Source organism: Anopheles marshallii, chromosome 3 (assembly GCF_943734725.1).
Source record: "Anopheles marshallii chromosome 3, idAnoMarsDA_429_01, whole genome shotgun sequence".
Classification (NCBI taxonomy): Eukaryota; Metazoa; Arthropoda; class Insecta; order Diptera; family Culicidae; genus Anopheles; species Anopheles marshallii.
The window spans coordinates 69,571,635-69,628,958 of NC_071327.1; the positions used below are offsets into that span (position 1 = coordinate 69,571,635).

General features: G+C 41.7%; 2 protein-coding genes across 2 annotated transcripts; one reads left to right on the plus strand and one right to left on the minus strand.

The window, feature by feature from the left end:
* Positions 1-2,822: 2,822 nt before the first annotated feature.
* On the minus strand, positions 2,823-35,726 carry LOC128715854 (eukaryotic translation initiation factor 5B). The gene is made up of 8 exons (XM_053810772.1): positions 35,671-35,726; positions 32,765-35,560; positions 32,564-32,696; positions 22,399-22,475; positions 21,942-22,137; positions 21,755-21,862; positions 10,197-10,358; positions 2,823-2,930 (listed from the first exon to the last, which is right to left on the minus strand). The coding sequence occupies exons 1-8, from the start codon at positions 35,724-35,726 to the stop codon at positions 2,823-2,825; spliced, it is 3,636 nt and encodes a 1,211-aa protein (XP_053666747.1).
* Positions 35,727-36,703: 977 nt separating this feature from the next.
* On the plus strand, positions 36,704-40,489 carry LOC128713930 (uncharacterized). Its single transcript, XM_053808802.1, has 4 exons — positions 36,704-36,739; positions 36,816-37,818; positions 37,908-38,015; positions 38,082-40,489. Exons 1-4 carry the CDS (start codon positions 36,704-36,706, stop codon positions 40,487-40,489), a joined length of 3,555 nt encoding a protein of 1,184 aa, XP_053664777.1.
* The last annotated feature ends 16,835 nt before the right edge of the window (positions 40,490-57,324 follow it).

The window sequence follows — 57,324 nt, forward strand, 5'->3', positions numbered from 1 at the left end:
AATTTCCTTCCCCCCCCCCCCCCCCCCCCTCCCCCGGATTGGTTGGAGGGGGCTGGAATTTAACACTCCACCGGAAGCGCGACAAGTACGCTTCGGTATGCGCGCGAGCGCGTTCAAGCATTTGCGCAAGCCGGTCGCGAATGGACAAAACACATTTGGTTGCTGACTGTGGCCCCAGTCGGCCCCAGTCGGTGGGTGGGATTTGCTGCGTTCGCTCTCCCACAGTGAGACGGCAAGTGGAGAGGGGGACCGGTGTCTTAATTTCGCGTACGGCAAAGCATTGTTGCTCACTGATAATTGAGCAGTGCTTATCAATTGCACAATTACAACATATGGACAGGAAGATATTTTGTTGCGTGTGTTGAAAACCATTCCTTGCGTGGTTTGGTAACTTTAAGTTGTTTAAGCATCTTTAAGCCAAGTTGGGTAACGACCCTTATTAAGGCATATCTGTTATAGTAAGGCTAATCAGAACTTATTTCTAAATACATTAAATATATCTTTTCATCCCTAATTTTTAGCTCAATCATCAATTATTTGCAGGTGTAATAGCCTTTAAATCGGTGACGGTAGAGAGTGGTCGCCAAAAATTCCATTCCCGTGCGGATGCATCAACATCATTACGGTATCACACCTTGGGCCGAACACATCTCCTCTGTCCGTCTATGCAGATGCCCCGAAGGACTACTCTATTGTTTTTTTTTTCTTATAACTTGACTAGCCTCCCGAAGTACAAAAGTGCTGGAACTTATCAATTTTTATACAAGATAGATGACTTCCAAGGCACAATTACCTATCTGTCAGGATCGGGATATTGCCACCATGTTATTCAGGATCAGAATAATCACTAACTATTACTAAGAACTCATCATCATCACCACTGTATTATTGCATTACTAACTTACTTATCAGGCGCTGAAATCGCTGCATGGTCTGATGCAGGAGTCCTCTAAACTGCTCACGGTTGAGCGGCGTCTGCTGCCAATCGAATATTCTAACCTAGCGGACGTATCAACGTCTTTACTCCATCTCAATTTGGGCCACCTCTGTCCATGTGGATGACTTAAAGGCTCTTTACGTGACCAGCCCACCGGAGCCTGTCGAGTCTAATCCACTGTGCAGCAGTGAGTTCGTCGTACTGCTCGTAGAGCTCGCCCTTGCCTGTCCTGACATACGGGGCCAAAAATCCTTCTGAACATCTTCCTCTCTAACGCGACTTAGCGGGTTTCATCAGTATTGGACAAAGTCCATGTCTTAGAGACGTATGTGAGTAGGACAAGCTCTATATAGTCCCAGCTTCGTTCGTAAGTTAGGATGTGTTAGCAGGACCGTTGGTAGTGCCACCATCAACTTGATTTTATTCCTCGTTATTCTTCAACTTGAGGTTTTCTGCCGCCTGCTCAATCCTTTGGCAAGCATCCGCAACGTTAGAGAGCAGTAAACCAATGATGTCTATGTCATCATTCCAGGATCTGGATTGACTTATAGAAGATGCACAACAGCGGTGTAAAAGCCGTTCGTTTACGTATATTCATGCACTTCCTGAGGAATTGGATTTAAAAATAATGTTTTCCTGCCATTTAATTCAACCCAATTTAATCATCCCACTTAGACCTACGAATATCACTTTACGCAGTGTCTGTATAACAATTTGAAGGTGGTTCTTCTTTTCGTAAACCCAACAATGCTTCTACTTCATCGATAAACGCTGCATGTTTGTTCAAGTCTTCAACGCTGGAACCTCGCCTATTCCAAGAAGTCTCAAAATAACTGACAGCCAGGTAAGGGGATTTGCACGTACAGTCTCCCCATTCCCCAGCGCCCGTCGTCAACAGCTTTGGCTCGATCGATCATTTCGAACCGGCCTACGTTCGGTTCGTGATTGTCAATCCAACCAACACACTGGAAGCACAGATGCGTCGGGGCGTAAAGTAGCTTCAAGGAGTAGACATTCAAGGTCACATTTTCGGTCGAATTTTATCAATATTGAAATCATTGATGCTACGGTAAGATATTATAAACTTATCATTATAAAAGCTTAGCTGTGATATTTTTTATGACAATACGGTACTCATCATTAAAAGTAATCTAATGTACACTACTTACCAGGCGCGTTCACTGCTTAGAGCAAATTTCTTCCATTTTCAATATGATACACGTGCCGCTGATATAAATTTGCCACGACTTTATATGTTTTGCATATACAGGCAGGCCTTGCGCTGTGTAAAAACCTTCCAACGGCAAACAACGTTCATAAGTTCCGTTTTGATGCAGTTTGCTTTTCAGTGACAATATTTTGCTGTCCGTTCAGTTTGTTTCCGGTAAACGTCAGCCTTGGCATACCATCGTTATTCCAATTTCGCTGTCATACACATCATTAGGCAGTAGGGAACGACCTCACACAGACATTATTGTTATTGTAATCGGCATTAATTGCTGTCGGGATTTGCACACTTTTAGGAGTAACTTTGTGTTGGCAATTGCTTTATCGAGGAAGAAGTGTAACTCGAAACTAAATTGAGACAATTAAAATCGCAATCAACCCCTACTTAAAGTTGACTTGAGGTGTAAATATTAAAAGCGAGTTATTAAACTATATTCGCCACACGGGCACGAGTGAACACTAACAAGGGACTAGCGTTGAACAGTGCATTGACTTTGTTTTCGTTTGAAATCACAATTTTGCTGCTGTGTGCTCGTGATGCACAGCAGGGAAGTTGAAACAAAAAAAAGGCTGCCTTTAGGACGATAGAAACCAAATTGACACACAGAAATAAAATCATTAAAAAGAAAACGGACACCAAAATCAATCCGAAAGCAATCTACAATATCTGGAAGGTCTTCTTCAGTTCCACCATAAGCGTCCAGTCGGATTTCAATAGATCGTCCCGGAAGTAGTCCTTGCACGCATCGATACTTTGACGGGAAATCTGAAATGGTACCGTAAGAAGAAAAAATGATAAATAAGACATTTTTGGTGAGGCAACTTTAAGTTGTTTAACGGAAGGAAAATGCTTGCCAACCATAAATGGAATAGAGACAGCGTGATGCAGACCTATGCAGACACTATTCATTGATAAAATGTTATTGATTGAGCGTTTTTCTGGGGAAAGGACTTGCCCTTGAACGGAAAACGGGATATTTCTACGGCAGGTTGTAAATGGTATGCTAGGAAAATATATACTCAACTTTGAAGTATACATAAAATGGACATAAAAAATCTATTCTACCTCAGGAAGATTATCTGATGTACGATGTGCCAAAAAACAAATTGTATACAGGGTTTTTTAGATGACAGAACAACACAATCGTCTATCACAACAAGCACAGCACAGGACATTTCAGAAGATTTAGAAGATTTAGATTAGAAGACACCACAACCTCAGCAGACATAGATTAACGCAAGCACATGATTTCACAATGCAAGCGCACCTTTCCCCAAAACCCATACGACGGTATGAGCCAAGTACGATCCGACCAGTATAAACGCGGTCTGGGAAGAATTTTGACAACCGAACGATGTTTGTTTTGAACCGAAGCAATGTTTACTGCATTTATCGAATTAAATATGCTTTAATTCATGAAAAATAAAGTAAATGTTACCAACAACCATCGTCTGGGTGTGAAAATCAAACCTAGAATACGTTTATACTTCTCGGATTGTACTTCACTTCTACCATCGTACGGGTTTTGTGGTAAGGTGCGCTGCCATTATGATATCATGTGCCGCGCTTGTTTTGTTACGTGCTTGCGTTGTTCTATCACCCAAAAAACCCTGTACTATCATTCTTTTTAACGAATAATGAGTAAATATAACGATGTAAATATCCATTAATTCAAGCTTAAACACAAAACTGTACAAATGTCCACCGTTAATCACAGCACAGAAGTTTATAATTAAACAATCGTTAACTGCTCACCAAAGCGTAACATCAGCCAAGCTTCTAATAATAACCTACAGAACAAACACTGTTCTGCTAACTATAATTAGTGCAACGTTACTGATGGTAATAGAAGGCGCCGTCCTGCAAAAATCTAATTCTAATACCATTTTCATAAAGAAAACAACAGCAAAAAATAAAAAAAACCTTCTTGAGAACCGAACCATATAAATTGGGTCGCAAACGCTGGTACCGATTGACGTCATCACGCTGTTACTGGGTGTGATAACCTCGGAAGCTTTTGGCCAAATTTCTCAACCCAACCGCATCGACCTCTTACGGTATCACCACCATCAACCGTTCCCTCCGTCCTGCGGGAAATCGTTACGTTCGACGTCACAAATTGTAATCCACAACATTCCACAGCAAAACCCCGCGCGCGAACCGCCGAGGTCATGTATCCATGGAATTTTTTGGGGGGCAAAAAAAAAAAAAGAAGATCGGTACACATAACAGCCGCCTGATGTATATAAATACATGGATTCCTACGGGTACATAACGTGCGAGGTGGGTGGCTGGGCGGCAAAATAAATAGAACCGAGCCCACCAGCAATGGAAGGCAACGGCTACCTTCTGAGCGCTGCTGCGTTCCTGATCGCTGAGCTTATTATTTGTGGTAGGGAAAATGGTGAAACACTAAGGAAAACCATTCTCTACCAGTTTGGTGCGGAACTCGTATCGGTAGTCATCGGCAGAAGCGTGAAGTGTTTGAGAAAAAGCGGGATCCTTCCTTACGAAACACACATTGCAGGAGAGCACGCGATACAGTGAATGGTGCCTGAAAGAGACAAAACGCACAGCGAATTCGTGAAGTACATAAGGACACGGAGTCCCCATGTACTATTTCCCTGCGGGAAGAACAGTCCCGAAAACGGCACAGCATAAGCAGGCAGAGGAGGGGTGTGGGCCGTGATGCGAATGCGCCCGGTGTTCGAAAAATCGATAAAATCCTGGGCAACGTGAAAGTAGGTCACTGGGATACGACGGCTGCACATTTCTTTGACGCCCGTGCACGTCATGTTGAATGAATGTGGTCGCGGCACGGGAACACATTGCCGTTCCTGGGCGAGCTTTACAATGAAATTTGATGTTTGTGAAAGAAAACGAACCATTTGCACAGAGTCTATATATATATATATATTTACACCCATGTTATACCCCTGGAATATTAATTATTTCAAGGGAAAAAATAAATTTTAACATTCGACTGTATGTAAACTTCGTTCAGCGGCATATATGAATGAAAATTCCATCCCCATTGGAACGGTTCCAAGGAGATGCTATGTGTTTTTCCTCTCTGTTTTTCCACATATACAATTATTTGCTCGGGAGTGTAAGGAACACGGAAGGGATATTGTGGTCATGTACAACAGGTCAGGCTATTTTTAGCCCCTAAAGCGCCAGCCCTGACGAAACGGGCCGCGGGTTGTTGCTGAAACTGGTCCTGGATAAGCGATATGTGCCGTTAGTAACGGGCACTTGGGGTGGGCCCCAGTCCGGATCACCCTACCAACGTGGCACCAGAACCTTGGGGAACCAGAAACCAATCAAGACACGGGAGAGGTTGAAATGGATATTTAACAAAAAAAGAAAAACACAGAGCCACACAGCCACAGTGGCGAGATATTTTTAGCATTGAGCTCCCACCAGTCCGGCCCCCTATGTAGCAAACACCAGCCTATGTTATGTCAAACGAGCCCCCCTTCCTGGCGTTGTACACGGCTATCCTGGATCCAGGCGAAGATCTGCCCCCTTCTGTGTGCAATGGCCATCGGGTTTCCGGGTTGAGCTTTTACGGATACGGCCTTGAAAGCGACGCAGTGCTGGGGATGGCTATCCCACAGGATACGACCCCCCATCCAGCCACCCTCCAGCCTGCAATTTACTGGCACAAAATTAGGTCAACAATGACGTCAATCGGTAGATCGGTACAAAGTTTCAATGGAGGCTGGTTGCTAGGGTACAAGCATCAGCGTACATTTAAATGCTCGCCGAGTGGAAATGTGAAAATATTTAAGCGAAAAACCCCGAATTCATCAACTACAGCATGATGAATACCGTACTTGGTGATGGTACTGTTCGATACGATAAAGTCTATTGTTCTTAGATGATGACATTTCACACTTAAAGTGATGAAAATCGACCTAACTATAGGTTATAATTCCTTCATAGAGCTTTTGTTGCCCTGCATAGAAACCATTTTGAGTTTCATGTGGCATTCATGTCAATTATAATTAAATAATCTCTAACTAGTATCTGCTACACTGATATTCATTCGCCATCGCACGACTCGAAGGTAAGCAAGGTCAAGAAGTTTCTTTAAAGTCCATCAAAATAAGCTACAGTGAATTTGTAAAGCAAGAAGTGACAGTTTTAAAAGAATTTCACAAATAGCTTTGCTAGTGCCCGTAATGTTTTTTAAAATAATTTGAAATGGTAAGAGCATATGTTTCACCTACTTCTTCAAAACACTGTTCGGTGCAATTTAGTGCGCTAAAGATTTTAATTAAGTATTACGTAAAGTCTTCTATAGGAAACGCGAATATTTACTCTAACTTTGTCGTCATTTATTTGACTTGATTTTTAAATGGTTCTCGACATATTCTCGACGAGTTTAAAGTATGTTAAAGACAATGTCGCGTTCCTTAAACCCTCTCGAGCCTCCTTAAGATTGTCCTAAATTTGTCACATTGGAAATCATATTTATACTCATTCAAGAAGATTTGGTGTTAACATGAATCGAAAGTGCTAAAATTTACAGTGCAATAAATAGATCCATTTAATAAAATCATAAAATAACATGTACAAATATTGGACGGTATCCGAAACCCACACTTTTTCAAAGCTCGTAGAGACCTAATTGTCGTAGGAGTAATTCAATCCACAAATAACCGTCGTAGGTGGAGTAGGAGTTGTTGGGATTTGATAAATATAGGCCGAGGAGGGTTTTCCGTCGTTTTTTTTTTTTTGCTTTTTTAAACCTTTTTGCATCTAAAAATGAAACTTCATAAATAGTGATTAATAACTGACGAAACTACAACGAAAAACAGACAGACAGAACATACCGATTAACAAACTGTTTAATCACATGTAATAAGGAACCAATATCGTTAATACAAAAGAAAAAAGACATTGTAGCTGTTGTGAACATATAATAACTCAAGGAACACAAAGGATAGAATAACTGAAATGTTAATTTCAAATAACCTTACTATACAATTTTTTATTAATTTAACCTTAATGTTGGAAGGAAGCGTTATAACAACAAACTGAAGAGTGGAGAACCGATGGAAAACTTGTACAAAGTTGATTTAAAATTATTGATATACGATAAAAAGTTTAATAAAGCTAATATGCTACTTATTGTTTTCAGTTTAGTAATTAATCAACGCTGTCACAATTTATGTAGTTTAGTAAATGGTTTGACATTCCATTTCATAAAATTTCCAATTTCAAAATAGGCAAACCCAATATTGCTGTTTTTAACAATGCTTTTTACTAATATTGTATCATTTATCGACAGTGGTATTAGTTATATTTAACACATTTTATCCTTTCACATGTATAAAATGAATAATAACTGTAGTACTCCGTACAATAAAATTAAATATTGTAGCAAATAGTATCATTAAAATATAGCACATAGTTTGCATAAAGTGCTGCTAGCAAATATTGCTTGCTGTTTCATAAGCATGAAGCATCACGACATATCGTGTCGTGTCGCGTGGGGCAGGCACCACGGCACTACGGACGGCCAAGCCCCTGTGTGTTTAACGTCCTTCCTCACTAGGACACTGCGCATGGCAGCTGCTGGCAGAGATCAATGTACCCAGTACAGTTGTTTAGCTTGCGATTGACGTCATAGTTGAAAGGTAAATCGTAATGCGATACCTCCCTCCAACCCCCCTTTTTCCCCCTCCACCCTTACCACCATTATGTTCCCTCCCGCAAGTATTGATTTATTTCTGATATGCTTTAAAGGGTGTATGTTGCTGCATAGCACGTTATTTAACATGTTATCAGGTTGATAAGACTATAAATAGAATTTTTCAAAGGGTGCGCTTCACGTGCCGAAAAAGTTTCGCCTAGTTGCAAAAGCGTGCCCGAATAATTATTCCTCTGGGCGAAAGTAAAACTTTACATAACTTTTTGAAGCATTTTGTAATGAATTGTTCTGTTTCTTTTATCAATCATCCTTAGTAGGGTGTTCAGTTAGTGAATGGATTTTTTATTACTTCCCCTTTTTGGAAAGAACAAAGAACCGTCAGGGAAACGTCGGTGAACGCAAATGATGACGTCATTGGTGCGATCGATAATCGCAAAGGCGCAAGCTACGGTCACGTACTTTATGTGGATAGGAGAAATAAAACGTTGCTTTATATTTATTATCCGGACATGCAATTGAGACATTTCATAAGGCGTGATCGACAGCAAATATTACAGAAAAAAAGCAAAATTTGATGGTAACTAGTAAACATTTAGACTATTTACTTAGTTGCATCATTAGGCGTCCGGTTTATTTATATTGTTATTTAATTTAACAAAATAAGTTATTATAGTTTCATTGCAAACGTATAAACCATTTGATGTTACTTACTAAATTTTGACGCAACATCATATTGCATAATATTTAGTGCATCATTATTAATCGAATTATCCACTTTAGCCAACATGACTGAAAATCCGAACTCTGCTAATCTTGATGGTAGTGTAATGTACCGATTTTCTGTTAAATAATATTCTTAACTTCTAAGTACACATATTGCATTACCTCGTACATTTCCAAATTAATAAATGTTTAACAGGCTAATATTATTACAGTATAAATGGAAAGAAGCAGCACAATCAATGGAGCACTTTCCGTTCTGGGACAGTTTAGAAATAGATTTTATATTAAAACAACAGATAAAATTCATTTAACTTACAGAGAGATGTGACAGAATCACGTTAATGCATTGAAAGTAAACTATATTTATATCATACGCACAGCAAAGGATATAAACACAGCAATGGCAATTTAATTGAAAACGATAATTCATTCAAAGGGCCGGCCATTGCGAAGGCAACGGCCAAAGGCGTCGATGACCTAATTTGGTTGGTCACCTCCCCCCTCCGATGACGTCGGTTGGTGGGCTGACCCGATATCCTAGCAAAAACAACGCATCCCCGTATGACGTCAGTCGATGGTGCAACACGCATTCTACGTCATCAAACAACACCTTCACTGTTTGTGACTGAATGCATCTAACATGTTTGCAATGCGCAATTAAGATGCTTATGCTTTGAATGAGAGTTTATCAAGTAAATAATTTTATAGGACGGATCTAATGCTTGTTAGTTTAGCATTTTAGACTTCAATTTATGTTTAGATTCTTAGCATGCTATTTTAACTAAACTGTAAAAGGGTCAACATCTGAATTGGAGTACTTGTACTGTGCAAGATCTTCAAGTTTCCCACATGCAATAGAACCATTTACTTTAAACTTAAAACAGGACTATATAAAGAATTATAAACTATAAAACTTATTATCAAAACGAACACGCAGTACGTCTTACCACCGCTTAGCTCAATATCAACAGCAACTGTTTTTTTATTTTTGTGTTGCTTTTATTCTTCTTCTACCTCATCTAGACATATTTTTACCACAGATACATATTTTTGGTCAACAAAAACGCTATTTTCATATCGAGAAATGATGGGTTTGAAAAATATGTGTGCTATTTTTAACGTCCACCATCGGCCATTAATGAGGCTGCCCTTTTTCAAATATTAAATACTCCCCAACCCGAATTCCCAGCATCTCAAGGCAGAAGGATATGGGGGGGGAGGCGAGAATTTTTGGTTGGTGGTTTGGTACTGCCACCGCTTGTAAAACTATACGGGCAGGTAGGTTAACGTTGGTAAAAACAGGCCGGATGATGCTATTGCCACTTTGGCTTAAAATAAACAACACGCAGCCGCAAAGTGCATTAGAACCGCGGGGGTTTCACAAAAATAGATTCCCCACGGCGAAGCATTATTAGAACAAAAACCAAAAAAAAACAACCCCAAAGGCAAAATTAAACAACAGCCACACCGCATAACCAGCAGCTTTAAAGCATATTCCCCGTTGGCCTTTGTTTCGGTGCTGTTGGACAGCAATACAATAATCGTAACAAATATGCATCTTTTAACGGACGAACAGCGACAAAACATCTACAAAGAGCAGAAAAAAAAGAAAGCTTCCAAGTTAAGGATGAATTATTACGACTTACCTTACTAACTAGCATGTCGGTTTCTTCAAAGTGACGGCCATACATTTTCGGCGTTTCTCCCGGTATGGGCTCGATTTTGATGCACACCTCCTGTCCCTTTCGAGCACTTTCGATTTGTTTATGGTTAGCTTCGATGGACGTTACAACGCCAAGATCTGTAAACTGTAAGGAAAGAGCAAACGAACAACGCTTTAGTACAGTTGATCTGTAACGCATGTGAGAGCCTTTGCAATTAACCAAAGGGTCGATTTGTGAACAATTCCTGATAAGAGATTTTTGCTTGAATTCAACTCTAGGGACTCGAAATTTGTTGAGAGTGATTTGCGTAGCAATTATTACAGGGTTTACCAGTCCAGTTCAACCACGAAACACTATCTGTATACAGTGCAAACAAACAATTCGGACCCGTTCATCCCTTTTCAACACTGGAACACTGGATTCCAACTTTGTAAAATCCCTACTCAACTGTGGAAAATGTCGTTTAGGTTCTGTTACTGACGCACTGGATGTTTATACTGCGTGTTTTGATACTTTTTATGCTTGGATCATTGCAATCGATCTAATCAAATTATGTCATTCGTTTCGATTTATTGTTACTGTTTTACTATAAAATAAGTACAATAACTAAAATATATACTAAAGCATTACAATGGAGTACCAAAACATGCAATATAAACTGCCTGCCTGACATCTCAATCGAAACCTCATTTTCTACAGTCGAGTTGGGAATTTTACGGAGCTGGAATCCAGTGTTCCATTGTTGAAAAGGGATGAACGGGTCCGAATTATTCGTACGATTCGTGAGAATCGTTTTCCGCTGTTGACCCTGTAACTGACGGCGTTAAGCTGGCTAACCTACTTCTCAATCGATTGTTTAATATAATTTCTTGCTTCTTAAATTTGACTATTGATCTCTTCAATGTTGAATTTGTCCATGGTATCTTGTTTCATGGCTCGAGAAATTATTTAAATTATTCTTAAAGTTTTGTATATGTACATAAGTCAACGTTTTGTTTCCAGCCAAAAAATACTATAATGTAAAAAAATTCATTCACAAACGTACAACTCTGCCCATGTGAGCTACGCCAGCGGTTACACTATAGCGAACCTATCGCTATATTGAAAGTTACAACAAACAACCCCGAACCCCGTGACTGCATCATTCATTCATAATTTAAACTCATTCATTCGTTGCTTCCTGTTTTGTTGCTCGGTTGAGTGATCGCGTACGGCGAACATCAACCAATCGCGATACGATTCCGTGCGGATCAGTTTGATACACCTCCTGGCCGTGCGCCACGCGACACAGTGCCGGGCATCCGTCCGGCGCAGGTTTTGCTGATGATCGTGCCCCAGAGGGACGTGCGCGAAATCGATCAGGCAGATGGGATGGGAACGGAGACGACGGGACCTGGAATGGTGCCCCGGGAACGGGCACGCTGACAGCGTTTGATCATCATCGCAGCTGTGCGCAAATGGCGACGTTTGTGCAGCCGTCTCAACCGCTGCGGGTAAAGCGGCACAGTAAAAATGTGCTGGACACTGGTAAAACGGTTTAAAGTGCAACTTTTTCCTATTCATTTTAAATCTCCACACACTGCCCTTTTGCTGCTCATCTTGCACTGGAGGCAAAGTGTTTCAACGCCAAAGCTCCTGGCAAGTGTTCGGCAAACGTCGCAGGATGTTTGTTCGACACTCAGCGCCTCAATCTCCAACAGCCACACATACCGATGAAGGTTCTGCGCAATGCGCAGTTCCGATTTCGCGTATCAAAACATTGAAATCAGTGCAACGATTTCTCTCGATGCTTAGAATTTGCAATCGGTTGACATTAAAAACCCACACACAAGTAAATGCCATTTTCCTATACATTTTGCTGTTGTGTTGGGTTGAAAAATTGTTATTTTTTGAAGTAAATATTGGCTACAAAACGGTGTAAACTTCACACTACTGCTGTATAAAACATGAAAATTACGAATTGGCCTTGAAGTTAAGTCTCGACGGGATCAAACCTCCAACAGGAAAATTTCTAATAATAAAGAAATATATCATGTCTCGATGAGTGCAATGAGTAAAACTGTGCACCACGTTTAATAAGCGGTTAAACAGCTTAGTTCATGAATGAACACAACACACCCCAAACAAAGCATCAGCCGAGAGCTGAGAGTTGGAACGAAGGCTGGATAGAACACTGCTTTAACAGCATTTTATGAATGAAGCTTACACACACCGTCAAACCGTTTGTCCTTAAACATTCGAGGTATTTCATCAAAGGAGAGGGCTTGGCCGCCCTATATTTCTCTGTTAAGGAGCGCCTATCTGCTGCAATTGTGTGAGATCATACTCATTCGTATGAATGAGCTGTAAGCAGTGGAGAGAGAGAGAGAGTAAAATGGAAAATGAATCGGGCTTTTCTTTTTTTCCCACCAGCACGCAAAGGTTCCCATTTTTCTCTCCCTAACATTTTCGCGGCTCCCTACAGACAGGGAGAGACTTCCTGCACAAAGAAAACCCAAAACTTGCTGTGAATGAAATCCATTGAAGGCAAAACACGCTGCCTGGGAAAGCGAACACACACTGGCAAAGCACCGGCAACTCCAATGAACCAGAAACTAAACGAACCCACCCACCCCACCACAGTGTCCTCCGCCCCATTCATGCATGGCATTGGCACACGGCGGCAAGCGAAAGAAAATCGCTCCGAGACCATTTTCATTCACAAAAGGGCCATCCACACACAACAACAAGAAAAGAAAAATGGAAAGTCATAACGGTCGGGTACGCGTATGCACAGCCGCCGCAGCCGCATTGTCCTTCGCGTGGTGTCACCTTGTTTTGCGAGTGTGAGCAGCAAACCGGCGTCGGTTCTGGGGCGGCAATAATGGAAACGCAACAAAAATATAAAGAAAACAATCGACGGGTTGTAGACAACGGACCGAATTTTCAAATCAAATCGTGCCATTTAATGGCTGCCGGGCTGTTCAAGTTGGCCGCCCCGTAGGGAATGGGAGAGCTATTTTAGGACGGGGGCCATCAGCATGGAAAATAAATCTCCCGCAGTGTCGAAGCCGCTTGGGTACAAGAGGCATGCCGAAATTGGTGTTTTATTTTCGTCCAACACCGGTCTCGCCTCCAAGGAGGTTGTTTTATTTTATGGAGCTGTTTTATACTTCATAACACATTGAATTATTCACAACTAGTTGCCAATAGTATATCAAATCAGCTTTTTTTAAATTAAATCTTGTTACTAAGCAAACGTCGAAACATTTTGATTATGTCTTCAGTTTAAACAAGGACAAACATTCAACTATTGATTGCAGTAAGGACGATAATAAATATAGACTATTTTTAGTTCAAATCGAACAGAAAATGATCGTAAAATTTATTGGCAGCAGTTTTCGAACACTTCTAGTCACCAGACATCGAGGCGTCGATACCGAAACATACCTTCACCCTTGCGGCGTACATAGCTAATCACTTGCACATAGTTTATCATTGAGCAAACACATACATGCTGTTTGACGTTGCCATGCTTAGGGGCACAAAAAAGCGGCATTTTGTGCCTTACGTGTTATCATTGGTCGGCTGGAAGGCAAACCAAATCGGCGGACACATAGCGATTGACAAGGTGTTGCTGCGTACAAGGAAATATAACAACCGGAGTGATGCAATATGTTTATATATTCATTCTTTTTGGGTAAATCTATCATATTTTGCGTTGGTTTTCAAGCAATCAAAAATTAGATTTAAATGTTATGGTTTTAGAATACGAAGACATTCTTGGTCATATAAGTTGGATAAATCTCAACAAAAACCGCTAGGGTTACGAACGAAAAGGATCACTTTTATCACGACAGCAAGCGAAAATCAAGGCTCACAATAAAATGAAGGACTAAATGTAGCTTAACAAAGATGATGGAAAACGATTCCCAGCTTTGCACCGTGCCTGGACGTTAAAAGTTCTTGTGGGAAACCGAACTACAGTGCGTAACATAACATTCCGGCTACGGCTAGCGAAATTGTTAACAACAATGCTCTATGAATTTTGAAATTCATTTGGTTTTCATATATATATATATATATGTTTTTACGCACACATATTCACGCACAATGACATGTTTAGTCTTATGTTCCAAACATTTACGAAAATAAACTGTTTGCGCTAAAGGTTAGACTATACGAAGATGGATGTAATAATAACCAATAAGAAGGACTCTACGAAATGAATCAAACTGAATGTAAGCAGGCTAATAATCTGTGAGGACAATGAAGAACCGCGGTCCAGTCTAGACCACAAGCATTGGTTTTTGGGGGGTTTTTTTTACATAATACTTTACTAATACCCTTTTAAAATGCGTAAGTATATTCGATATGATTTTTAAAGTTTGATATTCAAAAATATGTTCGATAAATAACGGATATTTGAAAGGGATTTTTTTCATTGAATTTTATTTTTACTTTAAATAATTTTTACTTTATATAATTTTGTGCGCGAATATATAGAAGCATTATGTGAAATTTCTTTATAATTTCCTTGTATCTATTACTTCAACTTTCACTCGTATTCTCACAAAAAAAACACGAATAGCCGTATAATTATGTTAAGCACTGTATTGAAACGATCGTCAATGAACAAGGCCGTGATGCGTGATCGAGTATTATTTGTATCCCTATCCTACAACGGTGTCGTCGCTTGTCACACCCTTTAGATCTAGCTTTTCTAGGCATTTTTTTCCCCATCTACATCTCATTACTACACACATCACATCCGTAAGCATTTTTTTTTATATATATTTGCGCTATGTTTGCGCCAGTTTGACATGGCAAAAAGTACATTTTTTTTCCATGCGCATCCATCGTGCGGGCTCGGCTCATGGGAAAGAGACCCGGTGGGGTCAGCAAAATGTAACGATATGTTTTGTTTTTCGCCCTACCAACATAGCTATGCTTTTTATGCTGGCAGGCAGAAAACAACCCGACACAAACGGCACAGCAACGTGTGTGTGTGTGTGTGTGTGTGTGTGAGGGCGTCCATTGTTGGACATAAAGATCGTTTTGAATTGCGTAACACATGTGCATGGCTGTGATGAATATCAAATCAGGCACAAAATCCTCCAACAAATCCATCCGTCCATCCACGGCAATCTCTCTGCCCCGTACGGCTGACGGCGTGCGGTGCGGTAGAATACAGAGCTAGAGACATATGAGACGGCCATTTTTATAGATCAGTGACTTAGGAATTATTTCAGCTTCGGTTCGGTCCTCCCCCCCAACGGAACCCCAACGAGAGAATCGACCTTCTGCGCGGTTCACACGCTCAGCGTAATGCGTTTCGCGATTAGTTGCGTGTCGTGATGGTCTTGCGGCTGTTTGCTATTCGGTGTGGCGCAGCAAAACTCGGCGCACCGTTGTCTGGTTTGGGTGCTGATTGACTTTATTTCGATACGCGAACGTGGTGTAGCGTGTCAGGAAAACTGCCGGCTGTATTGCGAATTTGATAAGCAAATCTTTCTTTCTTTTTTCCACCATGCCACCCCACCACACCGCGATCGAATATGTTGAGCATTAACTTGGCTCTAATCGATCGGCCAAGCCGTGTGTGTGTGGCTGTAGTGTGTCTTTTTTTTTCTCTCGCTCCTGTCCCTGCACTATTGCTGGTGGTTCGTTTCGTCTTGTTCCTGGCGATTGAACAACTGTTGACAAATGTTACCACCCTGATAAATAGTGCAGGCACCCAACATACAACGCGCTGACACACTGCCATTGTGTATGATTTACTATCGGCAAACCGCACATCCGACATAGAAATGTTCCTGTTTGCAGTACGTACCGCAGGCAGGAAACAGGAACGTTCTGTGTCGATTTCCTGTTTGCTCGATCCAGCGCAGTTAAGTTATCTTTGTATATGAGGAGTTCCCGCAACTCCTCTAGCAGTGGTTAAGAATATTACTTTAGGCACATTTTCTTACCGTGCTGTACATATATCATTCTAATTTGCATGAGAGAAATTAATGGATGGCTATTGTATGTTTGGATAAACTCGGTACTCCAAACCAAATAGCATAATCTGTAATTTACGAGTTAAATTTCGAAAACTTGTACATAATAACTTCTAACTGAACTTTTCTTCAGGACTTGGAGGACTGAGACTGATTGCTGATGACACTATGTCTGATAGGTATTTCATAGTATTGGGACAGATTTCTGATTTATGAATCTGATTGAATCGTTAAACTGAATGAATGTATCCAAAGATTCATAAAGATTCATGAATTCTTATAGATTCATAAAATGTTCTGCTTAAGGAAACTTTTACAACTTACTTCATCTGAACAAAAGTTTTTATTTCTGAAGTAAAAATACGGAACAAACCTAAAATCTCTTATATTGTATATTGAAGATTCATGAATCTGTGAGACTTGATGAAGCTTTTGTGTGTCGACTTCTGATTTGAATCTCCCCACACTACAGAATAATATGAATTTACCCTTATCTTAAATGAACTAACCTTGACATAGAACTGTCACGAAATAGTGAAAAAAAAAGATCGGTAAACAACGGAAAAATCTTACTCCGCGTGTAAAACCACCTAAACCCCTTAAAAACCCTCTTATTAGTTTACAAAATATTAAAAGATTCAATAAAACAAAACACTAGTATTTAAGATTTTAGGACGGCCTGAAAAATTAAGTTATGTGCTATTGAGCTATTGAAGACTGTAAGTTATTAGGTTGATTTCTTAAATTTCTAATTCAGAAGATAATAATAAAGTTTTTTCCTAAAATCGTAAGGGATTTTATCAATTGTACAAAATACTTAATAAATTTAAGCTAATTTAGATTTTTTATTATTAATATTCCATTCGCAAATCTAATACAGTGAAATTATTGACAGTTGGTAGAATATAACACACTAAAACCATTCCTTCATACAACTGTATCACCTTGCTCTTACCAAGATCAACGAAGCAGAAGTAATATCAGCAGCAGAAATAAATACTCATTCCATTATATCTGGAAATACCTGTCCGTTTTTCTTTTCTTTATCGAACCCAAAACAGGGAAAAAAAAGTACATGAAAAGGAAATAAGTTATAAAAGCCACATCGACAGCACACATTTCTGCCTAGAATATAACGTAAGCCCGGGTGTGCGAGGTGAAACAAAAACGGATTCGCCAGCGGGCGAACGTAACGTATAATTTGTTAAAGATCGAACCACGACGAAACAGGCAAAGAATATCGAATGTGTAACAACAGCAACACAACAACAAAAACAGACGTCTAAAAGAAACGCACACACACACACACACACACACCTTGTGGACTTGTTACTAAACGTATAGTAGAGAGCGCTTATCAGCATCATAAATAAGAGAAAATGGTACATCCCGAGCCGGTCCAGCATCCGGTCACTGGGCGACTGGAGCGTTTTTCAAACCCAGGGCCTTCGCCGGAGCCGTCCGATACAAGCGCGCCACATTCAATCAGCGACCTGTTGAGCAGGCTCCCGTAGGGCGAGAAAAAATAAAATCAAAACAGGAAGCCCTGAATCGGTTGAATCGGTTGGTTTAATTTTTTGCTTTTCCCTTTTTAGCCTCCGGTCGTTAAATTATACTGCAACCGACGGAAGAAAGCTCCGGCGCACCGCGATCGTCCGGTGATAATCCGGTGGCGTTGTCGTCGTTTGCCATCCAGTCGATCGCGTTTCTAGTGCGCCCTCCAACTCCAATTACCACACCCGGCATGTGCCGTAAGGGCGGCCGAATTAACAAGTGCAATAGCCATGCAGGGTTTGATCGTATTACCCCAAATCAGCCAAAACGCCACACAAAACACCCGAAAGACCCTTCCACAAAGATCAAAGACACTATCGTTCTCTTCCCTTTTTTTAATATATTCATCCACTTACCACGGGGGTAAAAAAAAACCTGTCCTTTAACACAAATTAAACGAGCGTTATTAAAACCAAAAAAAAAAAGCGAAGACAGTAAACGAGACCGTGAGTATCTTGCATCGATCTCAATATCCATGAATGAACACAGCAAACGTTTCCAAATTAGAGGGGGAAAAACACGAGAACGGGTATCATAATTGTGTTGCTACCGCGTCCCGCCACGTCTCCTACACCGGGTGCAATCGCCGGCAGGTTTTCCTGACGCGTAACTTGACTCCACAATCCAAGCGGCGGACCCGGCCTGGAAGGTACCGCGGTTGGGCACGACGAATCAAAGTGTCCAGCGGAGACCAAAAAGTTGGAAACAACGGCACGACGCAGGGCCGGTGGTTAAGATCTTGTCGTCTTTACACCGGAAAAGGCCTCTCGAAACTCGTTAGCTTCTTGTCGCTTGCCGTCGTTTCTTCTTCCGCCACTAAACAGGAGACGTTAGAACTAACAAAGGTGTGTCTCGGGCAGCCACAAGGTAAGGATTGAAAACGTTCGTGTGGTTTGAAATTTGTTATTAATTTATAGGGTCAGTTTGGTTTGCCCGTGTAAGCAGCACCAGATTGGGCGCTTTTGTCGTATATGGAGTTGTCTATATTGAAGTTTGTATTACGATAACCTTATAGCGGTGATAAGAAATCTGGTTAGATTTACTATAACAATTCTTTAGGACAATATTTTATCGATTAAGCCGAATGCGTGTGTCAAATTCATAAAATGGACGATTCGGAACGTACAATAACTCGCACAAACTCATATTTTTGCTTCAAGCTTTGTCCTTATCCTCCTCCACCTATTCTTCAAAAATTCGGTGCCCAATTAAATTGATGTTCTATAAGCTGACTTGCTCAATAAAAGCAACATTTAAAACATACAGCATATTGAATTAATATTAAGATGTACGCTCTCGACGCCCATATTTCAATACAAGAGAAAGAAACTCAATTGGTTGTCCATTTATTTGAACCACGGAAGATGGAAATGTAACGGCGGCTTCCTACGACTAATATCGTTCCGATCGATTCTATTTAATTGGATCACATTACTGATGGGCCCATGCGGTTCAGCAAGAAATCCCTTCCTGTAGACGTTTGACCCTTGGTTATGCAAGGCGTGGCCAGAGCAAACAAACGCTGGGCAGACATTAATTATAGCCCACAGATATGATTCCAGCGGTGATGATAGAGTTACATGAATGCGAAGAAACGTTGCTAGAGTTTCCAACACAAAAAAAAACAGGATTACATTGTAAAATGTTTGAATTCTCGAACGTTCACATTCTGTATTCGTTAACTATTAGTGATATAATACTGCAAAGTTATTTAATACATCATTCCTAATGTATTTTTTTTATCTTATTGTTTGTCACAAGGTACAAATAATCTTCGAACTCTGTATCTAAAATAATTTATTACTTGACAAATCGGATTGCAAATACAATAATTAAAACCAAAACTTTGATGAACAACTTATTCTTATGACTTCCGTTCCTAACATATAGCTTCAGTCAGCCATGTTGCAAATGCGCTTAAAATAGCTATAACATATATTTCGATTCAAGCCGGAGCACGCACTACATTGTTCAATGTAAACATCGTCAAGGGCCCCGAACTAATCGACATCCTTTGCAGACGTAGGAAGGTACCAAAGGAAAGAAGCACACAAAGCAGATTCTTAATATGGTTTTGTTTTTATGTTTTGCACCTGGCGTAAAGCAACACAACTACGACGCATAATTACATAAATCAGCTTCATCAAATGTGTGTGTCTGTGTTTGCTTTACCATACCATTGATCTGTCTTCATTCTTTACTACGGTCGAGAAATCATTACACGTTTGCAGCACAAAAGAACTTCTATTTTGTTTCCATTCAAGCCGTCATCTGTTACGGTCCGTTGTCTTATTGCGAAGTTTCAAACATTCATTCATGAGTTCGCAGCGTATCGTTCCCAAACCCAGCGTCGCATACAAAAACCCAACAACGGCAGGGATTGGGATTGGGATGGATGGGGTAAACACATCCCGGAACAAGGGAAGGGAACATTCATTCATGGTTTCGTAGCGTAGCCCTTCTCGAATGCGAACAGATATCTCGCACACCACGGCCGTAAGCGGAAAGAGTACCATAAACAACAAACGGGAGGCAAAGGGAAACAGATGTCTCGCGAGTGTGCACGAACCGGAAGAACCGGAAGTACAGAAGGTCAGTTAGAGGCTGAGACAAATAGAAAAAAAGAGGGAAAAGGGAGCGTAAGTAAGACGGCGGCATTAGAAACACGCCGGGGCTGCGATAGAACACGAAAATCTACTTTTCCAAATTCCATTCCATTAGTTACCATATCCCGTGCGTACCCAAATTGACATAGGCCGGAAGTAAAAACCGAATAATACCAGCAACACCGACCGAGACCACGCCAAACCACCACCAAGAAGAAGCACGCGCAGAAAGCTATAGAATAAGAATGTGAGAGGGAACCGAAACAGTCAGTAAAAAAAAAAAACAAACCCGCTGGCCTCATCGCAACAGCGGAACAGTTCCGGTCCAAAGCGGAACAACGCTTCAAAACCACCCGCCGCTACCTGCTGCCTTGGCACTTCCTCTCGCTTTCTTAAATGAAAGACCGGAAGAATAACATCCGGAAATTATGTTTGGTTCATTCCTTCTTCTTGCCCATTCTTTGCGCTTTGTACGTTCGTGCGTTTGTTGGTTTGCTTCCGATTTAATCCCTCCCCGAGTACTGCGCTTAACTGCAGGGGCTTCCTTTTTTCTCCACACATATACAGACACACTCCCTTTCTCACCCTATCACGGCCACAGCCAGTCCGTGACTCGTGCGGCATCAGAGGAAATGAAGAATTTATGATCAGCTGCGGTGCTGCCAGCGCGCACGGATACAGAGAATGCGAAGCATATGTTTGCTGCCCCGGATCTCGTTATTTACCCGCTGGCCGCGCGCTCCCTTCCATCCTGTTCTCGCCACTTCCTTCCGGTCGGGTCCGGTTTGTTGTTACTTTACATGCACGCTTGGCATCCGAACCGATGTGCGTGACTTTATGTGCAGATGTGCGTGGTTAGGTGTGAAGATATTCCTCTGTTGGTTATGAATTGTATGCTATTCGTACACTCGCTCGATATATGATTGATTCAGCCACAATCTTTTTGTCAATGAAGAATGTTGCGTACAAATAATTCTGATTTTATAGCAATTTGTAGTAAACTTATTTTTGTTTAAAATAATAGTAGCAGATATGGTCAACCAGTAGAGTATTTTCAGTATCAGACCACCGACTACGATTAGTATCAAGGGCGTCAAGGTGTTCAATTCTTTCGCTGTCCACAAAACTTGCCAACCGAGCAAAATCGATGAGCATCCAATTGTGCGGACAAATTATTGCATCATTCCGACCGCAAGCACCACAAACAGAATAGTAATGATTCATAATATTTTTGCGTCATTGAATATTAATTTCCATTAGCATACAACAGGTACCCTTTGCTGTTTGTTTTTGCACCGAATAACGCGCCAGCAAGTGTGCTTTAAGGCAATAAGGCAAACAGTCAATATTGTAGTTAATCAAACGATGTAAAAAACATTCGGCAAACGTGTATACGTACCTCTTTGCTAGGCACTGTAATGGGTGTACCCTCCTTAACGATACCGGCCTCCACAATCACACCCATCACGATTGGGTCACGTGAGTTAAACACAAACTGGGGTAGAATCTGCAACAAGACACAAGATGATTAGACAATTTTGTTTTTAGAGATTATAGATGAAGTTTCGTTGGTACTGCATACTAACCTTTAGTTTGCACGGGAACACGGCAATCGATTTAAATTCGTCACGCTTCCGCTGTTTGATTTCCTCCCGATACGCCATGAACTTATCAAACAGATGATAAATGATATCCGCCTGGAACACCTTGACGCCCAAGTTGTCCGCCAGCTCCTGCGCGTCTCGCTCCACTTTCACATCGAACGCTAATATGGTAGCATACCTGGAAGGTACACGAATGCAAGTGCGATGGTTTTAGTATTTGTTTTGTAGGTGTGCTTGACAACACGGACCCATATAGTGAGTACGATTATAGTTATTTTTTTAACACCAAACAAGAAAAAGGAGAGGCTACGTTAAATTCTAACTCCATTAAAGATCTTTACCACATCAGACTTTGTACTTTTTGCGTGTTTGATTGAAACAATTTTCAACAAAAATATGGGTCTCTTGTACACATGGCGTTGCAGATGAATATACTTACTGATTTTCATGCTCCAACATTGTAGATGCCTTCATAACATCACGCTTAACAACTGGACCGATTCGAATGCCGGAGTACTGAAAAGAGAAAATGGTTTAAAGAAATTAATTTATTCCAGGAATGACAAATGCAATCTTATTCTTAGCGTACAATTAGATTGTTTCACCGGGTTAAATATTGCAAGCTTAAGGGAGATTAAACAAAACATAACAAATCTTCCATAATGCGGCCAAAGCATTCCCATTTACTGCGGTTAATTACGCCAGCAGCTGGCAGCATACCGCGACGCGTAAATACGGCTCCATATTTTGTTTTGTGAAAGTTGCCACCAGACAATGGTACCGCTTGACATTTTGCCGGTGAAACCATCAAACGCTCTGTACTCATTTCCACGATAAGAGGCACCGTAAACTGAACCCGTCCGCTGAATGCCTATTGTTTGACGGTTTCCTGTCGGTTTGTCGATTTAGGACCGGCCACGTAATGCGCATCCGTACGCATCGCACAATCGCATTTTCCATGGCCCCAAAAGTGGGGCCCCCCCGTACACGGTTGCGTGCTTTCGCGAACGAATGCTGGTGCGGTTGATGGCCGACAGTGGATGGCTTTTTGGCGGTGCAGTGTGCATTAGACGAGTGTTTTGATTACCCTAAACTCCATCGCCCAACGTCACAAAAAAAAAACAAAAAGTACATTAAAATGGATTCCGTGCCTAAATACAGACCATCGTAATAGTCACAGCAGCAATAATTCATGACACTAACTCTCGGTGGAGCAATACTCATTACTGTGCAGGTGGTCCCCCGTGGGGCATGGTGTTTGATATACACGGATTTTGCATTTTCACGACTCAGAGTCAGTGAGTTTATTCTATAGAATTAAAGCAAATAAGAACTATTCGTAGTGCAACTTAATGTAATAAACTTTATTCAAACATTTTTGTTCAAGATTTGACTCAAAATGTCGAGTCAAATGGAATGCTACAAATATTATAAAAATAATCTGCAAATTGTAAACCATTGTTGTAAATGCTATAAAAAAACTTATAATTAAAAACGCTATAAAAAATAATACACCGTATTGCATATGATTAAAAAAATAAAAAAAGAACATCAAAAAAGCAGCAGAAAATCAAAGTTCTAGTTATTTTATTGGATTTTACAAAAGAAATAAGTGGAATTGATTTTACAACTTTCAAACATACACGATATAGCCCCCAGATTCAACATACGCGGAGATACACGAATAAACGCGTTATTCTTTAGTAACGCATATTTCTCACGTATAGTATAAATCTAGCTTATAAATGACTTTTTTGAGCTATAAAAGAATAGTAAATTCTTCCATAAAAAATATGGCACATTGAAATATGCTATAATCTAGTAAAACGTCTAAACGTCAACGTGTTCGGCTGTAACAATCCTAACTAACATGTTAAAAAAGAGGCTTATCCGTGTTTTAATGGTATGTTTTGTCCCATCATAACACACACAGTACCATAATTAATACAAAATACACCTAAAACATAATAGAAACATATTTTAATTTAAGTATGTACGTAACTGTTTCGCTTTACACAGTCACAGTTCAACCCGATGTAATGTAATCGTCTTTTTTATGACATTCACGTACGGCCAGACCCACCACGGAAAGCATCGGCATTGGCAGCCACCGTTATCGAAAGTAAAGCCAATGTGTGACGAGTTCTCCATAATCTAATGTGCGGAGGATAAATTCAACACTTCCTTCATATTTATTCATATCCGCCACGCAGTCGCGTTCTATTAGCAACTTCCGCTCGGTTTCAGTATTTTATTTATACGTGTGCATAATGTATGCATTATTTCCTTAGGCACGTTCATCTTTCCGTTCTTTACGGTCGGAGATTACAACCGGGACGATGTTTAGATGACTTGCTGTTTCTGGCGAGCTAAGAACAAAGTATATTTCTTTAATATTGTTGCCACGATAAATGCCACAACGATGGCAGTGCCAAAAGGGACAAACATTATTCATAATAAATTGTTCGAGAATGTTTTTAACAGATATTTCGAATATTTACTGAACAAATCTATAATACAACCACTCACTTTTCACCTTGCTTGCGCTTCTCCACTGTAGCACAAATTGTTGCGCACCAAGTTTGGACAGCTACGACTGCAAACGATCACCGGTTTGCGACAACAACCGCCGTCAATACAGCTGCGTGTGGAAAAAGTCCACACAAGGCGACTCTCGTCAGCATTGCCCAAGCAGTGTTGGTTTGAAGAATGAGTTCATTTATTATGGTCAAACGGCGCAATGGAATCCACTTGCCGGTTTAAAGGCTGGGCGATCGTTTTACGGTCACAACAACTACCGTGGGACGATGCGATGGCCAGTAGGACATACCGCCTCTGTGTACGATCGTGCGTTGTCTTATGTGACGGCATTGGCAAGATTTTTAAAAAAGCAACACCATTTTAACCGGCCCCGTTTGGAACTGGCTATGGATTGTATTTCAAATGTGCATCATCCAGCTGATTTCAGGTCTCACAATTTCGACTCACAATTTAAATCACGAGTTATAAAGATCGCCGTGAAGAGTTAAATCTTAATTGTTTTGAAAGATTTAACTCTGAATCAAATATCTCGCAACAGAATCGGACGAGGACACCCGAGAAGCTTCAAATCATTAATTCATTCTGAATCGTTAAGCACATCACTAGTTCCTAAACCTATAAGCCCACATCGAATTACTATAATTAACAGTTCTGCTCAATCAATCACGATCAAAATAATTCTAGAACGGCCCATTTGGACGGAATTAATCTGTTAAATCTATTAATCTATTAAAGTTTATTTTCGGGTATGTAGATCCATGAGTTCGCAGACCGTGAAGATCAGTCTATCAGTCGAAGCATCTGCATGTGTTGAGTACACCATCAGGTGCTACCTACATCGTTTATATTTGACACTTATAGAGTCACAGTTGGAAGCGGCCGGGTAGTGTCTTAGTGGCGGCACCGGTCTTCACACGAAAGGACCGGTTCAAAATCTCCTCTCGGACCAATCTTCCGGACGCACAGGATTGACTTTCTGACTGCGGGTAAATAAAGTCCCAAAGTTCTGCCGGAGATGGCAAGCTTAGAACCACTTGAGGTTGTTGTTGACGATTAAAGAAAAAGAGTCAGAATTGTCAGCGCTTTTCAGTCAACTTTTCGACCGACAAACATCTATCAACATCTATCAAAATGTATTTGTACCGAATTAAAAGGCATTATCAACCATTCTCCTGCTTATTTGTCTGATATTTTGATGCTACGTCTTCTTTGAGTAACTTGTATCTTGATGACTAGGGTTTGATATAATACAGTCTTGAGATATGTTGCTCCGACTTTGGCACAATTTCTCGACAGTTAATTTATTTGATTTCCTACCACACATCTTCAATATTTCCCACACAACAACAGCTCTTTCCGGATCTCAAGCAGTATTTCCATCATTTAATTTGAGTGTAAACTACTGTAAACACAGCCCGAAAGAACGCTCAACAGTCAGAAAGCGGTATGTGTCACCCCAACCCCATTCACCATGTTACGCAAATGGAGATCTATAAATTTATTCCTGCAGGTCCTCTCTCGTAACACTGGCACAAACAGCGAAAAAAAAAACCGGATACACGCTAGAACGTGCCCATGGCGGCGGGGAGAGATCACGATCGTCGCAATCCTACTGAAACGGTTCACTCAAAAACGCTTCTCCTTCTTCACACACCAGAGTGCCTCTCGAACCGGTAACGTTGGGGTCTTGTTTCTTCCTCCTCCCTTCGGCCCTCATCATGTCCCTCATTCCCATCGACTGTGAGCATGTGAGGGCGGAAGAAGTCTTCGCAACGCACCCAACCAAACGAAACCTTTAAATGAATAAATAAAACCCTTTTGCCCGGTCGCGGTCTTTGCGGGAAATAGTAATCAAACAAGGCCCGAACAAAGCAACTGTGTGCGTCGAAAAGCCGGAAAATGCTTTAAATTCAAGCCCAATCCCGGCACACAAAAAGTCAAAGAGATGCACACACAGAAAACAAAACAACAAAACGCATAAGCGTAAAATGATCGAAATCGCTTGAATCTTAATGGAAGATATGTTTTCTTCTCATTTTTACCTTTATCTCATAGTCAACCGCACACGACATTCTGCAGTGGCCACCCCGGGTTACTTTCTTGTTACGCAAACTTACCACCGGCCGACACGATGCAGGGGTTGTGATTGCAGTTTTTCTTGGCACTTCTTTTCTGTAGATTGCTATGATTTGTTTTTTTTTTCTCTCGTTCATAATTTCCCTGCATGCGCTCCTATGAATGAGCGATGTTTCGGTTTCGACTGCCGCCGGACACCATTCAATACCTATGGGCAATGTTGCCGGGTGGTGCGGTGCGGTCGGTGGGTAGTGATTACACCGGGAAGAAGGAAGGCAACGCAACAACAGCAGCAAAAAACTAGTAAGTTATCGTCATTAAGACAAGAGCGATTTCCTTTTCTTTCCTTCGCTCACACACGCACGCTCACTCGTGCATGCACAACTGGACAACCGTCCCATTCATCAGTTAGTCGACCCGCTTCATCCATTCATTCGGACCGGTGCTGGGCGAGCTCATTCATAACTGGCTGCGCTGCGAAGCAAAACCGTACGACGCAGTGCACGCAAAGGAAGGCTGAAGCTGCACACGGGCACGGTGGTGTGTGGCGTTGCCGTCTGGGCGAAGAGGTTCCAAGACATGGGTTACGCTACACTGCGCAGACACGCAACACGGTGCGCACACTGTTTCCCAGGCTCGTGGAGCTTCCGTACGCTCGGCATTGCTAGAGTGGGGATAAACACTTACATGAAATTTATCACAGTACGCAAAAACAAACCCATCGATCAAATCATCGCAAAGGTTTAGAAATTGAACACTGTTGAACGTTTTGCTTGCTTACCTAAAATAACAAAAAAATTGCAAGATTTTGGTTTGGTATTTAGAAGAAATATTTGAAATTTCATTCAACTTTTCATTCAGCAAGACAGAAAGAAACTTCTCGTGGGAAAAGTGCTATAAAAACTAAGAATTTACTCAATTAAGCCGTCAGCCAGCGATTGTAAACCCTGCGATTGTATGTTTACAGGTATTTTAAAGCTCAATTGGTAAAAGTTGTAGCTTTTTCTTGAATAATTAATCAAATTTCATTACAATGTTTATATGTAGCAGTACTTTTCACCAATTGGAAGTTTTTTCATAGTGAAATCGATTCTGCGATTTGCAAGTTTAGTGCAGAATAAAATGCATTTTCAACACAATCCGGAGAGTGGAGATAAATCTTCTAGCTGTACATATTTAACTTCAACAAAAAAACTGTATACATGGATATAATATTCAAAAGAATTATTCAAAAAATTAATCCGATATGATTTTAATTCAATGTTCAATAAATGACGGATAACATATCATTAATCCATTACATCCCGGGTGGTACGAAATCTTAATCCAATCGACATGAAACTTTGTAATCCTTCTAGAAATGACCCAAAATAGGGGGTCCTTATTTTCATTTGTCCATCTGCACAACTCGAGATATTTGAAGAACAAACGTTCAATTTTGTCATACAAAAATGCTTGATTTTCTTCGAATTTCATTCAAAAATCTATTGTTAAGTTTATTGTTTATTATCATTTTATCGCATAGTGAACCAATTTATAATAAGTGAAATGAAATATTTTTTTCATTTTAATTTTATTTAATGCCTCTTTGCTGCCTTTTTTTTAGTCAAATTTCCGCACTTTGGACACTACAAAACACCACATAAAATACCGAAATTACCCCATAGAAGTGTTTCTGGGACTAAACGCACTTTAAATTATTATCTGATACTAGTAAAACCAAGCCCTCTATAAGTAAAAAAAGTCTCAAAACTTGAGATACAAAACCATACACTAAAAATAAATAAATAATGATTCTATAACAAAGCTAAACCTTTTAACTTATTTAAAGTTTCAAATCTCCATTTTTCTTAGGCGACATGTTTTGTTCAGCAATAAAAAAAGAACTACCAAAAGATGACGCAACGTTTCGGGGCTTAATGGTTACCCCTTCGCGTTACTAAATACGTGCGGTACCGGTTATGAGAGCAAACTCAATCTGGATTCTACTCCTACACCACACTCACCAAGCTATAGATAGAATATCCGATTACGTAGTGAACAAGTCAAGGTGAATAGATCGTACCATTAGAACGAATGTAGTAAGAAATCTTTCGAAATCAGTGGAAAGTAAAACATTATTAGCAGCAGTTTTGCTACAAAAATAAAAATCGTTAGCGTTAGCTTGGATGCTAAATGCTGCTTGGTAGATAAAGCACACATTGCTATTATTGTATGAAGCCACACTAAAGAACGTTAAACAGCCAACGGGCTAGCACAATGCCGCCCGGGTTTCAATCCTGCGTAAGTGAATCTTCGTGGAACTGTATCCACAATTTCCCCGGCGACGTAACAAAACAATGCACACAAAATAATAATAAAACAACGCAAAGATGGGCGACAGCGACAGCGACCGCGGGGGTGTATTTGTGTGGGTGAGCTGAAATGCTCGAATGCCGGGTGGGTGTGGGTGGGTGAATATAGAAGCTTTTAGCTGCGAAGTCTGCACGGCCGTCGGGCGGTGGAAACCAATTCTTCCCCTCACTCTTGGGTTGCTTCCCTTCCTACCCAACCCCCTCTATCCACAAATGTTCGCGAGACAATTTCATTCATGAATCGGAGCACCATACCATACCGGGTGTGGTGGTATGCGCCCTATCTATTTCCCCTCACTCATTCATTAGGATAGCATCGCACACAGAGAGAGAGAGAGACGCCATAGCCATCGATCCATTCACAAGCTCGCTTGCAGTGTCAATAGCACCCCAGCGCTGCCACCCCACGGTCTTTTGCCATGTTGAGAGCTCGTCAAACCGTACGATACGAGGGTCTGTTCCAAAAGAGGGAGGAAAAAAAAAACAAGGCACGGCTGTCATGGTTCGCGTGTGTGTGTGTGTGTGCGTGGCTGTATCCAATTACTTTCATTCATATTTCTTCCAATAGCATCCCACGGACGCTGCCGAGAGACTGTGGCGACTAACAGCGGCCCAGGCTGATCATGCAACCCAGTTATAGCATGCCGACAGCACCATCGCCTTCTTTCCCCAGAGCCACGTTTCTGCGGAACAAAACTGGACTTTTGGACGCAAAATCGCAACGAAAAAGCTGTAATAATAGCAGCCCCGAAATCAGACTGCAGCCATCGTTACGTAACGCATTACACGGTTACACGCAACTGGCAACTGGAGGTATAACAGTTACAATACTTAAGTAACTGGTGGTATTACATATGTGAGAAATGGTATAAAGACAACTTTATATTTGTACAAAAATGTCCATTTAAACTACTTTTTGCAGTTGCAAGTCAATAAGATAACTTATTAACTCATAAGGAGGTCATGAGGTCTGAGATCTCAAGACTAATCTCCATTTTCCACTATAGGCAACACGTGAAGTGCAATATTTAGTTCAATGCGGTGTATTCTTCAAGCAGACAACCAATCAAAACAAGCCGTCCGGCACTTTCAGCGAATGCATAGCGTCATAGCTCATACAACCCTCCCGGTTTAACCGGCTCACCGTCAAGCTCCCACGCACCCCGGGGTTTTGAGTAATCTACTGTAAATGACAACAAACGAGGATGGCCACCTTCGCGATTTCCTATCCGACAGCATTTGCCGGGGACAGCTGGAACACTGCGAAAGGTGTGCATCGTGATCTGTCACCCGTGCCGCCCATGCGAAAGACCCATTAGTCCGCACGGTCGCTCCAGCTGGAACCGCTTGTGTTCGCTATAACGCTAATACAATTGACTTTACTGTGAATGTCACCGGCTGAGTCGATACGGAGGTGGAAGCACACCGATCGTACCGGGGCTACACCTTCACACTCCCACGTGTGTGCGCGTCGTTCCAGGCTGGTTTCGCTGGTGCAGCAAACCGAGTTATGGCCGATCCCGCCATAACTACCCGAATGAGCAACCACAGAACGTACCGGCATTAGGCGATTGTGCCTGGGTTGTGATTGATACGTCTCGAGTTACGCTCACGAACTCGAACGCGTGGAACCCGAGTGGGTGACAGGTGATTTCCCCGTTTTGGGGCGAGCGAACGTTACTTTCAGTGTTCTTCGTGCTGGCGCAACAGCGGCGACGGAAATCAACACCATCTGGTCACCGGACCGCAACACCTTGCATCGATCGTTCGATAGCCGGGCATGATATGTGGTCAACACGTGAACGCGTGCATGTATGCTCACCGCCAGCAGGAGATAAGTGCTAGGGTACTAGGTACTACCAACAGGTGGTCAAGACGTTGTACGTGATACTAGTTAATTGAATACGCTAAAGATCAAACACGAAATAGGAATGAAAACATATTACCGAACAGATTTTACGTACTAGTAGGTAAAGTAATTTTCTAATATTACTACTCGTTCTTTGCCGGCTCACTTAATGCAACTCCATTTTCTACCCTATCACACTGCGATTATGTAACCAGACCGGTCACACAACGTATGCATTTCATTGACCACCATATGTCAGCCATCCGGGATTCCTACGTAACGGTCGGCATCATAACCAGCGGAGGTTAACAGGTGGAGACAGATACCTGACTCTCGTTTAAGAATTGGTGTACGTATCACCAACCGATATGTTTGCTATCACTGCTATCCAACAAACAACAACTTTAAAGTGTTTTATCAGTTTCATCGACCAAAATTTGAGCTGTGAGCTCAAGATTTCCATGTACATTAAACCTGCTGCCACTATCAGCCCTAGGCGCATTGCAATGTTTTATTACTTCCCATAATCCAAGCGCATGAAACAGTGATGGCGACTGTAGAAATATTTCGCTCGCGTTTTTGTTCAACCGTGTATCCCACCGCTGCTTCATGTCTTCATGTGATTTGCAAAGGCTCCGCCGCCGTGCAGGGGCAACGCTAGCCAATACGGGTTCGCCCACCTGGATAGGAATGTGACACAGCGAATGGAGAAACAAGCTTCGAGCGGGTTCGACTATCGGATTAGAGAAGCTGTCCTTCATCGTCTTCCATGGCACGCGAGCATCGCGTGGGTCAACAATTACGCCAACACTGGATACACAACACAGCTATCTAAACCACCTAACCGCACCGGCCAAACAGACGCACCGAATAGACGAGTATAATACGCCTTCTGCTAGCAGTTTCATTCAGATCGTGACAGAAATGTTCGCGGTTCGGGGTGGTTTAAAGCGTGAATAACAAAAACAACAACAAAAAATGGTAGGAACCTTCACAAATCCAAATGAGCAGACTTCTTCAGCGGGAATTTGCTAGAATTATTTAGCCGTTGATTCTACCAAAACAACGAAGAAACTAATCAAGTTGAATTTAACATGCTGTCTTGGATGAATTAGATGTAATATTGCATAGTTGTAGATAAATTAGAAAGGTACTCTAGTAATTTTTTTACCAGCAAATGAATAAGGAATACGTGACATCATAGGTAAATAGTTTGCAAATTCCTTCCATGAAATGGATGGAAGAAAACAAGTTAGAAATCTTATTCTACTTCGACACAACAACCTTAAGAGGTTTAGGCCTGCTATTTCTAATTTTCTTTTACTTTATTCAACCGAAGCTGGATAGTCAATCCTGCGTAAGGAGAATTGGTCCGGATGGAATTTTGGACTGGTCTTGTCATGTGAAGACCGTCGCCAATACCACCGGGCCGCCCCGATTTTACTTCTATAATCGATATTCTTGTTATTAAAATTATAATTATTGTTTACACAACGGCTTCAGTTCAAATTCAACGGAAAAAATATTGTGTACTAAACAAGAGTCCAAAAACAGTCATATTGAAGTATCTTCATGATAGATAATAGAAATGATTCTTTTCACTATAGAAATGCTGGTCGTATGTAAAATAGCCAAAATCGTCTTGAATGTTCTCCCCTTTTAGCTATCCCAACAGACCGAACACAAATGCGCCTAAATGTATGTGATCAGTGCATCAATGTGAGATAGAGACTGGGAACGCAAATATGATTCTGACGTCTCATTTGTACTAATTCATCACTTACCGGAATTTTCGACGTTCTCAAGAACTCCAACAGTGCTTCCAGAGATCCAAGGGTAGAGGCTTGCACATAAACACCCCGATCGCTAAGTCTAATGCTGTTTAGAGCGGATTTTAAGTCACGAGCCACTATATCCCTAAAAAGAAAAGAAACGGTTGCCATTGTCAGAAATACACTTTTCACACAGTAGCTTATCTTACATACCTAAATATCTCCACCTCGTCGGGTTTTTGGGCTATTTGCAGATTTAATCCTGCAATAGCTTTCTCCAGCTCCTTTGCCGCTATCTTTACACCTTGTGCCGCCATAATTTCTTTGTGCTCCACGTACGCGTTCTTCACGCGCAGCTCCTTCATCGGTTGTGGCATCAGCAATGCTTTGATCTGGGTCGTGATCGGCCCTTCCGTACCGGCCAAGATCATCGTGTCGCCCTCGCGCAGTTTTCCGTTGATCAAAATAGCATCGATTGTCGTGCCGAGACCGGGAATGGCTTTCACCTCCAGCACGGTTGCTTGCAGGTCCTCGCTGTACATCAGTCGTTTGGCAAGCTGCTTCTGACAGAACTGCACTATCAGGAACAGCAGATTGCCCATACCCTCACCGGTGATGGCGCTCGTCGGTACGAGCGAAACGTAAGTTTTCGGATCGGGATTTTCGTAAAACAGGGCCGCATTTAGACCCTGTTCCGCGAACTGCACGATGATTTCCTTCGTGCGCTGATTGAACTCCAGCTGCGTGTTGGAGGCCTGGCCCTTCAAAATATCGCGCACATCCTTCCGTGGCATCGTGCTCCAGTCGTACAGCCGATCGATCTTGTTCAACGCAACCACAAACGGGGTGCGCTTGGATTTGAGCAAATTAATTGACTCGATCGTTTGCGGTTCCAGTCCGTGCATAATATCCACCACCAAAATGGCGATATCGCACAACGATGATCCGCGAGATCGCAGGTTACTGAACGACTCGTGCCCGGGTGTATCGATGATCAGCAAACCGGGCAACTTGAATTGTAGCTCTTGGAAGCCTTTCACAAACTTCGTCTGTTCCTTTATGTTGTCCGACGGCACGTTGGTGGCTCCGATTTGTTGCGTAATACCGCCTGCCTCTCCGTCCTGTACGTTCGTACGCCGCAGTTTGTCCAGAATTTTCGTTTTTCCCGTATCGACGTGTCCCAGCACACACACGACGGCGGCTCGTAAGTGATCGAGCGTCCTTTTCTTTTCGGCCTCTTGCGTACGTTTCGCAATTCGATCCAGCGCTCTCTGGCGCATTTTTTCCGCCTCTGGCCGACGATCTTCCCCTTCCGAGCCAGAATCATCGTCGTCATCGTCATCATCGGAACCTTCGTCCTCCTCGCCGTCATCATCGGACCCATCGTTTTCTTCGTCCTCATCTTCATCACCTTCGTCGTCCGATCCACGACTGTCTTTTGATTCAACCGATTGCTGTTGGGACAACTCCGCGCCAGTTTTCTTCTCCTCTACCTCCTCTTCACTGTCCGACACATCCCAGGATTCCTTCACTTCCTTCTCCTTTGCCTTCGGTTCTTCTTGCGCTTTCAGTTCCTCCGCTGTCGGCGTGGATTCTTTCGATTCTGTCTCCTCTTTGTTGGCGCCTTGATTTTTCTTCGGACGAATGCGAGCACCGGGCTTTGGCCGACGTTCACCGGTTGCCTCCGGAATGGCGAGACCCTGCGCTTTCAGCGCTTCCAACATTGCCTGGGCACGTGCTCGGTTCTGTTTCTGTTTCGCCGTTAGCAACTTGCCCTCCGCCTTCAACCGCTCCTTGCGTTCTTTTTCCTTTTGCTTCTTCTTTTCCTTCTTTTCCTGTTCCAGGCGTAACTGCTCCAACCGGAACTCTTCGGCTTGATCTTCCAGCTTTTGTTTCTCTTCTTCCTCCTTGCGCATACGCTCCTCCTCTTCGCGAATATGTTTCAATCGTTCCTGCATGATAGCCAGTGCGGCCTTGTTGGGTTTTTTCTTTTTCGCTTCACCAGGAGCTTCCCCACCCTGGGCGTCAGCTTCGGTCTTCTTTGCCGTGTCTCCCTTACCGGGTGGGTCGCTCTTTTTTGAGGCTCCTGTGCTCCCTTCCACGACCGGTGCCGTCGAGGAAGATTCATTCTTTTTGCCCTTCTTTTTACCTGTTTTCTTCTGCTCTTCCGTAGCCGGTTCCGTCGCAACGGGTTCCTCCTTTGTGGGGACGTTTTGCTTGCCCTTTTTCTTCTCAGGCGCGCTCTTCACTTCCGGCTCATCAACTTCCGGCTGATCGTCGACCGCACTCGCTTCATCCTTCTTCTTCTTTTTATCCTTCTTCTTGTTGGGTTTCTCTGCCTGAGCTTGAGCATCTTGCGTAGTGGCAGCATCATCCGCAGTAGGTGGCGGTTTTTGACCAGAGTATTCCAATCCCAACTCCGCAAGCATACGATCGATCTCATCATCATCATCCTCGTCCTTCTTTTTCTTCTTCTTGCTCTTTTTGCCACCCTTCGTAGCGCCATCTTCTTCCTCCATTTTTGGGGCAGTTTCCTTCTTGCTCTGTACACCACTTGCCTTTTTTCCTTTGCCACTTTCGATTGGAGCAGCTTCCTCTTCCATCGAGCTTTTACGTGTCATTTCTTCGCGATCTTCATCTTCATTCTCCTGCTCCTCGTCGTCATCGTCATCCATCATCAACAGCGAAAATCCGACCGGTCCAGATTTGCCAGCCTTTTTCTTCTTTGCCTCCTTGCCCTTGCTGCCTTTTTCACCGTATTTTTCATCATCCGAACCGTTACCGGCCGATGGTTCCGCTTCAGCCGAAGGCTTATCCTTCTTCTTCGTTACAGCCATCTTTTTAACCGACTCCGTTACCGCGGCTACCTCATCTTCCTCACCACCGTCATCGCTATCCACAGCCTGTTTCTTGGCTCTCTTATCCTTTTTGGATTTTTTATCGTTCTTCCTATTTTCCACCTCCACTTCCGTAATGTCCGTCTGGGGGACAGCATCGTTATCGCTGACACTAAAATAGAATCGAACAGACAGGGTAAGTGGCAATGTATTTGGAAAAATGTGCTACTACCTGTACATAACGATCACTGCGTCTAACCAGTTTTCTTACATGTTACTTACTTTTCCTCAACACCAGCACCGGCTGCTTCCTTCTTGCCCTTCTTAGCCTTTCCCATGGTGAGGTATGCCTACAAACGGGTTCAGCACTGTAAGGTGTCTAATTTTACCAATCCAACGTTAGGCACGATCCTTTCACCTAGAGACGAACTGAAAAATACACGGCACCGATCACCCCACCAATTACCACACGACCAGGATAAAGCGACACGTACGTTATCCACCGAACTCCTTCTACACGCAGTGTGACACGTTGTTCGGCACCGGCTCAACCAGTGCCTTTCACTCAGCGGAACGAGAACAATTACTGGCGACAGTGTGCCACAATTTTGAAACCACGCAAATGGTCCGTTTGTTCAGAATCTACCAAACCGTTGGGAAAAGCGGAATCGTGTTGTATAAGAATGGAAATCGCTATCAACAAAGATTCACGAACCCACGACGCTCGAAACTTTTTCTGTCAATCGTTCAGCTGTGACCACACTTGACAGACACCAGGCCGGTCCACGGAGCGCCATGTTGAACATCGCAAATTGGCACATACCTTTTGTTGTTTACATTCCTATCCACTAACACCAACACACATTCTGTTGTTATTCCCGAACGAACGCGCTATTTGCAATGGGATTTTATCTGCCGAAACTTGGAAATATGCATATGCCTAGATAAGCATAATTTAATTGATTAATAAAGGAATTCTTTCCGAAAATACAACGAAAATCATGTTTTTCAATTTGTCATCCATGCGGTTAATGAAGGGTGTCGTTTGTATGCTGCCCGACTTGCTGCCATGCTTGACGTTTTGAATTCGAGAAGCGCGTAAAAATGACAGCTGTTTCCTTTGAAAACGAACCCAGCAACAACGGTCGCCATCATCGTATGCGGTCAGGCTTGTTTGTCTGGCATCATCATTATTTGTGTTCCAGTTGTGTTTAGTTGTGTGCTAGTGTTTCCGATCACATTTTATTGTATCAAACTGATACACGATTGTAATTAAGCTTAGATGCTGCTGTGAAAGCATTGTGTTAATTGAAAAATGGACAGGGCAACCACTGTTTCCGACGCGTTGAAGGTATACATTTTTTTTTTTAAATACGAATTGTGCAATCACGTTATTTAAACATCATCGATTGATGCTTTCTTTTTAGCGCCAGCGATTACTAGCCGCTCAGACAATACGAAAGGCTAACGATATTAGCCCACAAACTGTGCGTCATTTACGTGAGCAATGTTCTCCTGCAGCAACTTCTTCAGCTACAACTGCTGCACTGTATGCATCCGCGTCGAGCAACGAAGCATCGCCGCAGCAAAAGTCGCTTAACATAACGGAATTAGAGGAAGAGAAAACCATTCACATGGCTACCACGCCGAGGAAGTTTACTTTCGAGCCGAAAGAAATTACGGCACGCTCCACCTTGAGCCAGCATCCGTCGGAGTCGAACGGGAAAACAAATCCCAGCAAGTTCTTATCCGCAGGCATTGAAGAAATACTGGCGTCCAGTTTCGCCGATAATATAAGATGCATGGGCCGATCGCTACGCGAAACGGCCGCTAGTGTACATGCAGATTTCGAAGGTGATCAGATAGCGAATCTAAGCCTGCCGCGTACGGCAGATATGAGTAAGCTATCGTGCGATTCACTTTCATCCCTACCGACCGGAGTACGGTCGGAAATCGTGACTGGGAAACTCGAGCAGTCCGACAATCGAGATCCGTGGGAAATGTCACAACCCGCGTTCGCAAGCAGCTGGATGAAGGAGAAAATACACGAGTTGAGCCAAATGGAGGAGGCAAGTTTTCGGTCCGCAGACCATATGGCATCTAGGTTGCTCGAAGACGAGATGGCCTGGGAGCAGGAAAATGCGGACATTCCGGCAATGAACGCTAACCGACGACAGATAAGCCCTGTGAAGGGTATTCGCAAGCCACAGTTGAAAGATCATGTCGACTTTTCCTGCTTTTCCGGATACCTAGCTCAAGCGGACGACATGTCGCGCCGTTACGACGACAGCACGGTGAATAATGATGGTAGCATTTGCTCAGTCGGACATTACTTTAACAAAATGTCCGATGATCTGAATAGCATGGTAGGCGATCAGAGTCCACCGCAACGTAGAGCTCTGCCATTGATAGATGTTACTAATGATATAGGTATGACCACAACGATTGGTACTGTATGGGGCAATAATAAATGCGTATCGAGTTTTACCCATAATTATTGTACTTACTGTTCCTTGCAGAAAGCCCTAGAAGTCCCTTGAAGGTGTTTGGCGCATCAAAAGCGGAGCAGTACAAAAAGGAAAACAAGGAAAACTCGTTGAGTCTATCTTGCATAGCTAAAGCTATAAGTAAGCAACGAAAAGGATCGCAAAGCATTAAATGCATTAAATAACTCTTACCATTACCCTTTGCAGCATCCATAGACTTGGAGGACTCGCCACACAACTTCATTCACAAACTCAAACAAGTGCAGCGTACAAAATCCGAACATGTTGCTGGTTCCGCTACTGAAGTGCGGAAAATGTCCACCCTGCCAAAAGCTAGCAGTGATTTGTCTGCGTTGCAAGCTACCAAAGCCAAACAATCCAGACCATCATTTCATGGTATTGACCGTGAGCAACACTCCCGTCCAGCACCAAACTACCAACAGTGCGATACGCTCAGTTTCTCTGAATCGATGCTTGATTCGTCCTCCACCGTGCCAGTCTTGCCCCATTCCAAAACATCCAGTCCGAAAGTATCAGAAGCGCCATGGCACAACGATGAAACGGAACCACCGATCACACCGGTGCAGGAACCGAAAAGGAAACCACTGGTCGATACGTTCCGAGTGTCGACGGCAACGAAGCTATCGGAAGAGTATATGGATCTACCATCGATTCCACGCATCAAAGCCACGCCGACGTGCCAGAAGAACATCTTTGACGATCGTCCAATTGCTAAGCCGAATCGAAAGCGTCGCTCAAACTCAACTACGCGCCACGAAATGGTTGGAGAAAAGCGCGAAGACCTAGCGATACTGACAAACTTTATGCAGGCACGCTCAAAGTCACCATCCAATCGGGCCGAACTTAAAGCTGCTAGCGCTACCTCTTTCGATCATCATGTGCGTGCTAAAGACTCCAATATCTCGTACCAAGTGACACCGAAAATTTCGCATCTCCGTAAACCGGTCCCATCGGAGATCGCTTTGGTACGAAACAATCCACGAAAATCGCACCTTTCGCCCGAACCGCGTGCAGCCAATCGTTCACCGTACTCATCACCTAAAGCGGAAGCGGGCCGATCGTCGTTGCCATCGGAACCGTACGAGGAAGTAGCGGACAAGTATAGTCTACGTGTGCCTGGCGCACCATCCCGTTCGGCTTCCCAGTGCTCCGGTAGCACGGAGTGGATTAACCGAAGCGAGGGAACACTTCCGCTGAAGGCAACGCACAGTGAGCTGTCCTGGGGTAGCACCAAATTGCGCAAAGGCGAGAAAAAGACAATGCAAATTAAAAACACATCCAACCGGAAGCTGCTAGTGAAGGCGGTCATTGTTGGGCCTGGGTTTCAGTTGTGCGGCACCGAGCAGAGTGGACTGCTGACGCTCCAGAGTCAAGAATGTCGTACCATTGCGATCGATTTTTGCCCCACCGTTATTGGGGCGGCGATCGGGGCGCTTTCGTTTCATCCTCCAAACGATCTGCACATCCAGCGAGTAGTGAGCTTGTACGGGTACGGTGGAGAAGCATCGATCAAGATCGAAGGCATACAGAAGGGTCCCAGCGGTCCATTCCTGGAGCTGGGCAGTGTGCGCAATTTGGGCCGCCCGCTGGAGAAAAGCTTCTCGCTGTACAACAAAGGTACCTTACCGGCATTCGCGCGCATCGGCATCGATAAGAAGGGACTTGATCAGGCGCTGCTAGCAACGGCCGTCTACGTTCAACCGCAGCGCACGATCATACCACCGAACAGTTACGCCCACGTCAAGGTCGTGTTCAAACCGCGCCGGCAAGAGATTGCCAAAATCCTGCAAAAACAAGTCGACGTACTGTCGATTACCAATCTGCACATCCTCTGGGGTGATGAACCGACGCGGCACCGTATTCGTAAAAATATTGCCCTGGTGAAACAGAACAATCTGATCGATCCGAAGATGAGTGCACTGGAATCGATCTGCAAACCGTTCTCCGACGAGAAGGAGCTCGATGGGTTGGACATGTTCTGCGAACATGTGTTCGATACCATCCACGAACTGTTTCTTACCTTCCGGGAGTACGAGCTGGTACTAACGGTGGACCGTGCACTGGACGAAACGATGCTTGACCTGTCCATTGCCGATGGTAATACGACACTGTTTAAGACGATGTACGCCAGTTCGGAAATGGGATCTTCGCCCAGGTTGGCGGACGACATGATGTTACCAGCTGTGCCGGGCAGCATCGGACAATTGCATCCCCATGGATTGGGTCCGCCATTGGCGGCCAGTTCCAGTGGAGGATTGGTAGGTACGCACAGGCGTGACAGTGGCGAATCCTGGTCCGTGCGACCAACGGCTCTCGAGTTTCGACCTTCCACCGAGCGAACGAAACAGTTTGTGATCAAGAGCAACTTCTACACGGCCCAGTACTTTGAGCTAAACTCCAACTATCGACAGCTGTTCCGGCTTTCACCGTGCGAGGGCCACATCCGACCCGGGCAGGAGGTGGTGGTTAACGTATCGCTCCAGCATCTTCAACCGATCGGTTCAACAGGCAATCAGCAACCGTCCATTTTTGTCGTTGTTTATATTGAGAACGAAAAGATCACCATTCCCGTGCAGATACATTATGGCAATTGAATGATTAGTTAATAATAATAGGTTTATTATTGTACTATATGTTTTAGGAAAGCACTATTTATGATAAACCTATTTTCCTTATGTGCACTCAACCCTTTTCGTGTTTTAATTTAATTTAATCATTTTAAACACTCACGGTTATCCGTTGTGTCCGCGCTTTAAATGGTGAAAATTCTCATCGCGTATTGTTGTGTGGCATTAATTTAACCTTAAGATACGAACAGTTTGTGTGTCTCGTTGAACAAAGCTCAGTGGCAATATAAAGTTGGTCCAGCATTGCTGCAGAAGATTACCAGAACAGTACTCGATCATTCTTAACAGGGCAACTTCGGATAAACCACATGCAAATATTCTGCCTGCCGAATTCCACCGTTTAACAATGCAGAAAGATTCTGCCTGAAAGGTGTTTGCTGTGCCGAGAAATCCAAGAACTTATCAGTAGTTGCTCTAGCTGGTATGTGAGGAACTTATGCACAAGACGGGAACTCGGAATGTAGAAACTTTCGGATTGGTACAGAGTACCCTTAGCGAGATTCAACTTCAAACAAGGTTGAGGGATGCAACGGAAAGTTAAGACGGTCTATGGTTAAGTTTCCAACTGAATCTGTTGATGTTAGCAAAGCTTGATGAACTTCGTAAAAACAGACGATAACCGCATTTTTTTTTCAATAATTAAATAAAGCTAGTGACTAATTTGAGTTTTATATTAACAAAGGATTATTTGAGCAAAGACGAGAGCGAAGAGAAACTTCGAGAGAACTATTTTATTGGAAACAGTTATTGTTACAGTACATAACATAATTATATGAACTTCGAACTTTTTAGAAAAAAATAAGAATTAAACAAATAATTGGCCAATATTATTTACTACTAAGTAGCAATCAATTGAACAATTTTATGTCACATTATTGCGCTACTTCACTAACTAATAACAGCCTTTCAGCAGCTTCAGTTTAACCCAGTGTGTTCCAGTTGAAGCTTGTAGAAAGTCCTCTCCGTAAATTTCCCTCTGTAAAAGAATACTTAACAAGATTCCTTTTCTATTTTGCTTGCAACCATTTAAAACTCCAATACTAACTATGCCTTTTATCAAAAAAATGAATACTCTTAAAAGTTCTTATTTTAATCCGAAAAAATAATAATACATGCGCACGTATAATTCTGTTACGCACTGTACACCACCGGTCAAAGAACGCTATGTAGTGCTGAATTTGGTTTGATACTCATTCTTGTTGGTACAAATGCTCTTTCCCCAATCTCGTCGTAATAGTTCTACCGCCTTCGAAGCCAATTGAATCGTAAGCCTTTAAAAGTAGTGGAAAACTGAAAAAAACACCATAAAAAACTTCATGTGTAGATCCTTTCACATGTGAAAAGGTGTGAATTGATAGCTTTATATCCGTAGTGTAAATTTAAAGTGCACTTGTAGAGGCACGTAATTTGATACACTCCCACAATTGTCTAAGTGCTTTCGCACTAAACTTATTTTTTTCATTTTTATTCTGAAGCTACAATAAATGTAGACAATGAGAATGCGTCACCACTGGGTGGTAACCACCATCCTCTTTTCAAGCCCAATCTACCAATCGACGGTAATGGAGATTATCTTAAACCCGAGTGGAAAAACCCCACTTTCAGTTTGCTTATAATTTGAAATTACTCGATGAAACATCGTAATATCCGTGCAGCTTCCAAAACATTCCTGCAAGGCTCATCGACAAAGTGCACACACCGCCCCTTTGCGTTAAGCTAGCAACAGCGTCCATTCGGATGGGGAAATCGGATTAGAAACTTTTCGAGTGCGAATGGTGCAGTATTTGATTTTTCTTCCGTTCCGACAGAAGCAACAGTTACGCATTCGCAATATACTGGCTGCATAAGTGGCCCATTAATTGCCGTCTGGTGTGTTTTGCAGGTTCCCCTTTCGTGTATGTGAATCCTCGCAACGGCGTATGCTGAGGTATGGTGTAAACTTTTCCAATCAACACCTCCGTTCGAACCCATACACGGTCGCACTGTGGATGGCTTTTCCGCGTACAGTCAAAGGCCGCTTTGAAGATGTAGTGTAGGAAGATGTGTGGAAGGCAACAAGATTAGCCTGCGAGGAATGCCACTTCTGAGAACGTTTATATTAATTGCTCCCGTACCATAGCGTAACTATCAGGCACAGTCAGTATGGGAATGTTGCACCACTGTTGCTAGTTTGTTGACGAGATCATGATTACTTTCAGCAGAAAATAGGCACAAACTACAACAAAACGCTAGCATTACTCCTGGAAAGACTGCAATCGCAACTAACATTTGTTTGCCGATTTTCTATTAATACATTCGAAGAATTTAAATAAAATGAAAACGGAATGTATCACCGGCATTTTATATTATGTTACCATTCTTCTTCTCATAAGCGCTTCTGTTCAGACCCCCCCCGAATCGAATTGATGAGCTGGTGGTCTGGTGCAAAGTGAAGCAGAATAATTAAAAAGAATCCCGATAAATCATTCATATACGATTGAAGTATTTTTCTGCTTTGCATATTAAAAAATTCCCAAGAGCCTACAGACTGCACCGGCAAAAAAACGATAAGTACCATTCAATATTGAGTAGTATCAGCAGTTTGTTTGGCCGTACGGTTACACTTCTACCACTACATGGAAGCCTTTTGTTTGGAAACAGAGCCGTGCGAAGATTGGTCGAAAGTTGGATGTTTGAAAACACTTCAAAATATTGATCATCCGTCCTATGCTTCGCACGCATCTTAGTTTAATGCTTGCACGGCACTCCACCCATTAGTGTACTCCAACGATTCCTGAAAATGTATGCGTAAATGTATGTAACCTTGTTCGCTTTTAATATTTAAATTTAATCGCTCCATGCATGTTCAATATTAATCAATAGTTTAATTACAACGCAGTGGATTATCCGTGCTGATCGGGATTCGACGTTTTGCCGGATAATCGGATACCACTTATAATAGACACATCTCCTTGCCATGATAATATTTAGCGCATAATGCATCAAGGGTAGGGCTTATTTAGGTGTATAATTTGTTGTAAAAGAAACTGTAATTGCATTTTTACAATTTGAGCTCTTTTTATCTTCTAGCATTGGGTCTTTCATTGCTTCCGTCAACGATGTTGCAGGGAATATGTCAAATTTTTCCTTTGCAACTATCGTTCCCGAGCAGCACGAAGAATCAGACACACGGTTAAATGACACCCGGATAATCGGCGTTTCGCTATAGTTATTTCAATTAAAATAGAACTTCGATTATCCGAGGCCTGATTAACCGGCCAGCGGGTTATTCGTGTGCAAAAACAAAAATTGACAGCTAGTAGAATAGTTTTGAATTTTATGACCGTTGAAATCCGTTCTTCCGAGAGGAACTTGATAGTTTTCTATAAAGAGTTTATCAAGTAATACTCCCTGGAAAATATTCCATATTGTTAACAAACTATAACTTCTAATATTAAAAATAGATCAATACTTTTAAAGTTAAACATTAAACAAAGCTGAAGGGTCTGTTATCCGTGGAAATAGATTAACCGGTATGCGGTTGGTACGCAGTTGCTCGGATAATCGACGTTCCACTGTGATTACTTTAATGAACTAAGTTAATAAATTAGTTTATTGAATTAACTTATTATTTAATTAGATTAATCAATATTTCATTTAATTTATTAATAATTATTTATAAAAGTCCATTAATAATCGTAGCTTGTTACAATTCGTCAATATATAGTTTATGTTACAATAAAAATGTGTCATTAGTGGCATAATAAAAATCATTAGTAGCGTATTTTTTAACTCGATAATTGTGGTAATATAACGACTACAAAAGAATATGTGTTCCGTAGTTTGGCAGTGATTCATCTTATGAACGGAGGCGATTAATCTTGACGCAAACATGCCATATCAAATGTACATCCCAAATGTGAAGAGTTATTACTACTGGAAACAGCTTTACAATGGGTCTAAAGCTAGTTGATGTATAGTGCCATCTAGGATTACAATGTTCCACGCGCTAGGGCCTGCACGGGGTCACGAACCTTCGAGACGTTATGATATCGATCATTGTCACTTTTGGGGGTGTAATTTTCTTGAGCTCATCTACCTTTCACCTTATTGATTTGGACAGATCAATGCAGCGAAACAACGTTCAATACATTGCTACTGTTCGAACCATCAATCCATTAGTATTTACGCAGGATAGTTATGTTACGGGTTTCCTCGCACATGAAGTTTCATGCTGTAGATCCTCTTTTTGCTATAACATAAGCCACGCATTGTTTAATACGGTGCATGGTAAAATGTAATTAAATGATGCACTAAAACTGGTTAGGGTTGCTGACGCTTTGCCTCACACTTGATCTATTTACAGTGATGTACAAATCAACATCGACAGGGGAAACACGCACTGACGTGAAGCAGAGTTTCAACTAAAAGTGAATAAGAAATGATAAAAAGTTAAACTTTTCCACAGGGAGACCATCCGAAATGGATAATTGTACAGCTCCCGCCGGGTTCGGTTTCGTATTCGCAGGGATCGTTTGTACCTTACTGTGGCCGGATAGGTTATTGCGTGCCTGTAGGCATTGCTGTTTGCGTACCGATAATGTATGAAGCAATTAAACGCCGAACAGCTGGTTGATGTCCTTCCCGATTGTATAACGTTATTGCCTTTTTTTTTTGTATTTAATTAAGTATCGAAGGAAACGGTCACTTCCGGCATCTATCCGGGTTTGCAGGTGGATTCCATGCGTAATTCATGTGCAATAAATACATCGTCATGGCTGTAGGACGGAAGAAAATAATTGAACCCATTGTTTTGTGGTGTCCCTTTTTGTTTTTTGTTTTGCATACAGGAATGTCGAAGCTGAATATCCATTATAGGAATGAGTTTCAGAACAGTTGTGAAAGCACCTTATATCAGAATTTGTTTGCATGAGGTATCTCAATAAAATTGAGCTCTGTTCGATTGATGTGTAATTTATGAACTAAGCTATTTTTCTTCTCCTCCACCCTCTCCTCCTTCTTCGTCTTATTGTTATTATTCTTCATTTTCTTCTTCTTTCTCATTTTTTTTTCTTCTGTCTCTTTCTCTACCTCGTTTTCTTCTTATTTCTCATATTCTTTCTTTTATTCTTCGTCTTCATCTTCATGTTCTTCTTGTTTTTTTCTCTTTCTTCCTCATATTCTTCATTTTCTTCTTCTTATTTTATAGATACAACAACCTGAAGAGACCTGGGTCTGCTGTTTCTAGCTTCCTTTGAATTTTTGCTGCTATCAATACCACCAATAAGCCGTTCTGTCCTTGGAAATGTTACTGTTTCTAATGAGGACACTCGAGAGAACGTCTTTTTCAAGCCAATCTTGAACTATTATTCAGTTTTAATGCCATAAAAATTCCACACGGTCCAATGAATGATTCAGATGATTTGAGAATCAACATGAGATAGGGAAAATACACCACAAACTCATATAATTTGCAGCTTCTATGCAGTAAGGAGTACTTTTGTTTATATTTAACAGATTACTTTTTTCAAAACATTGTCTTCTCTGCGATACAAAACCTACCCTTTTTATGGTTGCAGTATTTCTTTTGCCCGCAGACTCATAGAAGTTTCGTTTGCATGCAGAAGACACAGTTCAGTGAAAACTTTGAACCCAAAATAAGCGTGTCTTTAAGGTCGCCCCGTAAGACTTCTTCTTCTGTGTCACACTTTCCGAAATGGTTTTGGAGGTTAGGTTTTTGTAAGGTTTTAGAGTCAAATAAAAAAAGAGCAAATTGACAAAAAAAAACAACTTCATCCAACCATTCGGCATGCATAAGTCAAACAAGCAAGCTTGTGATTGGTTGAGCGTAAATTGTTCTGGCCAGCTTCTACCCTCCGCATGTCTATCGTACGTGTACACCAAATAAATTTAACACTTGTCTACGGATATCGGAGCGCGGTTCGTATAAACTGCATCGTAAATCATGTCCACACACACACATACAGAGCGATGTAACATAACTGGAGCATTATTGATAGAGTAGTAATATTCTCAAGCGGAAAGGGAATGCAGTGGCGAACTCGCAAAACTCTGCTGACGTTGACAGCCCGACTATCTTACTGACCAACGCCAGAAAACCAACCGAAAAAAAAAGAAACTCCTGCCCCACCCGGAACATTCACTCTCACAAAGCAACGGTCATGAGGCAGGCAAGCGTAAAGCAACACCCCTTTCGCCGACCGATCGGCCATTGCCCCGGTGAGATGGGAAATGTGAGTCGACGGTGCGGAAGGAAAGTTGATTGTGATGAATGACCCATTAAAATATGTTACGCTTGGCTGCAGGAATTTTGTCCATTTCTGCCCCAGCGTGCACACACACACACACACTCAGAGGCATTAAAATGCAGCGCAGATCGGAAGGACATCAGAAGTGATTTAAGGGATTGTAGGCGACCGGCCATGTTGCTTTGGTTACAAATGGGAAGGAGCCACCTTTGGCGCGTCGTGAATGTGTGGTGTAAACATCAAACGTCAATTACATTGGCCCTTGTCCGACCATACCGAGAATAAACGTCTGGAAGAAGTGACACGTTATTGTTCTGAGGCCAGGCGCATGCCTGCCGGTACCTGGTAAATTAGAACCATTTCTAATGTATACATTTCTCTGTGACAACTTTGCTGAATAACACATGTATAATGATGGGTTGAAAACAAAGTTTATGAAACAGAGAAAACCAAACTACAAACGATTTAAAAGCACCGTAAAAACAGCTTTAAAACAATCGGTTGTGGAAAGTTCTAGGATGGTTTAAACTTTTCAAACAATGCGTAGCCGAGTTCATTCGTATTCCAAGAAGGAGCGCGAAGTGTTCAAACACCGTTAAACTGTTTGCATAGTTGGGTTTATTAGTGTCGAGGTGCATAACTTACAGGCCCGGTTCGTTGAGCTAGTGTGGATGGAACACACTTTAAACCGGGGAGCTTTCGGTCCTTTTGTTTTCTGGTTGAGTTGGGTCGTTCGGTGTCAATGGACAATGAGCTCGTTTGTCTAACGCGGTACACAACAGTAAGATCAATGAACCACAGTAATAATACACAAAGAAATGCGATACTAAATGGTCATTTGAAGCGTTTGCATGTATTTCCCACAAAAAAGACTCGCATTCAAATTTTTGCTCAAAAGTCTGTGATTTATACAATGGAGGCGCCCAGTACTTGGTGCAAATCGTACATGAAACCTTTATTTACAATGGAAAAATGTAAAATTTCTCTACTTTTCTTAAAGTAATTGTTGATAAATTATGCTAATTTTGTGCAATTAGCATCCTAATTATTGCAATCTACTTTTAGAAGTTGACCTGTTTCGATTAAGATGAATATGATGGAGGCGCCCAGTACATCATACTTTCAACAACCCTTGAAAACACTTTAATACAGTAAATGAAACGCAAATAGTAACCTGCTCAGTGTGATTGTAAAGGTCTACAAGTTTAGGGTAAAATGTCAGTCCTATTTAATTGTGTCGTACGACGGCTTGATCCAAAAAGTTCTACGACTCTGCTGTCACTGCCTCCCTGACCTGCCCTTCCACTGTTGTTACCTGTTGCAACAGGTGTGCGAGAACCATTTCGACTCGTTGACTTCCGGACAGTGGTTGCAAACAGAGCCGTTCGTGGAAGTATTTGTCACGTGACCGGTTTGTGCACCAAGTGGAACATAACATTGACTTCCTGTTGCCCATGCCATTTTCTCGGTATTCATACAGCTGCGTCCTCGTTTTGATAAACCTTTGTGATCTTAACGTTTTCTTGTGTAAAACACCTTCATTCGGACGAAAGGATCTGATACAACGCATTGAAAACAAAAGCTCGATTTGAAAATGTTCATGCAATACCGGCATGGGTAGATCGTTGTCAGTGGTACATGGTAGTTAAGTAATGGGAGGAAAGATATTACCGTGTCGATAACTTTAGAGAGATGCGGACACATGAATAGTTCACCCATGATGTGCACGTGCGGTGCTAAATGATAAGCATCAGCCCGGCGGGGTAACATTTTCCCTGCAAATTTACTTTGAAGTTTTAAAATTTCGTTGGTGAAATGTTTACTCAGCATGATTGATGTTTGCTCCGGTGTTTGGGTTGTGGCAAAAGGGGCCAAAGTTAATACATTTCGCAATGATCCATATCGAATGTTTGCAATTTTTGTTACGTGCAGTGCGATGTTCTCAATGAACCATTTTTGTTTGATGTTATTATCAATATTCTATCAGTTATTAACACTTGACTGTTGATATTACTGAAGGTTAGTATTGTAGTTGTACTCAAATCTTACACTGTTGCGGTTACAATCCTTTATAAATTCGCTTCTCTGTCTATAGTTTTGTACTATATGCGTTTTGACGCCTTGCAGGTCTCTCAACCAGGCAAATCTAATTAATTTATTCTTAAATCATCTTTAGTTAACAGTTCTGGAGAATTTAGAGCTACACGACGTGCTAATGAAGAAAGAAGAAATGAGCAGAAGAAAAAAAGAAGAAGAACAAGAAGAAGAAAAAAAGAAGAAGAACAAGAAGAAGAAGAAGAAGAAGAAGAAACAGCTCAACTAGAACTGAACTGTGTCCAGGTAGAGCAAGACAGAGAGCGCTTTGACTCACTCACCTGAGCCTCATCAAAAAGAGCGCCTCCATAGAAGACCATCTTTCCAAAAAGGGCAGCTCACTAACGGAACTTCTCACCAAAGTAACTCAGCTCACCAAAAAAATGCTACCTCACACAGTACGCGTTCTCAGTCTCACTCAATGCAGGATTCTCGCTCACCACAGCTCACCCGCAGAAGCTAGTAGGACACAACACTGTTGACTGCTATGTTTTCATGAATATTCTTCAGGAAATTACACCGATTTCCGGTCGTCTAATGTAACACGACAGTTCGCAAGATTGAACCAAAAGCAAACCTCTTCCACAGCATGCAACAACCTTCTGGTTTCGAGACGTCACTCGACATTTGCTCGATTGTTTGGAAGATGCCGTGTGAAGACATCAGACAGCAGTTGGATTACAATTTAAAGATGGCGGTGTTTTCTTTAGATAAGAAACGTTACTCAACGTTTATATGAAATTTTAACTCAATAAACCTCAGTAGTAACAATCATTGTTTTCTTAAAAGTTCGATTGAATTCTAGCGCCAATAATGCAACTAGTCATAACAACCGGAACCAACCGGTTTCCAAACTAACTCAACCATAGCTTCATTCACATTCGTTCGCATGGAACAGAGTGACCGTTAGAAGTTTTTAAAAGCCGGTCACAAAACAGCGCTAAATGAAGGCAACAAAGCGTGGATAGGAGCACTCAGCTCTGAACGCACAGCTTCGCTACAGTTTGAAACACCGAAGCATGAAAGCAATAGAGCGCCGTTTAACCTTGTCATTGCCATGGAATCATCAATCATATTCCGGTGGTGGAAAGCTTTTCTTCCCCCTGCTCGCTCATAATGTTTATTTTTTTTCTTTTTCGTTTCCCTTACCCAAAACCGGAACTCGTTGCAGCACTCGTCGCTTCAGTTTCGGTTCCGCAGCGGAAAGGGAATTTCCTGTGATGGCGGGAGTATCGGTTTTTCGTTCGCTCCGTTCGTTTTTTTTCCGTTCGCTCCAATCCACCCCGCCCGGATACGGTTTGTTTGTATTTGTGGCAAACAGATTTCCGAGCAGATCCAATGAATTTCGATGGAAGGGAAGCTTGCCCCGAAGCGTCATTAAAGATGGACCATCTCGGAGCAAAGCGGAGATGTGCTTCGCTTCGACACGCGAGACGTATCGTAGGCGATGATATTAAAGTGCCCGGTTTACGCTGCAATGTATGATGTATGCTGACAGCAGGCGGATATAAAATATGATGTTTGTTTGTTTGTTTTACATGGACTTTCACGCTTATTTTCGGATGGATTTTTGGTAACAATCGCAACAATCTTCATTTCAATATGTGTCAATCATTTTCCAACCCCGTCTCACTAGTTTTGATTAGTAAATCGATCAATAATCCTTCCGAAACAATGATTAATGTAGCTTCGGTTCGTAAAAAAAAACCTGGAGAAAACTATCAATCTTCCATTCTTTATTCGTGCTTATTATGTGTGGAAATAAACTGTCGATCATGTTTGAATGGGGGGTTTTGAGCGCTACGAAATGTATGTAAAGTGTGCTTTACAAATTGTTTAACATGATTTCGAAATGTTCGCTAACGGTTTTGGTTCATAATTTGCATAATTTTGAGTTTGCCATTCCGAACGTAAGCCATTGTTTCACATCACAAACTCACACACACACACACCTTTCCCTCATCGAACAAAACATCCGCCAATCAACAGCAAATCGTTAACCTTCGTCAAACACTACAAAGATTGACCCGGCAACACGGCAAATATTTCCCCCCCTTTTTGTTCCGTGTGTTTGAGAGTGATTCCGGGGAAGGAAATGGACACGGTCCGAAACTTTCTGCACACTTGTGCTCCCAAATTCCCGAAGCCGGCCCACCCGCATACCACGGGCACGGACGCCATCTTTTCTTTCCGCCACACGCCACGGGCAACAAAAGGTACAATTCTCACGAGATTGTTACAGCGGCGTGTATCATCATTTTCAGCACTCCATCAATCAAACGGGTTGTGCGGTTAGTTTGTCCGTTTTCCCCGATGACAACTTTTCCGGCCGTGCCTGTGTGCAATGGTTGGCTTTAATCATTATATTTACACCTTTGACATATTTTCTGCGCTGCTTCGGAGTTCAAACGAAGCGGACATGTGTCAATCACCAATGGGCGGCAGGTGGGAGTTGGGGTTTGGGGAGCATAAAAAAACGCACACACACACACGCACCACGGAAAAACAAACGACCGATGGAACATGAAAGCGAAAATGAGATTGATTGTGCCAATTTTCCACAAACTGCCTTTGGTAAATGATGCAGCATTGATGCGGACAGGGTTGGTTGTTTTTATTTTATTACTCTTAAAACTCAATACAACAATTGTTAAAATACGTTGGAAAGTGGTAATTTAAAAGTCGAATTTTAAATTCCAGTCAAGAGATTGATTTTCCTTTTGCGTCCCGTTTTGTTAGTACTGCTTAAAATGTCAGCTTAGCATGTGTGTGTGTGTCAGTTGGTTTGAAATTATAAATTTTAATTTAACAAAATAAACAACTGCTTTGCAACTGTCTTCACAAAAAAAGAAAACGATAAAGGAAAACGGTACAGCGGGAGGCAACAACAGCATCAAGAGCTTACCGTTTCACAAAGCACCGCCTGCTTAACCCAGCGCTAAGTCTTAATTGAATGCAGATGCTTAACGGCACACCCATACACGTAAAGGATGTTCCGCGTCAAGATGTGCGAAAGCCTTTTTATTTCCCCACTGCTTTAAAGGCCCTTTTGTCCTGAACGTTGAACACTTTCACTTTCGGGTAATCTTTCGTGTATGAGGGGCTTAAACGAACGTTCCCCTGTTTCACATCGCAAGTATTATCGGCTTTTTTTGGGGTGGAATTTGTTTATTTTTATTATGATAATGGAGAAAACACAAAAAAACAGGATTGATCCTTCTTTGTGTCCGAGTGACCATAACCGGAATTCAACCGTTCGCTTCGATCCATCTCAAGGAAAGCGTAATCTGGCGGGATTATGAAGCGAAGTACGGTGTAATATTATTTTGTTAGCAAGTTAAAACGGTCCTAGTGTTTTGGGCTGAGAGTTGATTTTGAGTATAAATTAAAGAACACAATTAAACGTAATAAACCAAGCTTTGTCGGTATGATTATTTATATGGTGAAGAAGCAAAAGGATAAGAGGGTTGTATACTGAGCATGTTTCCAAAACATGGATTACTATGGTTTAACAAAAATCTTCAAAGCATCCTCTTTATTGAAAACTTTTTCTTAAAGTTCATTAGACAACTCAATTTAACGTTTCAGACGTTTAAAAATGAAGTAGTGTTGCGTACAAGCTTTCGATATATATTAAACGTGATTATTTCGAAACCATTTCTTTAAAGGTGGTGGACATTATAACTCCAGTACGATTAGTATGGTTTGCATTTCATTTAAAGATATGTATTGTGAACAATATTATCTGTAATCGTACGTAGAAATTTTTCTTTATCACAAAAGATGCTTCTTTGGGGCAACATTTTATCTTTGATGTTGCGTCCGAATATCTGTTTTTTCGGTCAAAACACTGTCAATATTTTGTTTGTTTACATAATCAATAAATCCTACGTAAGATAATAAAAAATTGGGCCATGGGGTCGGTTAGCCGGTCAAAGAAATTGCTCAAAATAGATACATAATTATATATTTTACTACAAGAAAACAGCAGAATAAATAAACTTGCTCCATTTTTATCATAAATTCAAATCTGTATTAAAAAATAACTCAAAAATGTCCTTCTTCAGCGTGCCAGAGTGCGCCCCTGCAATGTGCGACCATTTTTACAGTAGAGTTCCCATGAAAGGATTCAATGTTACATTGTTTTATTAATCCTCATTTTGAGCAAAATAAAATATTTGCTTTGTAAAGTAGCATATACCGGAAACGGGAAAAGCAACATAACACGCTCGTATATCCACCAGCAACACGTGTGCGACATTATGTAAGCTACACGCTAGATAAAGCCAGCTCATTTGCAGCGGAATAATTTTCCTTACCGAGAATTTTGCACTTGTGCATAAACATTTTACCGCACGTTCGCGTACAGCGCTCATTTCACACGTGCTCACCGGCTCCGACCGTCACTATGGTGCGGTGCTGAGTGTGAAGAAACTATGGTGATTAGTCGGAAAACGAAAAAGCGTACAAACAACGTAACAGGTTTGAGTGTTTAGAGAGAAGCAGAGAGAGTAAGAGTTTAGTGTCGTATCGTCGCTAGTGGGTTGAAGCAAGTATGAATAATAATTGGAAATTATGTTCCTCTCGGTTTGTTTCCCCACTAATGTTAGCCGGTTCGTATTGCCAGTCTGATGATTAACTTTTTTGGGCGCACGCGAGGAGGGTCGGGATTTGTCTGGTTCAACCAATTCTCACCCCCAAGTGTCCCAATTCTTGAAGGCCAATGTCAATCGTCGACGTTGGTGAGAACCAACCGCGGTGGTGTAATGTTTGACGGATTAAAAGGCTGTGTTTACTTGATTAATTTCGACCTGGTCACAACCGACCAACACCGGAACGTTCGATAAATAACCTAGGGCAAGGATATCCTTACCGGTAGTCAGTGAATTCCGGTGCTGTTTCGCTTAATTACACCGAATTAAGGTTAGTTATTGCGCAAGTGGTAATCGTAGACACCTGCAGACGAGCATGGACAAACACGGAACCAGGAAGTAGCGGCTAATGCCACCTCCATTTGCGAAGGTGTGCGACATTGAGTAGCGTTTATTTGACATAATTCGTTAAAACACTTCCATTAGCCCAAAAATAAATGAATAATTATGATAAAGTATTGTTTACTTTTGGGAAGAGAACGAAATAATTGAAGCGATAGAGAAGAATGATGTTCCACAAAGTTAAAAAGAATGTAATAATGATGAAATACGAGATTTTTAGATTTTTAAAATGTTTTTAAAAGATTTTTTAAATGATATACCTTTCAAATATGTTTATATATCGTTGATAAAGTACCAAAATGATGTACAATAATATTATCTACGAAAAGACACAAAAAAAAACAGAGACACGAGAGCGAATTGAGGTTTCGACTTTTGTAGCAGGTCAAGAATGTCAAAGGGCTATAACAAATGTTTAGTAAGTAAGTACGAGTTAGTATACAGTACTATTCATCGGTCTGCACTAAATTCGTACTCATAGGCTAATAAAACAAGCTATAAACGCCTAGATGGATGCAATCTGCGGTACATCTTCGAACGTCATTTCGAACAGCGCTATTACGAATCGCACTTCACCGAATCGTCACAAATGAACACGAAATCGTTCGTTTTTTGTTTGTTCTTTTTTTGCGGTGCAGCAGAGCTCAGTTTGTTTAAACGTTTCGTCGTATTGAAATACAGCTTATCCGATGTGATTAGCATACGGTGTACCGGGTCGGAACAATAACATTTATTAAAAGCATGTTTTTTTGTTTGCACTACACGTACAGCTTTAATAGGATTATGGCGCTCCACCATTGTTGTCGGTGGCTTAAAGTGAAGCACCGAACACATGTAGTTAAATGGCCCGTAATGCACTTGTGCGAATAATATTATGGTTCATTGATAAGCCCCTTATGAAGTAGCGCTTTTTCGCATCACTTTTTAATCTGTTCATTGTTCCTGCATCGTGACTAAATGCTATTATGGTTTCGAAACCTCTCATTAAGGTAGTATCGCTACTATCAGGTACCGTAACAAAATTGATTACCAACGGATTCGTTATCATTACAATTTTTCGAAATACTTGTATGGTTAAATGAGTATCTCTCTATTCATTAGCTCCTCAATATTGTTGTATTCAAGTACTCAATTTAAAAAGGGCTAGCATTCTAGCATTAGAATCCAAAATGAGATTAAGAACCAACTACAGACCGTAAAACATGTTATTCTGCTATCATTAATTATCTATCTAAATGCTTTGCTTTGCTAAACGTTATAACAACAACAACAAAAAATCACACGCAACAATCGTTACACCAGCACGCTAACAATGAGGATTATTTTCAGCTTCATTTTCACCCGATGCTCTCGTCGTCAACGGCAATTAATGTGCCAAAGCGTAGAAAGAATGCTTTTTTCGCCTTCTTCTCAGAAAATGGAAAGCCACGGTGGCCCCCCCAGTTATACAAATCTTTCCTTAATCAGTTTTTCTTCTACCGAGTGCACGGTACGCGTACCGTGGCGATGTTGTAACAGTGGGCAAAAGGAACAAAAACATGATTACAACAGTGGTAAGGATAGCTGATTTGCTTTTTTTTTGTTGCGAATCTTGCCTCATGTTGCATTCATGAACTGAAGCATCCAGATGTTAAAAATTATTTAAAAAGCAGAGAAAATATGTTTGACTTAGCATTCCGTTTAATCCAACGAGACAATTCCGAATTTTTCTACATAATTAGTAAGCTGTCCGTTTAAATAATGGTGTACTTTTGATATAATTCCGGGGAAATAGACAACGGAAAAAGACGAGCAACAATTTTTCGCTCACAAAATTTTAACTAGCCGATCGCGATCAAATGCATCATTGCGTCCGCAACAAATGCATCTATAATAAGAAAAGTTTTGTGTATATTACTGCTGACAGATAGGGCGCACATTCTGTAACTGGCAGATTACATTAGGCACCACGTCACCTGGGGATATTACGGTTACGGTTCCGTACGGAGCGACGTGTTGGCGCTGCTTCTGGGCCAAATTAACTTCGTGCCCACCGGGGACGAACCATCTGTCTGTCACGAAATTCTGCACGGAACCGCATTAATGGTTTTGTTGTTGCCTTTGAACTGACGAGCGTGACGACGTGGTGTGAAGCATTCGTTAGAAAGTTTTCTCCCCCATCAGAATGTTTAACCTTTCTTGAATTAAAATATTTGCGAATAAGCATGGCTTACTAGAACTCCCTACGGGAAGCTCTTTTTTTTTAGACCTCAAGATGGAAAAAAGCTAGTTCCATCCGATACGTGTATACTAGGATAAGCGAAACAATCGATCATTCCGTCGCTCCGTTTGTTTTTCCACGCACGATCGTACCCGATTTTCCGAGTTCCAACCAGCGTACCCTCGAAACAAGAGCAAAATATCCATCACTTGTTGATGATGGGCACAAATGAAATCAACCGCAACGGCAAACCGGTGAACAACAATCGGACCTATTGAATCGGTTGTCGCTTCCTTTACCCATTGAATTGGTGGTGAAAAACATCCCTTGGTCGTGTTTCCATTCATTGCCCGAGTGGAACTATTTTCTCCTACAGTTTCCTACAGCAACAAACGGGTACGGAGGTTTTCGCGGCCGACGCGAACTGTTCATCTATACGGGGAATATTCCCCCTTTAAAAATACCCCTGATTACTAAGGGCGATGAACAGTTTCGAAACCAAAATCAGGAGAAAACAATTGCGAGGGGTAAGTAGGGGAAGTGCAAAATGAACTTTCGAAATGAACATTGATGAATGGTGTCATTTCTCCTCAAAATATCCCAATTTTTCTCCTTACGAAAAGAAAACCGGCGTGAACATTGTGCATGGGGAAATTTCCGTCCGATTGTGCCGTACACGAACGTAATCGTGACGGTGGAGCATAGCAAACTTACAATTCTTATCACAATCATGTTTTTCAGACGTGCCGCATCAGTAATGGAGCAATGTTTCTAGTAATAGCGCTAGTGTCTGACATATCGCGAAATTTGTAATAAATATTACTAAAAATTGAATGGTTGCATTCGTCAAACTGACCGAATACTGTTTAATATTTAACAGACAATTATTGCTGTAATTTGTTGATTTGTGCAATTGTACGGAATAATATAACATACCGAAAGAGGAAACAAACCCGTCACTGTTGAGAACTATTAAAGACAGAGTGTTAATAATCGCCATAATAATAATTAAACATGTTGTAATAGTGTGTATCGTAAAAAAGGTTTCAAAAACAATAATTCCTAACGTAAAAGTGTTGCAAAATGATCTTAATTACTAAACCACACGTTCGGCTGTAACTGTTCAGTTGTTGTAAAGGAAATGATTGAACCAATAATTCCCATACAAACATTCGACACAACTTCAGCAAACACATTTAGATTTACACATTTTATTTCTCGGCTCGCGGTGTAAAGATGTACAAGAACGACAAAAGATGCGTCATA

What these genes read in the sequence shown, in the direction of transcription:
- LOC128715854 (XM_053810772.1), bottom strand. Translation starts at nt 35,726, where the DNA reads ATGGGAAAGGCTAAGAAGGGCAAGAAGGAAGCAGCCGGTGCTGGTGTT. An exon ending in ATGTTGGAGCATGAAAATCA is followed by an intron (nt 22,138 to 22,398) that starts GTAAGTATATTC and finishes TGTACCTTCCAG; the next exon opens with GTATGCTACCATATTAGCGT. An exon ending in TTACAGTGCCTAGCAAAGAG is followed by an intron (nt 10,359 to 21,754) that starts GTACGTATACAC and finishes CTTTCCTTACAG; the next exon opens with TTTACAGATCTTGGCGTTGT.
- LOC128713930 (XM_053808802.1), top strand. Translation starts at nt 36,704, where the DNA reads ATGGACAGGGCAACCACTGTTTCCGACGCGTTGAAG. An exon ending in CTGTTTCCGACGCGTTGAAG is followed by an intron (nt 36,740 to 36,815) that starts GTATACATTTTT and finishes CTTTCTTTTTAG; the next exon opens with CGCCAGCGATTACTAGCCGC. An exon ending in AGATGTTACTAATGATATAG is followed by an intron (nt 37,819 to 37,907) that starts GTATGACCACAA and finishes TGTTCCTTGCAG; the next exon opens with AAAGCCCTAGAAGTCCCTTG.